General features: G+C 40.8%; 3 protein-coding genes and 1 long non-coding RNA gene across 12 annotated transcripts; 3 read left to right on the top strand and 1 right to left on the bottom strand.

The window, feature by feature from the left end:
• The first annotated feature begins 682 nt into the window (after positions 1-682).
• Positions 683-22410, top strand: tcerg1b (transcription elongation regulator 1b (CA150)). 4 transcript variants are annotated; one of them, XM_082548649.1, is made up of 21 exons: positions 683-786; positions 4579-4804; positions 6203-6355; positions 7431-7707; positions 7793-8035; positions 10489-10548; positions 11595-11795; positions 13106-13212; positions 13324-13412; positions 13522-13682; positions 14863-14944; positions 15052-15187; positions 15360-15449; positions 15558-15676; positions 17463-17613; positions 17750-17914; positions 18171-18353; positions 18581-18760; positions 18903-18986; positions 20467-20567; positions 21675-22410. In XM_082548649.1, exons 1-21 carry the CDS (start codon positions 740-742, stop codon positions 21874-21876), a joined length of 3057 nt encoding a protein of 1018 aa, XP_082404775.1. In that variant the 5' UTR covers positions 683-739; the 3' UTR covers positions 21877-22410. The 4 variants fall into 4 exon arrangements, with proteins under 4 accessions (XP_082404775.1, XP_082404774.1, XP_082404777.1 ...); XM_082548648.1 differs by having other exon boundaries at positions 18581-18790; XM_082548651.1 differs by lacking the exon at positions 10489-10548.
• LOC309715483 lies at positions 1868-2770 on the bottom strand. Of its 2 annotated transcripts, none has more exons than XR_014279213.1 (2): positions 2745-2770; positions 1868-2465 (listed from the first exon to the last, which is right to left on the bottom strand). It is a non-coding gene; the product is annotated as an uncharacterized lncRNA (long non-coding RNA). The 2 variants fall into 2 exon arrangements; XR_014279214.1 differs by lacking the exon at positions 2745-2770 and adding an exon at positions 2561-2670.
• Positions 22411-23132: 722 nt separating the features above from the next.
• On the top strand, positions 23133-31784 carry pcyox1l (prenylcysteine oxidase 1 like). Of its 2 annotated transcripts, XM_082550127.1 has the most exons (8): positions 23133-23522; positions 25013-25219; positions 25418-25592; positions 26568-26779; positions 27104-27244; positions 27452-27863; positions 28483-28767; positions 29609-31784. In XM_082550127.1, the coding sequence occupies exons 1-7, from the start codon at positions 23414-23416 to the stop codon at positions 28730-28732; spliced, it is 1506 nt and encodes a 501-aa protein (XP_082406253.1). In that variant the 5' UTR covers positions 23133-23413; the 3' UTR covers positions 28733-28767; positions 29609-31784. The 2 variants fall into 2 exon arrangements, with proteins under 2 accessions (XP_082406253.1, XP_082406252.1); XM_082550126.1 differs by having other exon boundaries at positions 28483-31784.
• A 4950-nt stretch (positions 31785-36734) lies between these two features.
• Positions 36735-70720, top strand: crebrf (creb3 regulatory factor). 4 transcript variants are annotated; one of them, XR_014279283.1, is made up of 11 exons: positions 36735-36893; positions 43593-43789; positions 47899-48024; positions 50650-50825; positions 52980-54136; positions 54604-54801; positions 56256-56445; positions 56664-56737; positions 57052-57171; positions 60159-62986; positions 63019-70720. XR_014279283.1 is itself a non-coding variant. In XM_082549099.1 (10 exons), the coding sequence occupies exons 2-10, from the start codon at positions 43781-43783 to the stop codon at positions 60275-60277; spliced, it is 2169 nt and encodes a 722-aa protein (XP_082405225.1). In that variant the 5' UTR covers positions 36735-36893; positions 43593-43780; the 3' UTR covers positions 60278-70720. The 4 variants fall into 4 exon arrangements, 3 of the variants coding, with proteins under 3 accessions (XP_082405225.1, XP_082405227.1, XP_082405226.1); XM_082549099.1 differs by having other exon boundaries at positions 60159-70720; XM_082549101.1 differs by having other exon boundaries at positions 43593-43796; positions 60159-70720.
• The last annotated feature ends 359 nt before the right edge of the window (positions 70721-71079 follow it).

Below are 71079 nucleotides of genomic sequence, written 5' to 3'. Positions count from 1 at the left end.
GTTGATAACTTTAGTCAGAGCTGTTTCTGGCTCTGAAACCTGATTGGCACTTATTAATACTGTGAGATGAAAGGTCTTCATTGAGTTATTTCTTTAAAAAAAAAAAAAAAAAAAAAAAGTGTGTGTGTGTATGTATATATATATATATATATATATATATATATATATATATATATATTTTGCTGAGCAAATAATGATTAGAAATAGGCTGATAATTATTAATTACCAATGGATCCGCAGAATGATAATAGCACATGTGAGAGAAACAAATCGTTGGCCGTAAAAATATGTTGATAATATTTACTAGTGATTTTAAGATGATATCATGCACTTTTAGGTTTGTGACTACATTTCAGAATGAAGGCCTTCCAGTAAGCGCAGGGCGTTTCCACTATATGGTGTACTGCCACTTCTTTTAAGTAGCGGAATGCCATCTCAACAGGTGTAAATCAAACAAAACACGGACACCAAAACACAAGTGGAGTGTGTGCAAATCTCCAGTGATTAGAATCCGCTTTATTATCAACAGCACGGAGCACCGACTGAACAAAGACATCATGAAAAATGGGACCCAAACGGACCAATGAACACTTTACTGAACGTTCGCAAGAAAGACAATATCCAATCACAGTCCACGCAGCTCGAACTGTATCGTGACTGAGGTCCGCGCCTGGCGAATAGGAAAAGTAGTCACCGCTAAGGGGCGTTTCCAGGAAGAGAGCGGTTACATTTTCCTGTAATGGCGGACCAGGCAGAGAGCGAGACTATCGGGTTCAACGACAACAGGTCAGATAACAGCGAGTAAAGCGTTAAAATGATTATTAATCGTGGGTAATATAAAGCATTTGCGGACATTTAATATGCAGCTGGTCTGCGTTGCTTTAGGTTCAGTAGTGTTGATATGTGGCGCTCGTGCATGTCAATGTAGCCACGCCAGCTAACTAGCTTCCAGCTAGCTAGCCCCCGTGTTGAAGAGCGGCTCGATTTCTGCTCTCCGCTCCCCGGCACGCGGTAAACATGGGCCAGACAGATTAAACAGACAGATGTTTACCTCTCACGCAAGGCCACCCCAATCACCCGGCTTTGTGCTTGGGCTCAAACGTGGCGGTTGTTATCAATTATATCCAGCTAGCAAAAATATGCTAAAGTGATTGGAAAGTAGCTGTTTTAAATAGACAGAAAAAAGGTTGATGTTAGCCCGATTATCACAAGACGACATTTGCTGAATGTTTGTGTTCATCTACGGCCAAGCGGGTATAACCCTGAAGGGTTCAGCATGTAGATATGAGGGAATATAAATACCACAGAGTCTGAATGGACAACCCGTCCACGTCACACCGTCTTCAAACAGCCTTGCATAGCAATTAAGTAAATTTACCCTAAATGATGTCCTTAAGTAGAATCCTAAGGTATTTATAATAAGGAACATGTATCTGTGAAGGTTCTCAGTCATCCAGGTCATCGTAGTCTAAGGAGCTTGGAAAGAAAAGCGTCTGGACTGGACTGAGTTGCTTGAATAAGGAACATGTATCTGAGAGACATAGTTTCAAGTTACTGAAATGAATGTGTTATACACCATCCAGTCAACTGGGGCCTGTTCTTCGTACCTCGCTAAGTAAGTTAGCTGGATTAGATTGTTGACGATTTTGCGTGATCCTGGATCGTTCGGTTCCCCGAAGCTCATCCGGGACTTGCTGTCATAGCAACAGAGCCGTAAGCGTAAACCTGCTCGGGAGCAGGTTTACTTTATGTAAACAGGATTAGATCGCGGCCACGCAGGTATGTCCGCTTCATTTATACGAAAGCAACAGCGATATTCCACCACTGTTTCACCATAAATAAATATTATCAATGTAACTAAAGATAATGCAGCACTTGATCCTTTTATTGATGTCACACAGATACATACAGGTCATTTCCTAAAAAAAGGGAAATGTACTATTAACATTCTATTACATGTATGTGATTATTACAGATGTAATTCATATTTCAGAGTAGTAATTGTAAATTACTTCGTGTAATCAAGATGAGAGACCACGGCTATAAAAGCGAAGGTGGATTTGGGAAGCCTGTCGCAGCCATGTCCTGTCCGTATACGCGACCAACCCATTGCGGAAGGTGCAAGATTGATAAGGAGAGTCCTCAGAATTCAGCGTATATTGCGGGATAGACAGGATCCTTTAGCTCAGCGCGACAGTGTGCTCATTGAGAGATATCGATATTCCCGTGAGGGTATTATTTACTTAACCAACTTGTTGACGAGGGGGTGCAGGACCACCACCTGTCTTTTTTTCCTCTGCCCTTTTCTTGGTTGCTGTTATGAACAAACTAACAGAGTATTACAGGCCAGTATTACCTTGCCAAGAGACGAAAAGCAATCTAAGAGATAAATATTACCATTCTGTAGAATACTCCTGTATTCCACTTTTACTTGTTCCCATGTTCTTGTGGGTCCTGTTGTGGCTCTAATGTGAAAGGGGATATAATATAACATATTATAATATAATATAATGCCATATGATATTGGACAATATAGTGTCATATGATAGATCTACCCTACCGCCTACTGGTGTTGGCCAGAGGGGCCGATGGCGCGATATGGCAGCCTGGCTACAACCGTAGCTGCCTCCACCAGTGTGTGAATGTGGGAGTGAATGAATAGTGGCATTGTAAAGCGCTTTGGGTGCCTTGGAAAGCGCTATATAAACCCAATCCATTATTATTATTATTATTAAATTACCTACGAGTTTGATTTGTCAGCAACTTTCTGCCAGCCCTCTCTCCTTGCTTTTGCAGCCTTTGCAGTGTTCTCTTGCGTTTTAATTAAACTCTGGAACTCCTGAAATCCCTCACTCAAGAGTTCTTGCTCTGCTGCCGGAAAATACCGTGCACGCCCCTTCGACATTTTCGCCGACCAATCAGCGGGTTGCCGATCACTGTTTCTACTATCGATGCGTAGCCCCTTTTACGACACCCAGTGATGTCACATTACTGCGTCCAGCTGTACTAATCGTCAACAGCAGGTGTGTTCGGGGAACCGGATTAGCGAGCTCACGGTTAGCGCGATGGTTTGGTCTTGGATGTGTCATTTGATCTTGGATGTAGTAAGCGACGTACGAAGAACAGGCCCCTGGTTAGAAAAGCGAGCAGTATTTACAGTCCGTACATGTAAATGTATGTTTATGCATCAGTAATAACAGTTCACAAGTGTAGCATGCAACAGAGCTCATGTTGGTGTCTGATGGATACTTTAGCGATACACTGATTGTGAAATTCTAGGCAAATTCGGATTAAAATGGCAGTTTAGGTGATGGGCAATGGCCCAGAGTTTATTTTTTTATTTACTTATATATATTTGTTTATTTTTTGTGTCAGAGAACCAGAGAAATCTTTCATTTCTATCATAGCATCTTTGAACATTTAGCCAGCATTAAATTGTTGCGACGTAACACAAAGCTTCTGCTTCATATTAGAGTGGTTTTAAGTTGTGCTATTGCTACTTTGACTTTGATAATAGGTCTGAGCACTTCTTCCGCTGCTGTTTGCTGGCCCATTTCTGCAGCAAGTCTCACATTAGTCAGCAGAAAGTGTTTGTATTCATTGCTAACCTTTCCTGGCTATACTGCAGCTTCCTCGGTTGTAAAATTACAATATTAAGATGTTAATATGATATTACAGATGTTATTACTTTTGTAGTGTAATTTATTTTTGGATTGTGAAGGATAATTTGTCATTGCACTGTATAATTTTTACTGTATATTAGGGCTGTTCGATATAACAATATATATCGGATGACAATATAAAAACGTCTATCGTTTCACTTTACGCTATCGTTTGTTTCGTGGTGTCACAAAATAAACTGTTAACAGCAATATTTTTTCATAGTTTTGATGGTCACTGTAGTGGCTATATTAATTTCTTAAAGTTCTCTCTTTCTCTTATATTTTATATAACCACACTACGGATGGACAAGCGCCTGTTTTTATGCGTTGTGGTTAGCAACAACGACGGTAACAGCATCGCGTGTCCGCTTGTTTATGTTCCACATAAACCTTTCACAATAAAGCTCAAGATCCTGTTGAGACTTTTCAAAATAAACTGAATCACGTGAAAGAGCAGATTATTTATGGATGAGAATTAAAAAAGAGCCGCCAGGTGCTAAAAAATAAACCTTAGACTCAAACGTTAGAACAGGCTTTTCCCCGCAGCACGCCGTGTAATAAATACTCACAAAGAAAACGGCAGCCGTTACATCTTATGTCTAAAAATGTATAGTTTCATGCATCGGTTAAAACACTCGACTCCAGCTACATGACGCGCAGCTGGAAACACGTCCTGCAAGACGAGCTGCCCGAGATTCACAGAATTTACAGAAAATGTTACATTTTTGTGATTTATATCGTTATCAGGACGATAGAATTCTTATATCGGGATATGAGATTTTGGTCATATCACACAGCCCTACTGTATATTTAATAATTAAGCTAATAATTGCTTTCTGCACTCTTTTCAAAGGCTTTATTTACAGTCTAGTGTTGATCATAAGCTTTAACTATAACTTTTATTATGTTGTGCCAGAATGGCGCAGCAGGCAGTGCGGTTTCGTGGCCCTGCGCCTGCGCCTACACAGACCCCGGTGTTAAGAGGCCCACCACCACTCCTTAGGCCACCGCCGCCTCCTTTTGGGATGATGAGGGGACCTCCGCCACGACCTCCGTTTGCACGTCCACCCTTCGACCCCAGCATGCCACCAATCCCTCCACCAGGAGGGATGCCTCCACCTATTGGGCCTCCCCACCTACAGGTAACTGCTCCACATTCTTTTACAAGCATGGTTTTCATCATGGAAATGTTACCCTCATGTTAGGGTTGTTAAAAAAAATCAATACTTGATACTCGCAACAATATTGATACCAACAGTCCTGTCTTTCCTTCCTCCATGACACACAACTTCACATGGCTCCTCCTGTCATTACCAGCTGTAGTAGTTAACGTTCATAACACTGAACAACACTTTAAGAGGAATTTTTAAGGTTAGTAAAGCTCCTGTTTCAACAGCATGAAAGTATTTAATAGATAAAAATGTTAACCCGACCAGTGCACACATTAACATTAGCTATTTAACTATTGTCAGTTACCCAACAGCCTTGTTAGCTGTCTGTTATTAGTAACGTGTTGGCTAGCGGACTGTAGTTAGAAAAATGATGAATAATTATTGCAGGTTGAACGAGTGGCTGATCGAATACTTAGCCATGGCAGAGGTGGTTATGGAGAAACAGAAAACCTGGCAGGTTCCTGGCTGTTCAGAGCAGGGAGTGAACCGTAGCCGAGCTAAGCAGAAAGGGAAATGTGATGAACTAATCCGAGCAAATAAAGACGGAAATCTGAAGCGGGAAATCAGGCGGTTTCAATTCTTAACGCAGAGTTGGAGCAGTGTACATGCTGGATGAGAGCGAGGCTGCAGGCAGATGTGAACTAGATAATTAACTTTAACTTTTTTACCTCTACAATAATTTCTAAAAAATATGTTTCTTTATTTCATGTAGCCAGCTGTGAGGGCTTTTTCACAGTGAGTGCAAGTTGAGGATATGACTTCTTCGCCATTTATTTTGGTGATGTAGGATGGGTTTAAAATCTTCCTCATGGTATCAGAAATGGTATCAAGTATTGTCATGGGTTTTGGTATCAAGTTTAAAATTCTTATATTGCGACAACCCTATTCTGGCGACGTGCTCACAATGGTTTTTGAGACGAAGTGAATTGAGTTATTATTTTAAATTATTGAATACGCATCGATCAGCTGTGTAGCCCCAGGTAGAGTCTGCAAAGAAGAGTGTGTCCTTCTCTGTTACAGCATAACAGCAGTATTAACTCTTAAAAGGAGGGGCAGACAATAAGGAAGCATATGACTAATCTTTGTTTTATAATCTCTTTGGGTTCATGATTGATTCTTTGGTGCAATGTCATTTTTCTCTTGTAAAATACAGTAATGATGCACAAATCTCCCTATTTGGAATCCAAAAAGGCCAATTAGCATCATCTGCTAGCTGAGCCCTCCACTGCTTGTGACTGTGCACTTTTCTGTATCCTCTACAGACACATTATGTTGGAGGATAGAGTGCTTTAACGGGATAATCTAGACTCTCAGTTCTGCTCTTTATTATATGAAAGCTAAATTCTGTGCCCTCTCTTTATTGTGTAGAGACCTCCGTTCCTTCCCCCTCCTATTGGTAACCTGCCACCTCCACCAGGAATGCTGTTTCCTCCTGGGATGCCTCCCGTTCCCACATCTGGAAACCCTGTGCTCAACCCTGCTGAAGAAATCTGGGTAGAGAACAAGACGCCAGAAGGAAAGGTAAGGTGGAGGTCCTATGAAAGCAGATAGCAGGCATCCTCAAGATGATATGTGTAATAAATAAGTTGATTGCACTAAAACAGCTTTAATAATAATTTGTGCACACTTAGTTAAAGCTTATGGTTGCATCAATATTGTCTCTAATTAAAAGTGGTGTGTTGTGTTTTTTTTTTTTAAATGAGATTTTTACAGTTTGCTAAATTCCTTAGTTGGTAGAACAAGAAATCTTGCTTAGCCTGAAATATTGGCTGCTGCCCCTAGAAGCTCAGTCATCAGACTCGAGCTGTCAAGTTCCCATATTGGTTACTTGGTTTTACTTGGTTTGCATTTCAGTCACCGTTGGAAGACAACAAGGCTGCTAATAACAGTTTTTAACATATTTCCACTCACTGTAAATGTTGCTGTCATCTTTTCAGAACTAGTTAATCGGGACCTACCTCTTGAGTGTAGTTATAATTGATAAGCCTATCAAGTGGGCACCTGCCACTCTCCCAGTCACTGTACTACTACTTATCGTATCATCTGCCTCCAAGTCTTCCATTCTTCTCTTATACCAACCCACTGCATGTTCTCCTTCACTGAATCTTCTCTGTGGTCTTCCTCTTTTCCACCTGCCTGGAAGCTCCACTTTTAACATTCTTTGTCCAATATATCCACTAACCCTCCTCTGCACATGTCTAAACCCTCTCAACCTTGCCACTATAACTTAGTCTCTAAATTGTCCAACCTGAGCTGGTCCTTCTTATATTTTCATTTTGAATCATATCCTTTCTGGTCACTCTCAGTGAAAATCTGTGCATTTCCAGCTTTGCCACCACCAGCTCAGCCTCTTGTATTTTTGCTTTTGCCACCTACTCCAAACCATGTGTCAAAGCAGGTCTCACTAACATTTTGTAAACCTTCCTTTTCACTTTTGCTGTATTCCCTAAATCAGAGCTCTGCTGTAACAAGATTAAATTTTTGTTATTAATTATTTGTAATGCAATACAAATTGTTCTTTCATTTTTTTGTAATCATAAAAAACTGATTTTTTTCACAATATTTAAAAAAAACTGTGATTGTTTCTCATTCACAGACATATTACTACAACGCCCGGACCAGAGAGTCATCATGGAGTAAACCTGATGGTGTGAAGGTCATCCAGCAGTCTGAGCTCAACCCTCTTCTCGTGGCTGGGGCTGCAGGTTCAGGGGCAAATGTTGGGGTGACCGCCAGCTCAAGCAGTGTCAATACTACAGCAAGCACAGCAGCAGCAGCCTCCCCTACTCAAGCTCCATCCTCGGCCCCCTCCCGCACACTCACCTCCAGTCCAGACTCCATCACCACCCATTCCCCCTCTGCGAGCATAGCAGGTAAACAGCACCTCATCAACATCTCATACTCACACACACACAAAGCAAGAATAAAACCAAAAGTACTTCTTTTTCTTCCCAAAAGCCACCGTTGTAGCAGACCTCCCTCCTATTGCCACAGTGACCTCATCTGTTGCTGTTTCTCCGGTCACTGTGGTGACTGTTTCCACGGTGCCATCTCCTGTTACGGCAGTGCAGACCGTGCCACTGCTGCCAGCAGCCCTGCCTCACAGTGTGGCCCAGCCCACCGCAGCCATACCTGCCTTCCCTCCTGTCATGGTGCCACCTTTCAGGGTGCCTTTGCCAGGCATGCATATCCCTCTACCAGGTGAGAATGAGACACAAAAACCTTTAGTCAAGCTTTACATGTATATACTGTAATGACTATTCTGCCTCATTGGGCCATGTTTTTAAATGTTTTGTCCACCATGGCCTGCTGCTGTTGCTATAAGGCTGTCTTTTACAGTCCAGGAGGGTTTTTTGTATCTAAGGTCTTCTAAAATATTTGGATGTACACATGATTCAATCCAGTCAGGTGTGCACAAGACACGTAGGGCTGGTTATAGGGTGTATGATTCTCCTGAATGCTATTCTTTGGACTCCAGGCATTTTAGTGGTAATCAAAAGGGAACGTTTGGTCAGCAGAACTGCCACAAATTAGATTTAAATATAATTAGTGTTGTGATTTTTAGCTTTAATTACATTTAAGTAAAAAGAGAAAGAGAGAAAATGTTAGAAACAGCCCCAGATTCCTGCTCTTTTACACTGCATAGCAAAGAGACAGTGATTGTTAGACCTCATTCATGTAGGTCTAGCAGTCAGTCACTAACCATGTGGACCACAGGTTGCTAGGGAAAAATGTGTATTCCCCAACTGTTTGGTTGCAGGCTGTCACATGGTGAAATCAGTTGCAAAGAAGGTGCTGCATCTTCTCTTCTTCTTCTTAGTCTCTGAGTTGTAGTGATCTTCCAATCTTCTAAACAAACAATAAGCGACCTCCTCAATCTGCTAGCAACCAAAGCAATAACAAGGAGTTTTTTATGCAGTACCCTAGGGTTTGGCGATTGGACGAATATATCTACTATCGACGATAGTTTTTACAAGGGTGTTATTTATTTATTTGCCCATGAGTAAGTTTGCTAATAATGATGGAGCAGTCAATAGAAAAAATAATAACGCTGTTTTAACTGCACCCTCCTCAGAGTGCGCCCAAATGCTTGTTGATGGAGCTGCAGAAGCTGGTGATAGCCTAGCATACTCAGCTGGATGGTGGACACGTACATGCTCATGCAAGCTAACCGTGTTTAAGTACTCAGCTCGCGCTAAACGTCTGCAAAAGTGGCACACCACTTTGGTTACATCCTTAGGTTTGCCCCTTTCATCCGGTTTAACGCCTAAAAAATCCCAAATTGTCGACTTTATATTTTTTTAGTGCTGTCAGCGTTAACGTGCCTTCATCACGTTCCTTCCCCCTCAGCTTTAATGGAAGGAATTTCCATTTAACCCATCTGGAGCGCAGACTGAGTCAAAATCCCTGAAATGTCTCTGTCAACTCATTTTGGCAGTCCAAATTTTGTTCATTCTGCGCTCCAGATGGGTTGAGAGTGTTAAAAATTTTAATCGTGATGACTGCATTTAAGCCGCATTAACGCTGACAGCTGGGTTTTTGTTTTTGTTTTTTGTGATCAGTCCGTGCATGATCACATTGCCCTGCCCATCAAAAACTCTGCGATTATATCGCCCATTGACGATTGTTGGACTAACGATTGCCAGTTGGAAAATTTTTACATATCGCCCAACCCAACAGTACCCTCATCATGACCGATTTCACCCAGCGACATCCAGCAACTGCTTGCCAACCAGTTGGGGAATACACATTTTTTACTTCCAAATGAAGGTTGCCAGGGGGTCACTGACCAGATTCTAGGGTTGTAGGAGAGCAAAAGATCAGTTTGCGATCTCTCTCCTTTTTTGAGTGTAAGAGATGAAACTGAATAATTACAACAATAAAGAAGAATCTACAGAGTCAAGTATTTGGATACGGCCTCACTCAGTACTGCAGATAGCAACTTTTTTTTTTTTTGGGAGGGGGGGGGGGGGGGGGGGGGGTTCTGGGTAGAAACCCAGATTTTTATTTTATTTTAATTGTGACTTTATAGTGCAGTCATAAAAACATTCGCCTGATGTGTGAAAGATCCCCAGGTCAAGACTGGGAAGAGGCACAGATACTTGGGAGGGTTGTGTCAGGAGGGTGTAAGCATCTGTGTCAAATCTTACATGTAGATTCATCTGCGTTGGTGACCCCTTGTGAATAAGGGAGCACCCAAAAGAAGCTTTATTATTGTTGTAAATATTAACAACAAAAGATTTGGGTAGCCAGCAGGCTCCAGCTCCAGCCCATTATTTAGATCTAATTTAAAGTGAAAGGTCATGCAGGTGGATAAATTTATTGCCAGCTAAAATCAAAATTGGCTGAAAGCACACCTCAATTAGGACAGATGGTTTTCAAACGTCAGACTTGGAATCTCCTGATTGACGGTGTTGTTATTATGGATTCACTCTCTCAGATGTGCCATCAATACAGGCCGTACGTTATGTTGTGCAGCTGATTCCTGACATCTTTAAATATACATGAATTTCAACAGAGGCAGAAAAAAAAATCTGGTTGTGTGTTTTGTCTGAACTGGGCCAAACATATACAAGCTCTTACACAACATGGTAGCTGATATCTAGTGTCCTGCTGTGTTCAACCAGATGCTTGCTTGTCCGTTGTTCTTGCAGGTGTAGCAATGATGCAGATAGTAGATGCAACCTGTGTAAAGGCAGGCCCCAGCGCCAACGGTAAACACCCAGCCGCTCGCCTATCAGATCTACAGTAGATCGCATGGTAGTGAATGATGTCTACATGCGTAGTCTGGTGTATATGCAGACCCACAAACAGTGGCATGGTGTTGAGTGCTGTGAACATGGTCCATTGGGTGTACAGTGGTGAAATTCCTTCCATTAAAGCTGATAGAAACAGAAGCTTAATTTTGTTTCCATGATCAGAGAGGGTGATTAGATAGAGTCACGCGCAGTGTTTCATTCTCATCTTGTGTGACATCTTTTCTAGTTTCTTCTTAACTGAATTCTTCCACCCACTTTAAAAAAAAGAAGAAGAAGAAGAGAAGCAAACATACAAGAACATGATTTAACTTTTAATAAATGATACTGACACTGATTCTTTGAACCAGAAGGGGGTAATTTTTTGCTGTTAACTGTTCTAAATTGTTAGATGTTACTGAGTTGTTGGTTGTTGGGGCATTTTTAGGCATGTGGTTGTCGACCGTAAACAGTTTTTTGGGGGGGGGTGGGGGTGGGGGGTGGGGTTTAGAAAGGAGTGACCATCTTTATATTTTAAGGGCAGTCTCATTGTTGTGTCAGGGCTTTGGTAGTGTAACGGTTAGGGCTACATGATGTGTTGTTGTGGTCGTCCTCCTTTGTGGCATGGTTGTGTGTTTGTGGTCACTACTGTATTTGTCTGTTTGTGTGGCCTGTGTTCATTGTCATATAGTTGCTTGTTCAAAGCATTTTAGACGTGAAGAGTTTCTTTCACAAAAATCACAATACCCTCTCTTTTATTTTCCCTCGTCTTGCTCTGCTTGATGAGCAGAGAAACCCTCACACCGACAGTTTTTAGCTTGCAGTGAGTTATTCTTACCTCTGGTTTTACTAAGATGTGGGTTTTTTTGTTATTACTATCACCACATGTTGGTAACAGTCTGGGTCATGAAATCGCCTTCATTAATGTCTAAACTAATGCCATTGTAGCTAGTGTTAGTGGCTCAGACATAAAGATGAAACTCAGCCAACAATGGTCTCTCTCTTCCCTGTATGACTGCTGACAGGCATGCTTCCTGGTATGGGCCCGCCTTTAGTTTCCGTGATGCACCCCCAGCTGACGCTCTCGGCAGCTCCTGCTTCCATGGCTGGATCATTGCAGCTCCCCGAGTGGTCAGAGTACAAAACAGCAGATGGGAAAACGTACTACTACAACAACCGGACGCTAGAGTCCACTTGGGAGAAACCACAGGCTGTGTTGGAGAAAGGTAGGCTTTGACATCATGTGTCTTATCCAGTATTATCCTTTTGAGCTATGAGTTTTTCCCAAAACTGTGCTATCTGTTAGCTATCTGTTATCTGTATTTTAAAAAAAGACAGACTTGTGTTCTTTTAAATGCAAATCAAATAGTGGGTCTAGCTGAATTTCTTTTCAAATCCTCTAAATCTTCTAAAATGTCCCAAAAATCTGTAATAACGATTTTTCTGTACTGCAAAACACAGGAAACTATGTTGCTTCAGACTCGTCATTTTTACATACACTCACCCGTCACTTCATTAGGCACATTTGTTGCACTGCTCTATGTAACTGGCCCATCTGCTATCTTTAGGCATGTAGATATAGCCAACATGGTCTGCAGAATTTCGCAATGAGCATCAGAATGGGGAAGAAAGGTGATTTAAGTGACTTTGAACATGGCATGGTTGGGGTAGTGCAAGACAGGCTGATCTGAGTTTTTCAAAAACTGCTGATCTGTTGGGATCTTCCTGCACAACCATCTCTAGAGAATGATCTGAAAAAGAGAAAATATCCCATAAGCAGCAGTTCTCTGAAAATGCTGGGGTCAGTTTTTGCTCTGACATTCAGATGGCAGGGTCAGAATCTGGTGTGAACAACATTAAAGTATAGCTCCACCCTGCCTTGTATCAATACTTCAGGCTTCTGCTGATGGCCCCTTTTACCAAACGAATATTATTTTGAAGCTACAGCCTACTGGAGCATTGCTTCTGCCCGTGTCCATTGCTTTATGATCAGAGTGTACCTGTCTTCTCATGGCTGCTTCCAGCAGGATAACACGCCAGGTCACAAAGCTCAGATCATCTCAAACTGGCTTCTTTAGCATGAAAATGAGTTCACTGTACTCAAATGGCCTCCACAGTGTCCAGATCTCAGTCCAGTCTTTGGGGTATGGTGGTATTTGCGTCATAGGTGAGCAGCCAATAAATCTGCTTCATGCTGTCATGTCAATATGGACCATAGAGTTAAAATAGTTCTGGAGGTTAAAGGAGGTCCAACCTGGTGCCAGCAACGTGTACCTAATGATGTGACTGGTGAGTGCATGGCCACAGTATCTAGTTAGTTTGAAGCTTGTATACACTGATTCCCAATCCTGCTGAGATTTCAGGCTCCAGATCATTCAGTGGAAGAGTTAATTAAATTAAAAGGGCTCATTCTCAGTTTTACCAAACTCATAGGCTATAACCACTTTGACTTTCTTGTCAGACCAGATGTAAAGTCAAACTTAAGTTATCTCACCGTCCGCATTTGTCTGTTTTTTTTCTCCTCCCTTCTCTGTAGAAAAAGAAGCAGAAAAGGCAAAAGAGCGACTTGCCCAGGAGGAAGCTGAGGCAATGGAGATGGAGGATAAGGAGAACAAAATGGAAAACACTAATAATGAGAAGGAGGTATCTGATTAACCACTTGCACTGCCAAGCCAAAACAGATTGAATCCAGTAAACCATCTGAAGGTAGCAGCAACAAAGAACCATTTCTTGTTTTTTTTTCTCTTTATCAAGGAGACAAAAGAAGAAGAGATGACGGAGGAGGAAAAGGCAGCTCAGAAAGCCAGACCTGTAGCCACCAACCCTATTCCTGGCACGCCATGGTACAGACTCTGCATATCATTGCACACTTTCCTTCATGGTATATGGCAGGGCGGTAATATAATGCTGCCCTTTTTTTTCTCTTCTTCTGTGTCTATTAATCTGCTTTAGGTGTGTGGTGTGGACAGGCGATGATCGTGTATTCTTCTACAACCCGACAACTCGGCTCTCCATGTGGGACCGCCCCGAGGAGCTGGTTGGTCGAGCTGATGTTGACAAGCACATCCAGGAGCCACCACATAAGAGGGGTCTGGAGGACAGCAAGAAGACAGGTGTGGATGCAATGTTTTATAAATTATACATTATGTACTGAGAGTATTGATATAGGAAAGGTTTAAGCTAAGAAAAGCATATTAATTATTGTTGTCATTATTATTATTATCATTAGTATTTATTTATTTATCTTTTTATTTGACGAAGCAACAAGAGTACAGCCTGTGGTCCGAATTTTCAGTCAGATGTTTTCACATTTTTGAGTGTTTTTCCTCTTTTCTTTTTCAAGTTATGTCAAGCTTTATGGATTTTCCATAATAACGAGCCACAGAATACATAATGTATTTCTGTTGAAATCAACTTTTTATCCCCTATTTTTTTTTTAATTTTGCTTAAAACTACATGTTAGGGAAACAAAAATAAACACTTAAAATATACTTCACGTGCTGCTGGCAACATCATCACACGGCCACTTCTATTCATGCTCAACATTAAGGGGCAAGCTACCATATTCACCTGAATGATAGGTGTCGCCACTGAGACAATACTCCCTCATCAGATCTGATATAGGAAGAGAAGAAGTCAAGACCAGAAGCAAAGACTCCAGTGTTTGTTTTGTTTTTTCCCCAAATTTTTGCAGCATCTGAATCTGTATAATCAGTCGATCTTTGTGGCTCAGTAGGGATAAAAACTGATACAGTCGTACACTTGTGTCTTCAACCCACCTGTGAGACCTCTGACTTTCACCCTTAACCACCTTTTACTGAACATTACAACGTATCAGTGAACGGAGAGACAGCAGTGATGTAGTTGCACAAATCAGGTGTTTATTTTTTCTCTTTTGGAACAGTAAACCCTGTGCATGACCTTTGGGTAGCTGTTCCACTTTTATACAGTTTAAGGCTAATTACAGTCACCTCTGTTAGCGTGGACTTCACAATGGCTGCACGCTGGTAAAACCACTTTCTGCAACAATAGTCCTGCGTCACACAACAGTTAACCACGTGGCCACGTTCATTAGAGGGACAGGCTCAGCTCTTATCAGTTAGCCATGAACACAGCACATGCCCTCAGAACAAACAAATGCTCAGCTTAAACAGTCCAAGTTGAACTAGTAGTCGTTGAAGTTGTGTGGCACTACCTTTTGGCAGGCAGCCCTCTAAAAAAAACACAAGTGTTGCAGTCATTCTTGGCTCTCTGTGCTCACTATATTTGTGTTGTGTCTGTGTTCACACACAGGTGTCAGCAAGGAGGATCCAGAACTATCCATTGCTGCTGAAGAGAATCAAGATGAGGAGCCAACCAAAGCCAAAAAGAGGAAGTAAGTCCTATCCCTGTGAAAAATTATTTTTTTCCTTTCTCTTTTTGATTCATTAATCTTTAAAAAAATGATTCTCTCACCACCACCTCTGTTTTTAACACTTGCAGGAAGGAGGACACGAAAGAGGCAGACTCTGAGAAGGAAGCAGCCATGGAGGCAGAGCTCCGAGCAGCTAGAGAAAGAGCTATAGTGCCACTAGAGGCCAGGATGACCCAGTTCAAAGATATGTTGTTGGAGAGAGGGGTAACACATCTTTTTTTTTAAAAAAAAGTTTGTTTGAGAGAACCACATGAGATGAATTGTTCCCACTTTTTGAGATTTTCTTTCCATTGCACATGCTCGGAAATGTCAAATCTTTCAGACTTTTGTCAGACACGTGGTCACCGTTTAGTCTTGTTGTCTTTCCTGCCTGTAGGTGTCTGCATTCTCAACTTGGGACAAAGAACTCCACAAGATTGTTTTTGACCCACGTTACCTACTACTGAACCCCAAAGAAAGGAAACAGGTTATTTTTTTTTGTTTTTACCCTTTTCTCAGTATTTCTCTGTACTGTATTTTTAGCTGTTACACTTTGTTGTGGCCTTTGAGTCATTTTGGTATAATTGTGCTTCAGGTATTTGATCAATATGTGAAGACACGAGCAGAGGAGGAAAGGAAGGAGAAGAAGAACAAGCTGATGCAGGCCAAAGATGAGTTCAGGAGGATGATGGAGGAGGCGAAGCTCACACCAAGGTGACAGGACAGTCCACTTTTACTACATTTCATAGTGGTTTTATGGGGTCAAATCAGTCACCACTACAATTACCCTCAAAGAAAAGTCTTATTACATTACTCGTTTGCCTCTTTTTTACTAGTACCTACTAAGCTCCGTTCAACCATTGGTTTCGGTCATTTTCCATTACAATTGAGTACCTCCTCAATGTGGGTAGGGTCATTATTAGGGTTGGGTTTTGATGATCGATTTATCAATTAAAATCGATTCTAGCTTGGATAATGTAAAATTGATTCATTAAAATCCTGAATCGATTTTTAAATATACTTTTATTTTGCCCGAAACGCCAGAATCTCAGGTTAAACTTCACAAAATTTCAACAACCACCAAACAACTAAAACAGTAAATGTGAGCAGGTACACGGATTCTGCACAAAGACTTAAACACAAAGCTCGAACCCGCCGACGGATCAGAATCAGTGAGACGTCGCCTTTCTCACCCGACAGCATGGACATGGTCGGGGCTGAAAGCTGACAGCTCGCTGATTTGGTTTTTTTCGGCAGGTCCACGCTTTGTGTTTATGCCCTTTTTGCGCAAGCTGCAGGTTTTTGTCTCTCTCCAAACAATATTGACTGAACCAGCAGCAACAGAAGATCCAAACTACGCTTCACATTTCGCTTCACGTAAACATCGTCATGAATTCACTCTTAGTTTTGCTGTTTTGCTTCCACCACGATAAAGTCACACATCATGCAGAGCTCGCTGTCTCTCTCTCTCTCTGTACTTCAAGAACAGTTTCCCATCTAAAAATATTTTTCCTGCATTATTCGCTTGCTTATTACGCACAAGTCTACCGCTGTTTACAGCGCTGTCGGCCGCTGTTTTTTTTTTCCTTTTACTTACTTCCGAAAAGAGAGCCTCATTTCTGCTGTTCAATAGGCTTCTGAACAAATGTAAACTTTTTAAAATTATGCAAAATTGCAAAACGCTTAGCTGTGTCTCTAATAAAACCTCTGTAACTTTGCTCTGCTTCACTTCAGCAGCATCAGGTAATGTTCATATGTTGATTAATCACTTTCTTTCGTTTTTGATCTACTGCAGAATATTTTTAAGGTCATCTGCTATAAAATCCCAGGCAAGGAAAGTCGCCTTCATGTTTTTCTGTGTTTTATCCTCCGTTCCTTTGACACAAAGGCCTCTGCTGTGATGCTTACACTTTTGATAAAGGCTCGCAACTATCAGCTTTCTTTTTATAGATATAAAAATATGGAAATGTACTGATACGTGATCAGAATTATAATGGTAGAATAGAATAGACTGAGGCAAAATTTCCCCGATTCAAATCTAATTGAATGGAATCGTGGATCGAATCGATTCTAGAAATCAGTGACAATACCCAGCCCTAGTCGTTATAGCAAGGTGGTGAGAAAGTGCCGTGATGTAATTTGTATGCAACATAAACACCACACAGTAATGCAGGACATCGAAGCGACATCAGAAGAGAGCTCGACACATGTTGAACAGTTTTTATCCTGTAGCCGCTAAAGGCTGGTCGGCTATGAATGAATAAATGCAGGAACCAGGTAGCGTAATATTTTGAAATTCTACCCACCCCCCCAAAGGTCAGGTCCTTGACCTCAAGGTCAGAGGTCAAGTTTTCTGAAACTCAGATGCGTGCATCTACTAGGAGGCTAAAGAGTAGCACTGGCAGCCACCAGTATTTTTGCAAGGTCCTTTTTAGACTTTAAATATCTTTGTACCGGGTCGTTTTGCTTCCTAATAATCAGCATTGTTGCTTTTTTGCAGGACAACATTTAGTGAATTTGCAGTGAAGCATGGCCGAGATCCCAGATTTAAGACCATAGAGAAGATGAAAGACAGGGAGGCTATCTTTGTGGAATTCATCACCGCTATGAGGAAGAGAGAAAAAGAGGACTCCAAGTCTAGGGGAGAGAAGGTAAGACTCACTCACACCTCAAAGTGCACCGTCTTTCTTTCTTAGCCTTAAACTCTCCAGAGTTGCGTCTCTGCTGCTGACGTTGTTTTTACACAGATTTATAATAAAGTTTGACGTGTTTGTTTTTTTCTTTAAGGTCAAGCAGGACTTTTTTGATCTTCTGAGTGAGCAGCACATAGAGGGAGGTCAGCGGTGGAGCAAAGTGAAAGAGAGGCTAGAGACTGACCCGCGATACAAGAATGTGGAGAGTTCTGCACTCAGAGAAGAGCTTTTCAAACAGTTCATGGAAAAACAAGCCAAGGTAGGAGCAGCTTTGTGGAGATAATGTCAGGGTTTATGTGCTGATCAGGGTTTATCTGATGTGTTCGAAAGCATTCATTGGAATAATAACTGTTCATGTACTTTTAGGGAGGTGCACATGTAATAAATGTTAACTAACTGGACGTTGACCTGATGTATATGGCACCAGCTCAACCTAACTTGTATTTCTAAAAGAGAGAATTTAGTGCAACATATCGAAAGAAGCTTACACAGACTTCTTGTGATATCACCTGCAGAACGTTGACATTGAGAAGGAGCGAGAGCTGGAACGCCAGGCTCGTATTGAGGCCAGTCTCAGAGAGAGGGAGCGGGAGGTCCAGAAGGCCCGATCAGAACAGACCAAAGAGATCGACCGAGAAAGGGAACAGCACAAGAGGGAGGAGGCCATCCAGCATTTCAAAGCTCTAATGTCTGACATGGTGAGGTGCTCTGCAGAAACACTGGGGTGTGAAAAAACACATGCTCTTATCATGTGTGAGTTTCGTTAAGTTGTGATCATTGTTTGTCAAAAAGTGTTTGAAATGTTACAGTTCATGTGTTGCTTATTTTGGGGATAATCCTACTAGATGGGTTTTTTCCCCCTCTTTGATCCCTTCAAGCAGTTTTTTTTTTTTTCCCCACGACTGTTTTTCTATTCGCCCTTCAGGTCCGTTCTTCTGATGCAACATGGTCAGACACGCGTCGTAACCTGCGGAAAGACCATCGCTGGGAGTCAGCTTCGCTGCTGGAGAGAGAGGAAAAGGAGAAGCTGTTTAATGAACATGTAGAAGCGCTGGCCAAGAAAAAGAAGGAACATTTCAGACAACTGCTGGATGAGACCAGCATGGTAAGAAGTGAAAAAACAGGACAGAAAAAGGTGCCAGAAGTCATTTTATATGCTATATTTATAATACGTTATATATGATAGATCTGCAGCTCGATCACTGACAATTTTAAAGAAAAGGCTGTTGTTTTTGTGTGTGTTGTAGATTACTCTGACAACCACATGGAAGGAGGTGAAGAAAGTTATCAAAGACGATCCTCGTTGTATTAAATTCTCTTCCAGTGACAGGGTAAGACGTTATGGGCTCCAACCCATCTTTATATTATTATAAGATGATAAGAGATTAGTCGTGTTGCAAAAGTACGTCACAAGAAAGCAGTATTGCTCTGTAGTGTGTCTCTTTCACTTAAAATCTCACTTAATGCCACACCTTAGGAGTAAACACCCTGTAGCAGTCTTCACAGCTGCTTCTTATCCTATTCCAGTGTTTTTCTTAAATTTTTGCTACTATAACTTTGCACTGTCCACTTTCTGCTGTGATACAACAGATTTCCCACGTGTGGGACTAATAAACCTTATCTTATCTTATCTTATCTTATCTTATCTTACTGCCAGTCTAAACAAAAGAATCGGATAATTCAAAAGTGAATTATAAATCCAGTCCTTCTCCATGTCTCTTCAGTCAGCCCAAAAGATGATTTGACTTAAAAGTGCGTCTAATAAAATCCAAACCATGAATCTGAATTTATCAAGAGGGTAGTGAAAGTGATGCTGTATCTCTCGCTCTCTGCTGAATCTTCGGTGGTGTGTGTGGTAATTATTGTGGATAGACTCTCTCTGTTGTTCAGCGAAATGCGAGAAAGGGGAAGTCCAAAAAATTCTAGAGTTCAAATGTCTTAACTTTCGCTTTCAATGTGCTCTGCTGTTTGCAGCATAAAAACATCACCATCGTTTACAGAAGGACAGAAAAAGGACAAATACTCTATTTTTTTTCTTTATTAAAACAGCAATTAATTCATTTTTTGCTTAGTTTAAACCCATGTTGGTTGTTGCCATAAGGTGGTGCTGGATCTCCTGATCACCTTTGGTTGCGAGCTGAGATGCCAAGAATACATTGTGCCAATTAACCTTTTGAAATCCATTACATAGGTGTCACTACAAGGAGGCTTTCTACTGAGTTTGAGCCCTCAAAGTGGTTTCTTACTACAAGCCTCATTCACTCATCACACACACATTCATACAAGCAGTTTTGTGTATCATTTGTGTATCATTCGCACACGCTCACACTCCAATGGATGGATTTGGGGAAGCTTAAAAGATTTAAATGGATGGGGATTCAGATACATTGACATGCAGAGTAGGGGGACCCACGAATTGAACCGCTGACCTTCCAATTAATAGACGCCCGAACCGCATCTGTCCTATTCAAGGAAACGTTTAGATCGAAGCAAACGCTAAATTACAAATTAAATGTCAGCATGAAAAAAAACGCATGCATGAATTCACACTATTATTCAAAGGCTTCTTGTAATCAAATGATTACTTTCATTGTCATGATCTCAAGGACTTGGCAGCTTACGTTGTTTTGGATTCATGGGGTGTTTCTATTCATAATCCTTCCTCTACAATGAAAGCTGCTGCCTGTGGACTGCAAACCTTCTCAACAGTGGCTGATATATCTTAAACATATTATAATGTGAGTTTAATTATTTGTGTGAAGTACACTTCCATTTTCTGGAGTTCTGACTCCTGTTTGTCCTTGTTTGTAGAAGAGACAGCGGGAGTTCGAAGACTACATCAAAGACAAATACATCACAGCCAAAGCTGACTTCAGGACACTGTTAAAGGAGACAAAGTTCATCACATACAGGTCTGTGCTTTGTTTCACATATGTTCAGTTTGCATAACCCGACACAGTTGTGCCCCTTCCTAGGAACTTGTTATAAATAAAGCTCATCTAGTCTTTATTTCTCTGCAACTTTAAGCAGATGGTGTGTTAAATGTTTAAGTGGAAAACTGGTGTGGGTGAAATCGTATTTATTTTTTATTTTTTTAACGACACTGGAAGATTCTTGCACAGGTTGCATGACTTGAAACTGTAGTCTGCTCAATAGTGAGAATATCTGAATTACAGTTTTTAACCATTGTCCCTGTATCCCACTGGCCTGCACTCACACTGCGCTGCACACAATTCACACCTGAGTATGCTTTAGTTTGTCTCAGCAGCTCGCTAGTCCTTGATGTGCCCACACAGAGCACAGTGAGGTTCAAGATTTTCAGAATCTTGTCTACAGTGTTAAAATAATACAACATAACAGAAGTGCTACTCCCAAAATAAAGAACACTACAAAAACAAGCCATTCACACAATAATCCAAGCCCTCTCAGTAAAAGATAATAAATAATTTTTAATATGAAGGAGTCGAGAATTAAATAGAACTTCTCATAGTGTATTGCAGTAATGATGCTTGATGTAGCACAGCTGAATAAAAACAGCTCTTTAGTCTACGTGTCCTTGTTTTGATGGACCTGTAGCATCTAGCACAGGTCAAACAGTGAGTGCAGAATGAGATCTGTCTTTAGTGACTCTTATATAAAGCTCTTGAGTGGTGTCTTTGCTTCTGCAGTCTCTTTGATTGCAACAGAAGACCAGAGCCAGTGATCTTTTCTGCTGGTTTTATTACCCTCTGCAAAATAGTTTTTTTATCTGCTGCAGAGCATCCAGGATGCAACGTTGTTACATTTTGTAGCTTCATGAGGACCAATTTTAGAAGTGGTGACATGCTGTCAGTTAACACAGCTATTTTTACTGAAGGCAGCTATATGCAGCATGCCTGAGTCTAACTAAATTGGGCTGACGTCTTAAAAACATTCAGCTCTAGAGCGAGTACACTCCATCCCCGGGACTCGGAGAGGGTGCTGTTCATCTTATTGTATTCCTGCTTGTGAGCGCGCTCTGCCTGTCTCCTTGTGCGCAGGTCGAGAAAGCTCATCCAGGAGTCGGAGCAGCATCTGAAGGACGTAGAGAAGATTCTTCAGAACGACAAGCGGTACCTTGTTCTGGAGTGTGTCCCAGAGGAGCGCAGGAAGCTCATCATGTTCTACATTGAAGATCTAGACCGCCGTGGCCCACCACCTCCTCCCACCGCCTCTGAGCCTACCCGACGATCTACCAAGTGACCAATCTAATTACTGTCTTGGCCAGTGCTGTACTCCTCCTCGCCCTCCCTTTGGCCAGAGCATGCCCTCCCCTCAGCACCCCTTGATCTCCGCTCTCCAGGCCCACGGCTGGCCATGCAGTGTTTTTTCAGGGGGGTTACGTTGCTTAGATGTGTACCATAGAGATGAACGGTTAACGTCTCTGTGTTATGTCAAAGTGATGAAAAAGCCCTGCGTTTGAGGCGCAGGGACTAGAGGTTACCTGATCCCAAGGTGACCCTTAACCCCTCACCTCTGACTGACCACATTAGAGGGAGGAGGGATAGCAATGAGGCTGCAGGTTGTGCAGCCACACAGGTGTAAGATAGCCGATGTAAATGAGGTTGAGTGTGTGTATGCATGTGATTGAGGCGTCCTTAAGCCTTACAGATCCACTGTGCCAGGTCATCTTTTCAGCGGCTCAGTGTGAATGTTAGTTTCTGCTCAGTGGTTCACTCCAATGTTGCAGCAGCTTCTCTGTTGAATGAAATAAAGACGACTTCCACTGTTTTTCAATATGCTGTGCTCTGGATTATTTGAAATGTCAAAATCGAGGTAACACTTTATTCTCAAATAACACATGTCAAAAAGTTAAGTCTTGCTGCTCAGCAAGAATCTTTAAGTGCACCGGGACACTTATTTAGGCAGTTATTAAAACTGCAAGTATTTATAAAATACTCCTTAACCCTGTAACAACAAGTGTATCATATTTTAAATGTGTGTTTTTGAAATTTATTTTTTTTAGTGACAAACCTAAATAAATTGTACAATACACACAATTTTAAGTAATATATTGAAAAAAAAAACCATATCCCTCCTCTGTACGTGTCCCAACCATCTCAGCCTTGTCTCTGTAATTTTGTCTCCAGAGCTGTCCCTCTGACACAAAACCACCTGAGGGGTGGAAATTTCCTGTGAAAGCAGTTTGCTTTATGGTTTCAGCTGGATGTAAACAGCCTCCAGTGACAGTGAGTCATTTTCTGGAAGGTATTAACTAATGCCAGCATTCCGCCAAGCAAGTGAAAGAGGCAACTGAAATCCAATCTCTCCTTAAAAAAAACTTCACGTTCTATAAGAGGGCACCAGAAACAAAGCAATGAACAAAGATGCGTTCATCTGACAACCAAAAATGCTATATAATATATATATTTTCTATAGATATCATTAAAGGTCTGCTTTTCAGCGTAATTTGGAAGCAGTAATCTTGAAAACCACTGACATGCACGACACAGCAGTCGGCCGTCTCTGATTGGTCGAAAAAATCTGTTTGGATCACGTGATATTGCCGGACGTAGACGTGAGTGGCGGTCCAACTGCTGCACCATCATCATCATCACCATCCATCCTTTGTGCTGTATTCTCGTCTTATTCGGCCTCATTTACTTACATGTTAATCGTCACTCCGTTGAGTTTCTACTGTTGTGAACGCACAGAGAAGGTAGAAGCTAGCCTCGTGTGCTATTAGCCTAACGGTCGCATCCTCTCCTCTCCATCCGATCATCGCTGCTTTGCTGTCGCTATGGGCTGCTCTTTGCTCCCTCTTTTCGTCGCTGTGTTGGCAGCCCGGTTTGTTGTCGCAGACCCGGAGGAACACGGTCCTGTCGACGGAGCTCCGCCTTCAAAGATAGGCAAGAAAAGCAGTTATTAAACCATCCTAGTTAGCTGTTTAGTTCAGCTAATGTTAGCCTCTCAGTCAGTCTGAGGGCTGATGAATAAGCAGCATCCATCAGGGGTCTCTGATACTGAAGATAAAGGCAAACACTAACCTAGTCTGAACATTGTGTGTCACGTGATTAAGAAAGCTTAATTATAGACACGAGTTATCTGTTAATTTGCTTTTTGAAGCAACCTTTATTCAAATAAACAGGAAGTAAAGCTTCAGCTGTCATCACCAGCCAGGAGGCCCAAAAAACCTAAAGATATGACGGAAAATATAAAAGCACAAAAGAGGAAATACAGCAAATCTTACACTTGAAAAAACAAAATAATAATGTGTTTGTTTGTTTGTTTGTTTTTTAAGTTAAACATCAAAGTAATAAATTCCTTTTAAATTCCTTTTTCCTTTTACATACAGTTGCAGTCAGAAGGTTTTCATACTGTCATCATAAGCATGAATGTCATGGTATTTTGGGTCTTTTTATGTTTTTGTTTTGGCGGTTTCTTTCTCAAGGTGAGTTTATTGGCAGAATTGGTTGGTTTCCTGGCACAGACCCAGATTTTAAGCATAGTCCACAAAGTGTCAACAGGGTTGAGGTCAGGGCTTTGAGAAAACCATCCCAGAAGCTTAATGTTAGTCTGATTTAGCCTTTTCAAAACAGTTTCGATGTGTGTTTGGGGTCATTGTTCTGTTGGAACACCTGTGTCCAAAGGTTGAAGAATTAGTCCTTCTTCATTATTCCCCCCAATGTACCAGTACCACTGGTAACAGCCCCAGGCAAAGTATTGATACATCTGAATAATATTTACAATTACATTTGTCTGATAATCCTGGAATCTGCAGTTGTATACAAATGGCTACAAGGGAGCTTCCCAATCGTGATCACTAATGAGAAGTTAGTAGGCCTTGGCCTTGTCAAACTAAACAACATTGTAGAGCCTTTAGCGCCACTTATAAAAGATTTAACTGAGTGTATATATATTTGAATCTGTGTTTAATTTGAACCCTATGTGGATTAAAGAAAATCCAAAACTTGTGCACCCAATTATTGTTTTTTAAAGTCATATGTAAAGATGTATGCTGTACAGTCATTTCGCCCTGAAAAAAAGAACAGTTCAAAGAAATCATTAAAAGGCCAGAATTACAATGACCTTCATCCCCACGATGAGTGGAAGTGCTGTAACAAGAGATCATTTGAGATTAAACAGTATGCCCTATCAATGTGCCCTATTCAACATCTCTATACTTCAAGATAACCCAAAAACTCAAGAAAAGCATAATTTATTGTCCTCATCCTCAGTCCACCTATAGATGAATAGTAAATACTGATGAAACTGTTATTACCCTTATAGAGAGGCCAACAACACCAGCAAACAGCAAATTTACACTGTATTATAGATCTCCGTAAGATTTAAGGCACATTTCATCACCCAACCTCACTCTGTGTCTCTTGCTCTCCAGCTGTGGTTGGGGCAGGGATAGGAGGCAGCGCCACTGCCCACTTCCTGCGGCAGCACTTTGGCCCAGAGGTCCAGGTGGACGTGTTTGAGAAGGGAGAGGTGGGAGGCCGTCTCGCCACCGTAACCGTCAATCACAACGACTATGAGTCTGGAGGCTCCATTATTCACTCACTCAACCTCCACATGCAGGAGTTTGTCAAGCAGCTGGGTGAGTTTATGGACAAAGACATTAATTAGTCACAGCAGAGGTCAGATTTTAAAAATTTTCTTTGCTTTTTCAAACCAGGGGAGGGATTCTTGCGTTTTTTTAAATATTCCCCAGCAAAAGCGATCACTTTACAAGAGGAAAATTAGAAACCTGACACTATGTTGGTCCTCCGTGTCGTCCTGTGTTTGCCCAAACAAGGTTTGAAGTATCGTCGCAACGTGGCCGGAAAGATGGCGGTATTTAACGGCGAAGAGGTGATTCTGGAGGAGACGGACTGGTACCTGCTCGACCTGTTCCGGCTGTGGTGGCGCTATGGTATTAGCTTCATACGTCTGCAGATGTGGGTGGAGGAGATTATGGAGAAGTTTATGAGGTGAGTCAGAAATTTTAGTGCCTTGATTTTATTATTTTGTCTCTTCAGCTTCTTTGCATGTTGGACACTTGATGGGATGTGGCAGGGGTGCCGCTACAAACTGCACTGTCAGGGTATCATAACTTTGTTGTGGGTGTCTCTGCAAGTGGAAGCAAAGCTTTGTTTATTTCTTAATGCTCATTTTTTCTCCTGCCTTTTTCTGGTGGCAGTATTATAAGTTGATTAGTGGTAATGACAGGAATGCTCCAAAATTGGCACTGCAGATCCAGCTGAGTCATTCATGCCTTGAGTGCTTTTCTTCCCAAAATTGTTTTTTCTATCTCAAAGATAAGGTCTTGCCCTTAAAATGTGCACAGCATTCCCTTCTGGTGTTGCAGTCAGTGGGGGAAGCCTGTTTTTGAGCTATTTATTGCTCTCTGCGCCTTAGGCATCTGCAGCCATAATAACTGCAAAACCTTGACTCATTGTGTGCCTTTCCGAGCATGAGGTCTGCGTAAATATAGATAGCCATCTGCCTGGGATTTGCCAGAGAGAAAGGACCACTGACATGAAACTTGTCTCTATCCTCCAGCAACACAAATATACAGTGTAGAATTGCATGAGTGTATTTCAGATATCATGTCAAATCTTTTGCTTACATTTATATTTCCTCTGCTCAGTTTTGCCTTGAAAAATGAACCAGAAACAGAATTTTGCTTTTTCCTTCCTCCACCACCAACATCTATTTCCTCCCTCAGGAAGTGATTTTTATCTCTTCATCACTTTTTTCTTTCTTTTCTTCTCTCTAAGTCGACAACCACAAGCCTCTATATCTTTCTCTCCGTCTCTGATTTGTTGCCAATAGATTATTGCTGACTGAATAACTTTGAGCAGGAAACGAAACCAAAAAACAAAACAAAACATCTCCATATTGCTCTAACTACTGATTTAGTCGTTAACTGTTATAATTTGTGTGTCTGTGCATGTGAAATATAGGATCTACAAATACCAGGCCCACGGCTACGCCTTTAGCTCCGTAGAGGAACTGCTGGACTCTCTCGGGGGCAGCGGCTTCATCAACATGACCCGGAGGCCACTGTCCGATTCGCTGCTGGAGCTGGGTGTGTCCCAACGCTTCATTGATGAGGTTATCGCACCCGTGATGAGGATCAACTACGGACAGAATGTCAGCATACCAGCCTTTGTAGGTCAGCTAAGTGGGAAGATGCAAGCAGCAGTGGAGGAAGAAGTGAAGGGGTGATGAGTAGTGAAGTAAGAGGGCAACAGCTGTGAAGGTGCATTCGGGGACAGTTATGACCTGAACGTCTTCCTTTCCGATTTGGCTCAGGAGAAAGGAAAGGACGAGAGAGGAAAAGAGATGCAGGGTTGAGAGTAGAAGAGGAAGGCAAGGTGAGAGGGGAGCGGGGTGGTCTGTGGGAGTGAGAGAACAGGAAAGCGTGTGGGCAGCTGATAATTGGTTTAAAGCACTTGGCACTGTCTGTTCAGCGCGCGTGTGCTTGTGTGTGTTTCAGGAGCTGTGTCTTTAGCTGGTGCCCAGAACAACCTGTGGGCGGTGGAAGGAGGCAACAAGCTGGTGTGTTCAGGCCTGCTGAAAATGGCCAGTGCTAACCTGCTGGAGGCACAGGTCAACTCCATCTCTCCCATCCACTCAGGTAACGCCATCCTGATGTGTCCTGTTTTTTAAGGGGTTTTTTTTCAGCTGTGACAGCTTTACTGGTATTGATTATTCTTTGTGAGTCTGTGTGTCCTTTGTATATTATAATCCACCTGTTGTGTTGAAGAGGGAGCTGAACATAAAAGCAAACATGAAAGAAAGAATGAGATGGTTTGTCATCCACAGAGCTTTTTTTGTAATACAGGAGAGGGACTCCAGTACCAGCTGAGCTTCACCACGGCAACAGGGACGGCATCAGAGCTGTATGACATTGTAGTGTTGGCGACGCCTCTACAGGCTAGCGTCGGGTCTGGAGTCCAGTTTCAAGGTTTCACGCCTCCGTTTGATGAGCTGCCTGGCAGCTATCACAGCACTGTAGCAACCATCGTCCATGGTTACCTCAACACTTCCTTCTTTGGGTTCCCGGACCCCCGTCTGTTCCCTTTCGCCAGCGTCTTGACGACTGACACACCTGATCTGTTCTTTAACAGCGTGGCTAGTGTTTGTCCCGTCAACATCTCAGCAGGGTTCCGGCGTAAGCAGCCGCAGGAGGCTGGAGTCTACAAGGTGTTCTCCCCACAGCTGCTGGAAAAGTCTCAGCTCAAAACACTATTCAGGTCAGCCATGTTCTTCCCAGGAGTTGATCCCATAGTCATGCCTGGGCAATTCTGTATTTGTTTGGTCCAAAGTAAAGCCTGACGGATATGAGATTTTTAAAACCAATCTGTAAGAATCCAATATATTGGCCGATTATGTTCCCTAACGTTTCTTAAGTGTAGTTATGTAAGAGTCAGTTTAGTTTAAAAATAAACTTGATTTGTGGTTACAGCAAGTCGTGGAAGACTCCACGTTTACTTGTTTAGGCTCTGACTGGTTCAGCTGTTGTTTGTGCTTTTATTACATGTTTGAAGGGTATTTCTACCATCTCGTCCTATTGAATTTGTAATGTATCAGCTGTGATAAATGCCAGCGCTGATATCGGTAAATATCAGTCAAGCTCTAATGTAAGTTTTTAAATTTACTATTGTATAAGACAGAGAAAACCAGCAAATATTCCTATTCAGGTAGTGAAATTTAGGTATTTATGTTTAGGGGAGAACATTTTTTGTTATCAGAATCCTCTAAATACATTATAGTTGTTTTTTTGATTTTATTTAAAAAAGTTATTTAGTGATCTTACCACCCACATAGATCATTGGCTGCTTTACTCTATCATACTGTTCTCTTCAATTTTAGGTCGTACTACTCAGTGCAGGTGACGGAGTGGCAGGCCTACCCTCGCTACAGCAGCAGCCAGCGGCTGCCACCTGTGGAGCTGCACCCCAATCTCTACTACCTCAATGGGATTGAGTGGGCTGGTAGCGCCATGGAGATGAGCTCAGTGGCTGCCAAAAACATCGCCCTGCTAGCCTACCACCGCTGGAATAGACAGACAGACATGGTGGACCAGAGAGATCTGGTGCACAGGATCAAAACCGAACTATAACAAACGAATGCTAAGACCCAGATGAGTAATGTGATGTATGTCTGAGTGTATGGACTCACCCAACCAAATTATAAACTTTTTGTGATTTTGACCAGTGGCAAGAGAATTTAGATGTCCATTTATATAATATAACCTTTCGTGAATGTATCGAATTTATTCAGTCAGTACAGTAAGTTGAACATAACCCTGCTGCCTCCTAACTAAACGTAAACATCAAAAACCATAAGTCATTATATTGGCACCATTATAGACTCTGGTCCTGCTCTGCTACTCAAAAGGCCTGTTTCACTTCACTGATTCTCTGTGCCACATAAAAGAGACATGTTGCACTTTTGTTTGTGGATTTCTTGCCGATGCTAATTGGCAGTTTCCATCCAAAAATGATGCCGCAAGGACCTTTCCTTTGCCAAGAAATAAGAAAACCAAGCAAATATGGAGAACACCAGCTGGCGTACTGTATACTGTACGGACTGTTAGGAGGTGGTAGTGCTATTAATGAACACCATTGAATATAAATACCAGTTTACGGTTTTGGTACTGCTCTTCTTAAACAAATGTTTCTGTTTCCAAGCCAAGAAAGCGTTTAGAACAATAAGCTGTTGTACAGTATGTAACTGATTTAACTTTGTCATCTAATCAAAACCACAGCACTGCTGCTGCTACTCTCTGTAAATGTAGGGACTGTTAATGGACTGGTTGTTGCCACCAATGAAATCTCATTAAAGTAATCTCAGTAGGATTTCTGTAAATTAATAATTATTCACCAACCCATGGTAGTGGCCACTGGTGCAGTGCTCTATTGTCCCTTTCATCATTATCTCCCCTTCCTGCTGCTTTTGTTGCATAATCCAGCAGAATTTTTATTTTTTTCTTCAGGGAAATGAGCCAGCCAGCTTTGACAGTGGACTGAATAAAAGCAGAGGACAGATCCGTGCTGCTGCTGCTGCTGCTGCTGCTGACCACAAATGTTTCCATTTTCTCGCAAGCATTAAAAGCCTCAGTGGGAAAAAAGCTTTTCTGCTGAGGACTTTAATCATGTAAAGCACACACATGAAAATTTTGGGTTTCACTTTCAGAATGGGGAAAAGGTTTTTACGAAGACACAATGAGAAATCACTGACAGCTGATTATCTTCATGTGACTGAGTAGTCTTGTTTTCTGAATTTCTAATTTATCTGCACTGGATTTGGGCTGAAGTGGATTTCTAGAAAACCTTGTAACTCCAAAGGGCTTCAGTTGATGGATAATGTGATTTCTGTTGTGTGTTGAAAAGTGGCTGATGACACTGATTTAAAACACTGTGATGGCCTCAGAATCAATGTGGTGGAAACTGTGTATTTTTAGCCTTTTTTTTTTTTTTTTTTCCTTCAAATTTCAAAAATTGCTTCTTTAGGCAGAACAGTACAATTTGTAGCCCCAGTGCTCGTATATAAATCTTCTAGCGAATACACATCTCAATACTGTTCAGACTACTTGTCTGTGTCAGCTGTAAAGTTCTGATCATGAAAACATGATCAAATTAAAGACGAATGGGGTCTGAAATTGGAATTATCTGGCAAACTCCTGTATTTATGGTCTAAATATTCCCGTCCCAATTTGTGCACTCTGAATAGTACAGTAGTACTTAAATGACGGGGGGTGGGGTTCCTCTACAAGTAAAAATTAGTATAGTCATAAAGATGTAATAAAGCTGTACTGTAAGAACAGAGTGAAAGTAGTAATAAATTGCCCCTTGGTATTACTCATTATACTGTCAGGTCCATAAGTATTTGTATAATGACACAATATTTGCATTTTTGTCTTTGCATAGCACCACAGTGCTGATTTTCATCTTTAGTTGAGTGAGTTTATCAAACGTGTTGCATTAACTGTTTGGAAATTACAGCAATTTTTATACAGAGTTCCCCAGAGGCTCAAAAGTAATTGGACAAACATAATTTTAAATACCAGAATTGTTTTAAATACTTTGATGAAAATCGTTTGCAGTCCAATCCTCTGAAGTCCAGAACCCATGGACATGACCAGATGCTGTGTTTCCTTCTTTTAGATACTCTGTCAGGCCTTTACTGCAGCCGCCTTCAGCTGCTACTTGTTTTTGTGTCTGTGGCTTCAGGTTTGTCTTCAGTAAATGAAAAGCATTCTTTAATAGAGGTCAGATGTTGTAAAGATTTTTTTATTAACCATTGGAAATAATTCTGTCATAATGCACTTTAGTTGTTTTCTGTGATCTTTCAGGCCTTTTGATGTTTCCGAGTTGGTCAGTGCATTCCTTCTTTTTCGCAATGTACCAGATTGTTTATTTAGCCACTCCTAAAGTTTTTCCTGTCTCTCTGTATGTTTATTTTGGTTTTCAGCCTAATGATGTCCACCCCCACAGGCATCAAGTATTTCTTCTTACCTGATATAGAGTTCCAGTGAAGAGCTATCAAATCGAAGGTCAGCTCCAGATCTTTAATCTGGCCATCAATGTGCTTGTCGCATTATTGTTCAATTAATTTTGAGCCTTGGAAAATGAAGGACTGAATAAAAATGTCTGCAGTTCCTAATCAGTTAACGAAATGCTTGTTATTGTCCAAATACTTAACTAACTGTACATGACCTTATTGGTTTGTATACAGCATGTTATTCTTGTAGCTGGCTGGTAAGGCAATTTTACCTACTTGACATCCAGCTGGGGAGTTCAGTCCAGTGATTCCTGTCCTTGGGATCAAGTCCTCCATATGAGAGATCTGAGGGGCTATTGAGGGGGCTTGACCACCTAAAGACTTGATAACAATAATGAGCTGAGGGCTATTTCTGTGCTAGAGGTCAGATGCCTTAATTCACTCGGAACCAACAAGTTAATGTTTAACAAAGTGTTTAATTTCACAAAATGTCATACACTGATTGTAAAATATTGTACTTGCCTAAATGTATTTCTTTTTGAAATGTAAAAATGAAGTGGCATTAATCAACATGTTGCATTTAATCTTTCTGATGCACATAATAATGCATTTTAGAGTAATTTGCATTTTTCTCTGACTGTTAATAGAATAAAAGTTATTCTATTGTAGCGAGCTATTGTTCATTTTGGCTTTCAAACAAGGACACTAAGAAGTCTACTTCAGTGCTGACTATTGGTGCTGCAGACAGGGTTTCATTTCTTCTCTATTAATAATTACACATAAGAAAATTGATTTGTTCAATAATGCAAAGTCCTGAAAAACAAGCCTCCTGGTGTCCAGTGAAGTTTTAATTCTGTGCTCCAGTTGGCATATAATCTAAATCACTCTGACAGGGTAAGTACTTATTCCACAATGAATTATTCGTTTTGTTTTTCCTGTCACTGCGTCTGTACCTGGAGAATTGACCTTATCTCCAGGAAGATTACCCAAGGTCCTTTGGTCATTCTCTGGATCACAGAATTTCTGATGTAGATCAGATCAGATGGTTACTGAAGATAAAGACATTAAAAACACATTTTAATCATCTACTGAAAGAAATGCAATTAAATATATTTCCAGGTTATTACATGTAAACGGATGATGGTGCTGCTGTAGGAAACTTAAGGCAATAAAAGCCATCTCCAGGCTTCCAGCAATGTAATGTAAGATATAATGGGCTCTGTAGCTTCTCCTGCTTGGCTTCCTAGCAGCAGGAAAACAATCACACTGCTGAAAATAGAACGCAAGTCTCCCAAGGCTCAACCACTTATGCACTTTTTCGTCATTCAATGAACCGGGTTGATGGGCACATAGCCAACTAGGTCAAACTCTTATAATTAAATATTTATGTGACCATTACCCTGTTTTACAAAGGCTTGATGAGTTATGACCATAGTCATAAATCATCAAGCCTGTCATCATGCACCTTTATATACTTCATAACTCATAATGAATTGACTGAAGATGTTTTCTTCAGATGCAAGGTTCCCCTTGATTTTAAATACTTGGGACATTACATCATTAGTAATGAAAACTGAACAATAAAATATCTCTCCAGTCGTTTTTATAATGCTTTTAGGTTGTTTACACCAGCAGGCCAGACCAGGAAATCTTTTTTTTTTTTTTTTCCAATCTTCTATCTAATTTTGGTGAGCCCATTCCTCAGTTGCTGTAGCCTCAGTTTCCTGTTCTTAGCTGACAGGAGTGGCACATGGTTTGGCTTTCTGCTTCAAGGTTTCAAGTGTTGTGCACTCACCAATGCTTTTCTGTGTGTTTTTGGTTGGAAAAAGAGGTTATTTGAGTTACTGTTGCCTTCCTATCAGCTTGAGGCAGTCTGGTCATTCTCTTCTGACATCAACAAGGCATTTTTACTCAGAAAATTGCTCCTCGCTGGATATTTTCTCCTTTTCAGACCATTCTCTGTAAACATTCTCATCACAAACACTCAGACCAGCCCATGTGACACCAACAAACATCCAACATTCATGCTGATATCACCTTTCTTCCCCCTTCTGATGCTCGGTTCAAACTTCAGCAGGTTGTCTTGAGTATGTCTATATGCCTAAATGCACTGGGTTGCTGCCATGTTATTGGTTGATTAGATATTTGTAATAACGAGCAGATGAGCAGGTGTGCCTAATAAAGTAGTTGGTGAGTGTATGTATCATACAGACACAAGCCAAATGGTTTATCTTTATCTGAAATACATCTACTGATTATAGCATTTTTTTTAGAGAATTATAAATTGCTATTAGACATATTTTAGATGTGGGGTAAGTGGTTAAGAAATTGGACTGATGGATTTACAACTACATGCTTATAAATGCTGAAAAACTAGTTGATGCATTAATTACTTCTAGGGTGGACTGCTGCAATTCATTATTATCAGGATTTCCTAAAAACTCCCTGAAAAGCCTTCAGTTGATCCAAAATACTGCAGCAAGAGTACTGACAGGAACTAAAAAGAGAATCCAGAATTGAATTCAAAATCCTGCCCCTTACATACAAGGTCTTGAATAATCAGGTAGTACCATATCACCCTGTTACAGCACTTTGCTCCCAGACCGCCAGTTTATTTGTACTTAAAAGTAGAATGGGGGGCAGAGCCTTCAGCTTTCAGGCCTCTCTTCTCTGTAACCAGCTTTGAATTTGGATTTGGGAGACAGACACCCTCTCTACTTTTAAGATTAGGCCTAAAACTTTCCTTTTTGCTAAAGCATATGGTTAGGGCTGGATTAGGTGGCCCTGAATCTTCCCTTAGTTACGCTGTAATAGGTGTAGGCTGCTGGGGGATTTCCATGATGTACACTGGCTCTCATCTACAACATGTCTTTGTCCTGTCTTCCTCCCCTCACCCCTACCACTTGTGGTAGATGATCAGTATGTAGTACTATGCAGTATGATCCTTTTCTAGGCTGGCGGAACGATAACTCATAACCAAAAACGTGTGCTAAATAAAGGGATTTAATTGATAACAGTGCAGCTGAGTGGGCAGACACGAGTTGCTCTGAGGATGCAGTGAATTCCTGTGAAATCTAATTTCAGCAGAGGCTCAGAAATTCCACAGAACTCTCTCTCTCTCTCTCTCACTCACTCACTCACTCACTCACTCACTCACTCACTCACTCACTCACTCACACACACACACACACACACACACACACACACACACACACACACACACAATCCATATTTCATACTGTTCTCTTCTATCTGATTCTCTCCCATCCCTTACCAGCCTGGCCGAGCTTCCCACAGGCCGTTTGATGTGCATGTGATCTGTTTACTCTGAGGCTATTAAATCAGTGGAAGTCTGTAAGACTGCTGTATTCAGCCGACAGATACAGATGGGAAACAAATTAAAGAGGAAAAACTGACACATATTTGTCTTAGTGAGGTATTGGTCCACCATATGTTACCAGAACAACTTAAGTCTGCCTTGGAAGTCTGCAGAAGAGATCGATGTGATTCTTTAAGAGAGTCCTCTGACTGCAAACCCCCACATCTGAAGACCACCCATCAACCCCCCCCCAACTATTGTATTATTAACCTCACTACTGTACTAACATTTTTTGGACTTTCACTTTTTGGACTGAGTAAAAATGAAACTGAAAGAGCTATGTTGTTTCATTTTCTGTTAAAATGACTAATTTTTTTCTGCTCCCTTTCTCTCATCAAGACTTTTAGTTCAGATCAAAATATAAGTCGGATCTTTTTTTTTTCAAGGATGTTTTAATGGTAAATTTAAATTTGTTTGTGGCAGTCTGTACCCGTGTTGACACTTGGTGGTTTCTCTTTCCAGTGAAGAGGTGGGTGGAGGCTGCCTGGAACAGTTGGCTTTATGACCCCCTTTTGGATAATTTCTTTTGGAATGAACTCAATGGAGACTTACTCTGTTAGTCCTGCTTTTCCTCAGTCAGAGAGCTGAAAGCTTTTAAATTATATTTTTCAGCTTGCCACTGCTTCTTCGGTGAATCTGGAAGGATGTGTCTGTTCTTCGACAAGGACACTAAGTTGTTTTATCATATAGACTCTTTGTTAAAAAGCTGTTTGATAACTTTGTTTGTTCTTTACTCAGTTAGTCATAACCATGGCTGTTCATTTGATCTCGCCAGGAACTCGCATGGCATCTGAGTATATTCTCACTTTATCACCCCATCATTATCACTCCTCAAAACTTTTAAGGAGAACTGTGAAGGGAATCTGTCCGTCCTTGCTCAGTGTTAGTGACTGCACACCCATAGAGTTTCCTGTTTTTATTCAGGGTTATTGACTGATTCATAAAGCCCAACACATACCAAAAATTTGCACTGTTGCAGTCGTGTTTATGTTCTCTCCCTTTATGCCTCTGTCAGTGTTTTGTTTTTTTTTAGTTTTTTTTAGCTTATTTCAGTTGTGTGTTTGTGTGATGTGTTTTCCACTGCCTGACCTGGTTTTGAGTCTTGTAACATTTCAACTGTATCTGAATGTTTCAACTATGTTTTGCAGATAGTTGTAGACGTTCTCTCCTGACCTTCACCATTCATACTGATGGTGTTTTGTTCTTAATGTTTTCAAATTTGGATTCATCACTCCATAAGTTCTTGTGTAATTTGACATACCTCAACCTTTTTGCCTTGTTTCTCTTCCTTATTAATGGCTTCTTGACAGCCACCCTTCCACTGAGACCATTTCTGATGAGGCGTCAGTGAGCAATAGATCATCTGAAGGATCAGATGCATCTCTCAGGTGTTGTATCAGGTCTTTGCTATACTTTTCCCCATTTCTTAATGACATCTGCTACAGATAGACTTTTAGCATGTCCCCTTCTTCTTTTGTCCTCCACTTTTTTAAGGACACACTGCACACTCAAAGGACACACTAAGGATATATCCCAAGTTTTCAGCTAACAGCTTTTTCGGAATCACCTTCTTGGTGCAAAAATGCTATTTTATCTCTCTCAAACTGTGTTATCTTTGGCATTTTTGTAGATTCAGCAAAAGTTTTGTGACTAAAGATTAAAAAAAAATAAACTGGTACTTTGCTAAGTTGTTTGTTATGTGTAGAAACAACACTGGTTCATCCCTTGAGTCAGATGACTTTGTGTGTTTGAATGATTCATAGATCAGAGTTCACTGTCTTAGCAAACAAACACACAAACAAACAAAGAATATTCCTCTGAAAATGCTTAGGTACAAGGACTGGGCCAAAAATGAATGAAAAAGCAATCGGTGTCTAAACAAAAACTTATTTAGACACTGATTAGACCCTTCCTAATGCCTGACGAACAATTCAAAATCACTTTAAACATATTATAGCGAAACACGATTCCCAAGAAACACAAAAAATCTAAAGCTTTCTAAATAAAATGTAAGAAATTAAAATAATAATAAAAATTATAAATTTGGGGATAGTTTCTTTTGAGTGCTTGGTCTCAGTTTTCTAAAGCAGACAGAAGTCTAATAAATTGTTTATTAAATAATGAGCTGAACCTCCTCAAGAAAGTGGGAAACAATGGTGAAATGTTGCAGGATGTTAAGGTCCAGCCTCGAGCTGCTCTCCCATTGGCCCTGCGGCGCACCACGTGGTAAGGCAGTCACGCGCTTTCCAGGAACCCGTCAGGAAGAAGAAAAACAAAACAAACCCGAGAGAGCTGTAACAGCGTGCGGACTCCATTGAAAAGGGAACGTTATTATCTCTAACACGGGACACACACGAGGTCCAACACCGAGAGAAACGTGTGTGGGGGCGTCCTCAAAGTGAGTACGACCGTTTTTCATCCGTTTCGGGGAAAGTTGGGCTTGGCAGCGGATGGGTGTTTTCATCGCCGCGGCGGATTAGCTTTGAAGCTAACTGTCGGTCGGTTGTTGTTGTGTATCGGGCTTCAGCTGGGATGAGGAAGGGGGCGGACGGAGGCCATACTGACTGAGGCTGCAGCTGAAAAGGAAGCGAGACTGTCCAGTTCCGCGTTAAAAACACAACCAGAAGGAATAAAACACGAGCTGTTTGGTTGTTGTTTTTTTCTTCTTTTCTGTTTTTTGGACCGCAGTTTGTTGAGCTCCTGTAGGAAGTGGAGAAATGTGGCTAGCTAATGCTTTACGACGAGCTCAGGTAAATTTCGATCACCGAGCCTAAAAACCTGTCCACAAAAGACAGACTGTTTAGCTGATGTAGTCCTCTAAGGTGTAGTGGGTCAGTTCCCAGAAGTGACTGATTCTGGATCAGCGTGGTCAAAAGTGTACTTATGTAAGAAGATTGGCTTGAACTCTACTTTAAAACTACCTACAGTCATCCTGCACGGCTTGGAATGCACTTAAAACTACACAGCATGCCTTTATATGTGTGGCAGAGCAATTGTAGACTGTTTGGAGGTGTATTTGTGGTAGGAAAAGCCTCGGTAGTCGCGTGAAACCCCTTCTACTGTGACTTTTTGCAGGCAGCCCGAAGTCTCATTAAGGTACACGCCCCCCAATGCACAACACATCGAGAGCAGCTGGAAAAAAACTCGACACAGCCAGAAATTTCCATGTGGTTGAAGGCAAACAGCAGACTTATATTTTCACCGAGGAAATGGCCTTAGTGACGATTTATTAGTGTTATTATATTACTTTGGGTTTTCACCTTTATAGTTTATCGTCTGGATTGGGCACTTAAACGTTTGATTCAGTGTTTCTTCTTCGATATAAATGACTAAACGTGCCCCAGATTGAGTCGTACTGCAGTGCTGCGTTGAGGTTTTGTGGTAGGTGGTGGATTTTACTTTAAATATCTGTGAAACACGGTTATCTAGGCCACGGGCATGTAGGCCTCCAAGTTGTTTATCTTCTGCCTCAACCTAGGCTGAATCCAGGCTGTTTGTGATGAAGCAGCTCGTTTGATTGACGGCTGCGACGGCTATTCCAGGACACGTAGAGGCGGGACATATTCTCAGCTCGGCCAATGGAGGATTGGGATTACGTGGGTGTTGGCACAGAATGGTTAGTTTGAGGCTTTGTTTTGCTTTGCTGAGGATCTGTGATGAGTGCAGTGACTGGTGAGATACTGGTGACATTTATGGGTTTACTGGTGTTTTGTAATAGGCCATTTGTAATGTACACCACTCCGGTATACTCCGATTATTGTTTTGATGCGCACGCTTTTGCAAAACAAATGCATCCACCACGAAGTGGTGCAAATATGTGCATGGAAGACATTTAGTAAGAAGCAGATAGTATTTGCGTCTTTGTGCAGGGTTGATGTTACAAAGCTCACCCTGCATTCATCACCTTTTATCTGTGCTTGATTTTAGTTATGAGTGCTCCTTTTAACAGGATAAAAACATCTGTGTTGTACCATACAGTTATCAGGCCATCATATGCCTCAAATGCAGGGTAGTTTAAAAAAATGCCTTCAAGCATGAAATACTGATTTTATTTGCTTTTATCATAAATAATTTGAAACCATATGTTATTGAAAGCAGTGCTTTTCATGAACAGGAGAAAAGGATCCTGGATAGCAAAGTAATTTTACCATTGAAGGAATGCTGGGATCAGAGCGCGCCAAACCTAATTACCCAAAAGCCTGTCCTGCAGTGCTGATAGTGAACTTGAGATTGATTTGAAAATATTTTAGACTCGACTGGTTTATTGGGGATCACCAGATTTAACTGTTTTGTTTGTTTGTTTTTTAAATTGTTTGTTTTTTTGAATTTTAACTTTGTTTGTTGCAATCTTGTGACTGCTTTAAGACCTTTAAACAGCTCTTCTTTCTGTATAGTTTCCAAATGATTCACGTTTATCTACGCCTTTCAGAGCAGGCCTGTCGTGGCAGGAGAAGAGGAGGTAGCTGAGTCGCATGAATTTTTGCCACAGTGGTATGCATTACGTTTGTCTGTGACAATCCAATTAATTCAGTTAAGTTTCACGTCTCGTTTTTTTCTTTCGATCACGTGCCCGCCCAGCACAATGACTCTCTGTCCTTCTCAAAGGCAGCCAGCCGCCCTGCAGTTTTGGAACTGCTGTGTTACCTGTAATCTTCTTGCAGGTATGACGTTGTGGACTAAAATCAAACATCTGAAGTGAAGTAGGCGTCAGCCATCAGTGCTTATATATAGTGAAATGATTGATGTTTGTCAGATGCTGAATGCAAAGATTACTGAGCTGCAGGGTTAGTGAAAACACTGTCATAAGATTCAAGATTCAAAGTGTTTATTGTCATGTGTCACAAGAGAAAAGGCATTTCTTTGTGCAATGAAATTCTTTCTTTGTTGTCCACCCACAGATGCCAATTAATATATACAATAGAAATAGAACATATAAATACAAATAGTACAAATAAATAGCTGAAGACAGAAAAGGAGACAAAATATGGAGATTTGAAACAGACGTGTGCAAAAGAGCTATAGCTTAATATGCTGGCTTAATATATAAACATATTCAATTTAAAAAAAAGTCTCTGAATCTTCCCATGTGAAGTTGCTGCGTTAGCTCTTTCTCCGCATAAAGACAACATTTTTTTGCAGCTTTGATAACCTTTAGGATTTGTATCTGGTTTTTCTGTGCTGCATAGGCAGAGACCATCCTCACTAACTTCGTGTGCAAACCCTGTCATTTTGTTCTATAAGCAGGCTTGAAATATGATAGAAACCTCTCAGTTCAGAAAAGCGAAACAAGAGTTAAGATCTGTTCACTGCGGAGGATGCTGTGGTAAAAGCTGCTCAGTGAACTGAAATCAGTCTCAAGATTTAAAAATCAAATCCTTGCTCATGCTGAAGTTTAAAATAACAGTTTTTCATGGAGTTTGTAAAAAAACTGAACATTGTTTTTCTTAAAAATGCATGAAACTGATTTCCAGATATATAAGAGCAGAGAGAAAGAAATAGATAAACGTCTGTTGGTACATCCTTAATAAACACAGCTGCTTTTCTAATGTTGGTATATGTTTTAACATGGAAAATCTCAAGGTGTAAGATAGTTACCTAAATGTGAAAAGCAACTTAAAGTTATTAATATTTTTCTCTGTCAGAAGACAAACACTGTGATCATTCATCACTAGATGATTCCTCTGAATGGCCGACACATAATCAATAATTGCCAGCTCTAGTGCCAGCTCTGTGCCTGTACCACTTAGTCGTAAACTTATGTATAAATAAATAATCTCCAGCCTTTAAGCACAGTTGCCTGTCAGTGAGCGCTCATACCTAGTTTTCTTATACGACTTATGGATTGGTGACCTTTTCTGATATTTGCAGACTTCCTCACATGTCCGTGCTCAGAAACAGACTGCTGTCTCATGCTTGTTATCACTGTAGGGATCATGGGCTGACTGCTATCAGTAGGTAACTCATTCCAAATAAGACACTGCTGACTGGCCTACTTGGACCACGTCCAGTGTTGTGGAGAACGAGAGCTGTTTGCATGATAGCGCAGCTCATGATTTGAACTCAACACTCAACTCCCCCCTTTTTTTCTTTTTTTAACCCTCAGTGCACTGAACTAATAGGGAAGAGAGGAAACAAACACCACTGGGTTTTAAAAAAATGATTTTTTTTAAATGCTTTTTTCCACATATAAATGTCTGAAGCTTCAAAGTTAATGGTCGCCTTTGAACGCTACTTTCCCACAAATCTATAGATTTAGTCTCAGCACAGTGACACATGTTGCACTCTCACACTTATAGTCACGCTTTCTGTTTTGCTTTTAATTTTAGTAAATGGTTTTTGGTATTGAAAATGCAGCAGTTTCGCTATCGGCTCATTATTTGCTATCGTTTTAATCATTCAGTGCAGTGATGAGAAACGAGGAGCAGGTGTTGTTGTTACTTTTTAAAATTTCCTTTATTTAACCACAAGTGTAATTATTGAAAATCGCCAAGGCCAAGATGGGTAGCAGGTCAATCAGCAGTGGCTACATACATACTCTAATAATGCACACATGAATACACAGCAAAGCACACAAAATAAATATACACACATAGGTGAGACACATACATTATAAACATTAAAAATAATGCAGCTTAAAACTTGAGAACATGTTTTAAATGTGGGGGAAACCTTTGAGAGAGGTTTAAAAAAATGATATCAGGGATCTTAAATATTACCCATAAATAACAGCTGGCATTAAGCAGATACACCAGCGTTATGATCAGTTTATGACTGCAAGGCTTACCTTGTTATGTTTGCTTCAGTCATGTGGCCTAGGTGGGTCTGTATGCTGCTTAAATGGGATGAGACATCTCAACATGTGTTATTGTTAAAAGGATATGCTGGCTTGGGCTACTCAGTGCACCACAGGTGTATAAATGGTGCAGGCCAGTGTCTCCATCTGATGGGATACATTTTTAAAATACTCAAATGCAAGGCCCTCTTTCTGAACTATGGCCAAAGTCTTCTTCTGAAGCCTGAAAACAGAGCTGTGCCCAGATCAGGTGCAGAGTCAGATCGTCTGAATTACAACGTGCTAAAAGGTTGTTTTGGTATTTTGTTGACTTCACAAGCTTTAATAAATACTAACAGATCAGCTGTAAAATGTTGCATTCAGTGGTATTTTTCTACTGGTTGACATTTATATCAATCACCCAGTGTTTGTTCATTGTACACAGAAACAAAGACAACTATTTTAAGCATTTTGTAGACAAGAAACCATAGATTTGCAGTGAAATAGCGCTATGACCAAAAAAGCCAAAATTAGTTGCCAAGAGTTGTTATAGAGAACAACAATTCATATTGTAAAAATGGTGTAAAGCGTGTGAGCAGAATGATGCAGCCAGAGTGCATCCTAGCAGCATAATCAGAAGTCATTTACATTACTGATGGTGAGTGCTGTGTTTTATTACTTGGTCTGGATGGGTAAAAGCTGACCCTGAGTTCAGACTCAACCGAGATGTAAACATTATGCTGCAAAAGAATCTGACCTGTTGAGCGACTTTTTCTATCTTCATAGCAAGCCTTATAAAAGAAAGAAAGAAAATCTTTAATGTTCCCAAAAGCAGCCTTGGAGAAAAAACAGAAATGATTGAGCTCGTACAAGAATGCTGATATAAGCGGAGGTTGCTGTGGCCTTAAATAAAGCTCAGTCCTAATGTACAACACCTAATGGAGGCGCTTTTATCTCTGAAGTCCAACCAAACAGAGAGAGGAATTCTTCTTCTGGGTTCTTGCAGCCTGCCACGGTCGGTCATAAATATCTGGCTCTGCATCACAGCCTGTGTCACCCACTGGGTAGTGAGTTGGATTAAACTGTGCTGCTGGAAAAGATTCAGTGCTACTTCGACTGGATAACGGTGGCTCATTTTCCACATGTTTTTGAGGACCTCTGGTTGTGGACACGGGCTTTCTGTTTCCCCTCTGTGATAGCAGCGAGTTTGGATTGATGCTGTTGTTATTGTTCAGGCCATATATGTCATCACTCTGCTTTTTTTTTCTAAACATGAAACCAGACACAGCTGCCCAGGAAGGAAGTGCACATCATGATATGGTAATAAGAGAATTTGTATTTCAGAGGAGGAGGAGCTTCCAAATGGGTGACCAAGGTGGTTAGTGTGTATGTGTGTGTGCAGAGACTTGTTTACTCACATGTGCATTGATGTTGGTGAAGGTGTTGCTTTTACAAATGCATTTGTCCCAGAGGCGTGCACGGCTGAGTATTTTTTTTTTTTTTTTTGCCCACTTCCTGTCTCTATGCAAAAGTGTGTATACATAGCTCAGGGGTGAGAAGTTCATTTGCAAGAGGAAGTGATGTTGTTATCTTGCTCAGAGAGGAGTGTGATTCGTGTGTGATATTGTGTTGACAGATTGCTGCTGGGGTCGTGTCTCCACGCAGACTCTCGTGTGTTTGCTATGCAAAAGCAGCAAAAGGACCAAAGATCAATCTAAATGTTGCCATCATTTGGTGATGCAAGAAAGTGAGCGAATGACAAACAAGCAAAGAATGAACCAAGCTTGATGATGGTGACGGAGGTAATTAAAAAGGTTGCAGCTAAGCTTGATGCGCGGTTGACTCAGAACAGATCAGATTAACTGTGAGCGATTGCTTGGCAGCATTTGAGTTTGACAAAGAGGCTGCTTACCGAATGTTTGATGAGGACAGGGATCAGAAGGTGGCACAAATTTGGTAGAGCGTTGCTGTCTACTTTTCGGTGCTCCGTTTATAGTCTCGAGTCATAGAGACTAATGATCTTTACCCACAATTTTTAGTATTTCATGTGTGTTTTTCTTGCTTGCATCAATTTTACATCATGCATCATTTATGTCACAAAGTTATTTCAGTCTGCTGAATATTTTGGCTGTTGTTTGATGAAACAGAACCGAATTGTTTCTGTATACTTTATTTTGTCGTTTGCTTTAACATTACACAGTTTACCATCCTGCGGTTTCGTTTGAGAACAACAACCAAACACAGCAGCTGTGGTTAAAATCTACTTCTTTGTTTTCAACTCTTTTGATTTTAATACTTGCTCTCTGTGTGTTCTTCTAACCACAGACCTGAAGCTTACCAAGAACCGCACCAGACCACAACAGACCAGACCTGACCAGGTTGAGCCCAATTATTCACAGTCTCCCTCTCCCCCCCCCCTTAATTTATTGTGCTGATCGGACAACCTCACACCACTGGGACTGGACAGGAGACCCAGAGGTTCCCACCACTGGAGCTCTAAGCTGTGCCTGGCAATGCCTCAGGTAAGAGGTACGATAGGAGGAGGGGAAATTGTGCTGTCGCTGTTGTTGATTTGTTTTTTTCCATTAACCCATAAACCCACGAACAAAAAGTGACTTGATTTTTTTTTTATTTTTAAATGGTCTGAATGAACTCTCCACAAAAATCTGAGACAAAACTTCCTGTGAGCAAGTATGCAAAACACCTGTGGACAGACAGAATCGTAGATGTGAAACACGGTTCAGGGGCTTGAAAGAGGAGAGTGACTGACCCCAGTGCTGTATGATGTCTGTAGACCCTGCATCCAAACAGCTGCTGAAGCCAGATGGGCTGACTGTGAGCGACTTTCTCAGTCCTTCTAAAAAAATAAGTGCAGAGTGCCAACTCTGAGCAGGCTTTAACATTTTTGTAATTCTCTGCGGTGCCGAATTAATAGCAACGTAGCAAAGTCAGCTCCCGGAAATGATGGTGTCAGCCTTGACAGTGTTTTTTTTTTTTTCTTTTTTTTTCTGCTGTTCTTTTCTCCTGTTTTATTATTCATATTAGATACCACAGGGACTGTTTGTTTCTTAGGGTTTTGTGGTATCTTGCAAAATGTGCAAGTATGTTGTGATTGCAGCGCGTCTGTAGCTGCAATCTTATCAAATAATTCCCTCAGCTGTTAGAGTGAAGAACAGGAGATGCTGGTGGTTTGTTGGGCTGAGACACGTGTTTAACTTCAGCGCTAGAACAAAAATAACAACAGCAGCTCTGGAGTAATATCTGTAGATGTTAACTTTATTGCAGATATATTAGTAATGGGTTTTATTTTAAATTGCAGGAGTGTTTTTACAGTATTTTCTATTGCTGATGGAAGTTTTTTTTTTTTCCTTGATGATGATGATGATGGAAAAAATCAGACAGCTATCCATTATTTTGACATCACTGATATACTGAATGTAACATGATTTTTTTCTCATAACCTTTAACTACAATATATTATTCTCTGTCAAAGTCATGGAGCATGTCTGGGAGCATTACAGGGTAGCAGGTGCTGTTGCTTCCTGATGCACCTGTCAGTAGCCATGTTTGTGGGTTACACTGATTATTAATCAGATCGGTGTGCACGCAGACACTTCCTCTGATGTTCCAATGGTGGTAAAATTATTCTCACTTTTCATGTCTGTTATGTCGTGTTTCGGTGTCCAGTGTGGCAGTAGAGGGGGAGCAGAATAAAATCACATATGAAAAGTTGTCTGTATGAGGGAGCGGATGGAAAAAAGCCTCCCATTCATGTATTTGATTATGCTTCAGTGCCCAGCTCAAGTTTGCTCAGTTCATAGTTGCGTGTTTGGGCACAATAGCTGCAGTGTTTTTGGTTGTTTTTTTGTTTTTTTTTGTGTGCTCTAAATGCAGAAAATTTTTTTATTTATTTATTTATTTGCTGTTGACATGAGACATGACTGCACAGTCAGTGCTTTATCTTTTCTTTTCTCTCTCATAAATGCACACTGCTTTCTGTTTTAGTTTTTAGTATTATTGTTTATTGAAATACATCTAATGATTATAGGAAGATTGAATGACAGATAATTGTATTGTGACTGATTATATTATGTAGGAATGATGAGATGCAGAGTCGGTCAGACTATTTAAGAAGTTGAGAAACAGCATGAACTCAATATAAAAGATGGACGTAGCCTTAGGATGTCTCCCGTTGGTTAGGCAAGACTCATCTCATTCAAGATCCCAAAAAGCTGATATTATGTAAAATATACAGAAAGAGTATTCAAGGATTTGGCAGTCATGTAAAACTTTAGGATTAACAGTAAATGGTATGAACGCAATTTTATGCTATTAATTGTGAGGGGCAGCACATGGGGGCAACAATAGACTCACGATTGGGTATTTGGAAAAAAAGAAAAGAAAAAGCTTTTTTTTTTTTTTTTAAATTAAGGATAAGGAGGTGATCACCACTCTGTGAAAGACTGCGTGGGCAAATTGAGCATTTATTAGTGTCACATTGCAAAGACCTGGATAATGTAATCATGTACAGTACAAAATATCCCTAAAAGATTCAACAGATGATGTTGAAATCAAGGCAATATTGACTGGTGATGAGGGCAGGGATAGCTCAGTAGGTAGAGTGGTGGCCCCATGATCGGAAGGTCGGGGGTTCGATTCCCCTGAACAGCTACCCTGAGGTACCCCTGAGCAAGGTACCGTCCCTACACACTGCTCCCCGGGCGCCCAGTGGCTGCCCACTGCTTCACTGAGTGAATGGGTTAAATGCAGAGAGGGATTTTCCCCACGGGGACCAATAAAGTACACTTTCTTCTTCTTCTTCAGGCCTTCGGACAAACAAACAAACAAACAAAACGGCAGACATGACTTTTTTAGTGCAAATCACAGCGTGAGCTAGGGAGCACTTCTGAAACCCACTGTCTGTGAACACTGCATCGATAAATACCAGCCTGTTTTGCACAGGTCAAATGCATTTGTGATGTGATGCATCTGGGAGGTGCATTGGTAACTTGCACTTCTGTGAAACCCTTTCAAATAAGACAATGTCAAACCGCATTCTGCACATATTCCAAGAGCACAGCTCCGTAGCAAAACAGTCCCGCTGGTAAACTGGTCTGTGTGCAGCAAATGATAGCTTCATCTATCTTTAGAAATTGAAGTCAGCTAAACTGTGAACTTACATAATTCAAATAACTGCACTCAAGTCGGATTTGTGTGTCCACTCAGCTGTTGTACAAACCTTGATCATAATGACACAAAAATACACACAGAAAACACCTGTAGCTTCCTCCGTCTAGCTTATAATAATTCCTGGCAGAATTGAAAGTATGGCACACAAAATGTAAAAATAATGGTAATAACTTTAGTTTTATAGCACTTCTATAGCACAGTTACAAAGTGCTTCACACTTTAGATAAAACCACACACTAAAGTCAAGTATACATGTTCAAACATATTGTCTTACATTCTTTCCTGCATGCACATGTTGAAAGAACGAGAAATATATGGGCGAAGGTCCTTTAAAAATGAGTTTTCATCAGTCGGTTAAAACAACCCACAGTCACAGAGCCGACAGGCTGAAGAAGGCTGTTCCACAGTTTAGGAGCTTTAACCTCAAAAGTGCGGTCACCTCTAAATTTTAACATAGGAGGATGAAATAGTTAAGAGACACTGATGAGATTATCGGAGAGGAATAAGGTCTCAGCAGCAGCTCTGCTGTATACACAGGGTCAAGGCTCACTAGAGCCGGTGAGAACAGCAAACTCCTGGCACATCGTTTTCAGACCCCACGCGGTCTTTCGCTACTCACATTAAACATGATATATAGGTCACTTAGATAACTTAAAAATGTTCTTGTTTGGCTTTTTTTCTGTGTTTTATTTGTTCCTCAGTAAATCGGTTTGGCTGAGATTAAAGTTATAGTTTTTACACAGCTGAATAAACATCAAACAGAAAACTGATTAAACAGAAGTGTGAAATGGTAGAGAATTTACTCCAATGTCCTGTTATATTTTAGATAGCAAGGAGCAACGGCCGAGTTTATTAAACTCCACCGAGACAATCTGCAAATTTCATTAAAAGTTTAATAAACTATCATCTTGTCTTACCTAAAACACTTCAGGCTGTAAGTTAATGATAGCTATATAAGAGCAGATGCATGCTGGTGCAATAAGCTGTACGTTTTACGTTCAATGGATGCATGCTTTGATTAGTCGACTAATCGACAAAAATAATCGGTGACTGTTCAACTACCAAAATAATTGTTTGTGGCAGCCCAACTGCACAGCAATTGTAGGAGATACATTTGAAAAGAGTAACATAAAGAAAGAAGAACTGGACCAAGGATTGAGCCCTGAGGGACACCACATGTGAGGGGCACTGATGAGGACATGTAGTTATTAATATGACATCTGAAGTGTCTTTCAGATAGTAATGATTTAAAAAAACAACAACACACATCTGATAATATGACAACAAACATTACAGAACAATATTCTTTTAAACAATAATCTTTTAAAAACTGAGCAACATTAAAAGGAAGACAAAGGTTGAACTGAGTTTATCAGATTTTACTTGTGTTGCTGTGCATTGTTGTTTAATCAAGTGTTCCCCCCCCCCGTGTTTGTTGCAGCCCAGCGTCAGTGGGATGGAGCCTCCCTTTGGGGATGCCTTTCAGAACTACTCGATTGCTGACCAGGCTCTGACCAGCACTGAGCTGCTCGCCACCAGCTCTGACCCAGATTTCATGTACGAACTGGTGAGTAGACACACACAAAGACGTAAGACCTTGGTAACCATGCTTTGAATCCGGCTTCTTTTCGCATCAGTCACAGCTGCTCATGCTGAGCTGACACTGAGTTGCATCCAAATGAAGGATCCGAGTTTAAAGGTCAACAGCAGCAACTCAATATCGTCCCCCATCACAGTCACAACAGCTTTCTCAAATAAGAAGAAGTTATTTTACGGCAGTGAATGTGTGTATATACAGTTATATTGATTCTTGTTAAGTGCTACAGTTGCTCTAAAAGACTTATATATATTTGTCAAAAAAAATCAATATAAACACTGAAAGTCACCAAGATTATTCTAAACATACATACTCAAGTAGCTGAGCTGTAAACTAAGAAGGTTTTGATTGTGCTAAGCCACATTTATAGATTCGCCAGTGGAGACCCAGTCTCTGCCGGTGGGGCTTGATCAGACACAGCTGCTCAAGGGTCAGCTTGGCCCAAGCACCCCCACAAATATCAAAGATCAATATAAGGTTACACAGCACACTGTTTAAGGGGCCACAGAGCAGGAAAGCTGCAGGAAATCCAGTATCGTTCTTCTGATTAAAGGAAACCATATTATAAATGTTCCAATTCTTCTTTTTCTAACCTAACATTGACTTCAAGAAACCTTAGAAACCAAAGTTATTTCATCAGTTTAATTTCTCAATTCAGCATCTTTGCTTCGCTGGTCTTCTCCTGTAAACATTTCAAATTGTGCAACTTGTTTGACAATTTGTTAAATCTGTGTGCGATGTCTAAATAGAAATCACTGGAACAGTCAAGCCAAACTGAATCAGGGCCTGTCATGTAGGGACTTTGCTGATCTGAAGTTGGTGGGTATAAATCGATTAATTTATTTTTCAGCCCGAGTTGTCTTTGACAAGAGTGCAGTGGCACAACAGTGTTACTGTGGTGAACTAATATGTCCCTAGGCTTTTAACATAACACATATAAACAAGCCAAAGTCATTTCCTGTGATGATTTTCACACAAATTATCAGCCTCGCAGTTGGTTAGTTACGGCTAGTTATTAATTGCAAACAGAAAAACAGGCAGGATATCATTTGGGATGAAACAGAAGGCACTTTGGTTTTCTGGGATGCTTCCGTAGAATGAAGCTATCATTTATGTGATAGATAATACCTGTCAAACCATCTGCTGCAATGGCAAAAGGACTTCTTCGCCAAGATTCACAATTGAAAATATTGAGGTCGGACGTGATTCCTCACCATTTACAGGGATTATTTCAGTAATGGTGAGAAATCCTGAGGTTTATAGAAACGTTTAATGAATGCTGCCGTGGACTCGGCTTAACTTCCAGACTGGCGTTTATCAAAGCAGAGACTCGTGTCTAATTGTTTAGAAACTGTCTGACATTTGCCAGGCTCACAGGCAGGTGATATGAAGCACCGCTCATGTTGTCAGCTGCAGGTGTCTGCCTTAATTTACTGTCCTCTGTAGACTAAATAATAGTGATTGACTGCCTCACTCTCAATTTCTTTCACCCTAGTAACCCATTAATGAGATGATGGTGTGCAGGATGACCTTCCATCTCCTTTAGTTAGTTTGTTTATCATTTGGTGTGACACCCATTTATTATTAAAGCAGCACTAGTTAGTCAGGGTGCAGAGTTTTCTAAGCTATTCAGCACAGTGGGGTGTTTTTTCTTCTTTTCTTTAACAAGAGTATTGGAAATCCTGTCTGGGGCTGCGTCAGCATCTTCTGCCCTTTTATGCAATCCCAGACTGATTTCACAATGTTGACATCAGAGCTCTGTGGGGGTTGTACCATCTGTTGCAGGGCTCCCTGATCTTGGTCCTTTCATGCAGGTTCTTTATGGCTTTTGCTGTTTGGGACCGCTGTGTAGTGAATTTCCAGACAGTCAAACACCTGGTTGCTGGCATTATGTGGTGGCTTCTTATCATAAATGTCTTTTATGAAAGTTAACTAAATCATTCAATAATGAAATCTAAGCTAAGTAGAATTTCATACAACATCACCTACCCTACCACCTGCCTTGATCAGCTCTCTGTCTCTTTAAACACTTTGGAGGACTTTAAAGGTCTTTTTTTTAAACTCAACAAAGCATTTAATTGTTACAAAATCTCACACAAGGTCTAATCATCAGATAAAATGAAACGGTGGCACTTCATGTCCAATAGGTCAGCATGACTTCAATGTGAAATCTTCACTAGTCGGTGCCCTTGACTCAGTAACAGAAGAGGAGATTGTGGGAATATTTCACATTCAGTTAGATAGTGAAATGATGACACTGCATGGCTGAAGTTTAGGAGGAAGGTGGTTGGTGGTTTGATCTCTGGCTGCTCCAGTCTGCATGCCAAAGTATCCTTAGGCAAGATACTGAACCTCAATTTGTTCTCCGATGCTTTCATTGGAGTGTAAATGCATGACTGTTGGAAAAGCATTTAGGTAGAAAAAGGTGCTCATATGAATAAGGCATGTTGTATGAAGCACTTTGATTAGAGTAGGACCAGTCCATTTACCATGATCCTTTGTGTCTGGGACAAGGACACGCACTCTAACTTTACAGATCATCCTATCCTATAACAGCTGCATGGAGGTAATTCTTTAATTTGCTGCTCTCTTCAGGACAGAGACATGAGCCACCAGCAGAGCCCCTGTGGGGACAGCATTGTGGGGGTCGGGGATGGAGGCAAGGAGGTTGAGGGTTGCGTGGACCAGCTAATGGGTCTGGGTGAATGTGAGACAGTCTGCAGCAGCTCGGCGTTCGAACAGTGGGACTCCTACTGGGAAGACCTCACCAGGTACTTATGATTTATTCATGTGTTGCAGCTTTTTTTTTTTTTTTTTTTAGGCCATGTTAAACAACAACAACAAGTAACTGACACACAAAACTTTGACCTCTTAAACTCTGTGAAGCTGGTTTGGTTTGTAAATGAATAACTAGCAGATACTTTATATAGTGCTTTTCAAAGAGTCACAAAGTGCTTTACAAAATCCAATACAGAGCATACAAAGCCAGGCTTAAAAGCAGCAGAAAAATGGAGCAAATCACTGACTCTAAGAAAGAAGCGAAAACGAGAAGCCTTTAGCAACAGTTGAAAATGCATAGGTCACATATTACATGTGTCAACTTGAATATTGAAATCATACAGAAACACATCCAGTGTTTGATCAACAAAGTCCCGTAAAGTTGACTTGGTGGGTTTTTGTGTGTGTGATAGTTTCTTATAAATTATGTAATTTTAAATTTTTCTGTCTTTGCTTTGAATCACGTGGGTTAGCTGACGGAGCAGAAAGTGTTGAACTATTATGAGATGCATTAACATGTTGTTGATCTGGTTTATTTTTCATGTCATTTGCTGCTATTAAGATAGGTAGGCTTCCTGTATTTTTTTAAACTAACATTTAAAATCTGAAACTCACAGTTATGCTGTATTTTTAAACTATTATTTAGATATTTCACCATCATCTTACTGTGGTCACGCCAGGTTTGTAGTATGAGGAGGCTGTAGTGGGCCCCTGCTTTTTATAAGCTTGCGATTGATGATACGACTGATTTTAAGTTAAATCTGGTTTTAGTTAAATCTGTTGTTACGTCTTTCAATGAGCCTCATGAGAAAGGTCAGAAGGCTTTGAAGGTTTGTACAGAAGTAGAACAGTAATTGTGAAGGCCTGTCCTTTTGGTCTCAAATAGACGCAGCAGATGAGAATTTGAAGCAGATAGTTGGTTAGCCGGGAGGCAGGAAGTGGTTTAAGAGGCCTGTAAACAACAAAGTAGCTGGCTGCCGCAGTCTCCTGGGGTCTCAGGTGATGCTCCGTCTGTCCTGCAGCTACCCTGATGTTTTGCTGCCAGAGTAGCTTGTGTACTCCCCTCCCCAAGGTTGAGTGCAAACTGAGGGCAGACTACTGTCTCTGAAAAACAAAGTCCATTAAAACCGGGGTGGAATAGTGCTGGTTGTTGCAGGGTTTGAAAAATCTGCTGCATACAGACTTAGGTTTGGGTTGTGCCGAAGTGGAACAGAGGAAACTGCTGTATCTTTTTTTCCTAATGTGCAAACCATACTTTCCAGCTTTGACTAAGAATGTGTGTTTCGGCAACTTCAGATTAATTTTGTTATATTGTTGTGCTCTGGTGCACCAAAATAACGTTTGGTGCTTGCTGGTCTTACCAAACTATAGTTTTCTTCACCGCACTGAAAGTGCTGAGAGAGCCTCAGAGCTTCCTGTTTATATCTTGTGGCATGAAGAGGCTTCACTGTTATCACTGGTTTCTCACTGAAGTTACAAACTTTAAACTAAGTTAAAAGTAAAGTTGAAAAAGAAAGTTGAACAGTTACAGATTTTCTCTGAAATGTTCCAGCTTGGAAAAATGCATTTGTCTCAAGCTCTGCAAAGATAAAAGTGAAAGTGGAAGAGTCACGCTGTGCTGTGCTGTTTAACTGCTATATGACTGGACCATTGCCATCATGTGACAGGCTGCCATTGCAGTTCTAAGTAGAGACAAGTGCACTTCCACATTTAGCATCCCCTCTGTGGGGAAAACAGGTTTTCACTGCAAGTTGCAGTAAATGAATATTTCCATTACTGGTTTTGCTGAACATTTCCAATATTTCCCTTCAGTCAGTTACTCATCTTCAAGTTTCATATATAACAGCAGAGCATGAATGTTTAGCATGCTGAAATAGTGTTTTAGTAGTTTTTCATGAATAATAACTTGTAAATTCTAGTTTTTCTCTGATGATCATGTTGGTCGGCTGATTATTGTATTTGCAGGGTCATTTGCATGATAAAAATGTGCATCAACAAGCTAGTATTCTAAAGATTTAACAAGCTTAGGTTATTCAAATGTAGACAAAAATAGGAAACAGCTGCAATGCAAAGATGTAATGAAGATACTATGACAAGAAGGCGAAGGTTTCCACTGTTGCTAGTCTGTGTCTCTCTGTATTTCACAGATACACACGGCTGGCCAGCTGTGATATCTGGGGCACCAAAGAGGTGGACTTCCTGGGATTGGATGACTTCTCCAGTCCTTACCAGGACGAGGAGGTGATTGGTCGAACTCCGACGCTGGCTCAGCTCAACAGTGAGGACTCACAGCCTGTGGGTGAGACGCTCTACCCTCCCGCTGACCTGAGCTTGCCCCAGACTCAGTCATCCCAGCTTCCCTGTCACAGTAAGACTCTCCTGGTCCCCGGCCAAGGATCAGGCCCTGGCTCTGTTCAACCTTCACCAAGCTCCACATCCTCTTCCCGTCCTTCGCGCAGCCTTCTCCCGGACTTTCCTGAAGGCTCCCAAAGAGCAACCAGACCTGTTCCTTCCAGCACTGAGACTATGGCTAAGACTCAGAGCCACCTCAGTCTCACCCAGGACCATGGTCATGCTCAAATAAAGCCCATGGTGCGTGGAACCAAAATGGGAGCCCCAACTTCCTACAGCTCTGACTTTGTACGCAAGGCTAAAGTCCGTGTCAGTGCTGTACATAAGACCCAAGCGGACATGCCTCCCCAGACGGATTTTGAGAGGTCAGATCCCATTCTACCTCTCTCCCAGCCTCGAGTTGAGAAAGCCTCTACTTCAGCAAGTGCCGCCTTAGTGGGACTACCTGGTGCTGCCGCCGCCAGCTGTTCGGGCGGCCTGGCGAGCTTTGAAAGGAGAGTAGAGGGGACAGCGAGGAGAGAGATGCCTGTAGGCAGGTCTGCCACTGTGCCTCAGCTGGTTGAGGCGAGCCAGGCTCTGGAGACCAGCACCTCTGGGCTGGTGATCAGCGATGGTGTTTGCAGCGGGGCTGGCAGTCTTTTGGTTGTTGAGGGTACGGAGAAGACCAAGGAAGAGGAGCACAACTACTCTCTCTTCATGACCCGCAGCAGACTGGGCAGCAGAGGCCACCCGCAGACAGAGGAAGAGGATGAGGAGGATGAGGAGGATGAGGAAGAGGCAGAGGCAGAGGAAGAGGAAGGAGATGGGTTGGAGCTAGAAGACGAAGACCACGATGAGGGTTTTGGCAGTGAGCATGAGCTGTCTGAGAATGAAGAGGAGGAAGAAGAGGAGGAGGACGAAGACTACGAAGCAGACAAGGACGATGACATGAGTGACGCCTTCTCTGAGCCAGGTAGCTACTCTCTATTTAAAATAGTTAAAGTGATTTTTATTACCTTTATTTTACCAGGTTGTCTGATTGAGATTACAATTTCTTTTAAAAGAGAGACCTGATCAAGATAGGAGCTGTACAACCCAAAACATTGAAAAAACTCTACACGTACAACATAAAATATAAATCCACAACAAATACCCATAACAAAAAGCATTAAAAAATTAAGTGGCTAAGAGTGAGGTCAAGTAATTTGGACATGTGAAAAGGCATGTGTGGTCCCATTTTCAGTAACTATAATCTCATTGAACGTATAAAAAAAATATGATACATTGCTACATTACAAGCAGATGATTACAGTATTGTGTTACTTGGTATTTGGTGTCACCACAATACTGAATACACAATACATCCTTTTCTTTGTCTCTGTCTCTGTTGCATTAATTTCCTCCCCTTCCTTCTGTGTCTCTCTCTTCTGCCTCCGTCAGGCTGTGACATGGAGCTGATGGAGGACATTAAAGGGCTCACAGCAGGAGTCTCCAGCCGAAAGAGAGGAAAGCGCCGCTACTTCTGGGAGTACAGCGAGCAGCTCACCCCCTCCAAACAGGAACGCATGCTCAAGCCGTCCGAGTGGGACAGACACACGCTGCCTAGCAACCTGTACCAGAAGAACGGGCCTCTCCACGGTACTCACACATGCACAACTATATGCGCATGCAGGCATTATTAAAGTCTCGCTTTGAGCTTCAGTTTTATATGGAATTAAATAATCTTTTGCATTTAAGTGTTTCCGACATTTTATTTTACATGCCCAATATCGGCATAAAAATGATCGTCTACGACTTTTAGTGGATAATGCAGAGTGATCAGAGACAGGCTGGTTGGATCGGTTGGATTTTCCACAGCAGCAGCTGTGCACAGCATGTTGCAGTCATGCTACAGTTTGAGTAATCACACTGGAGTTATTAAATAAATTAAAGATGTATATTTTATTTCACACATTAAAGGACTCCTCTGTTTGCAGCAATGCAGCAAACTATTTGTCTTGTATCCATATTCTTATTTATTCAGTGTTGTAAAGGGAGTTCTTTAAGTTGAATAAAATGACTCATGTTGGATTTTGATCATCATAGTTTCAGGCTTTTAAAAGTTAAGGTCATTGTCAAAAAGTTGCTGTTTGATGATTAATAATTAGGTTATTAATGCATCCCCACACCTGTCAGACCCACTGCAGGTTACCAGCTGTTGGTGCGTAGAAAATCTTTATTTAAAACTAGGGCTGTGCTATATGACCAAAATCTCATATCCCGACATCTATCGTCCCGATTACGATATAAATCACAAAAATTTAACATTTTCTGTAAATTATGTGAATCTCAGGCAGCTCCACTTGCGTGAAGTGTTTCCAGCAGGGCGTCGTGTACCTGTAGTCGAATGTTTTAACCGATGCATGAAACGATACATTTTTAGACATAAGTTGTAACGGCTGCCGTTTTCTTTGTGAGTATTTATTACACGGCGTGCTGCAGGGAAAAGCCTGTTCTAACGTTTGACTCTAAGGTTTATTTTTTAGCACCTGGCGGCTCTTTTTTACTTCTCATCCGTAAACACTCTGCATACTCTTTCGCGTGATTCAGTTTATTTTGAAAAGTCTCAACAGGATCTTGAGCTTTATTGTGAAAGGTTTATGTAGAAAATAAACAAGCGGACACGCAATGGTTTTACCGTCGTTGTTGCTAACGACAACGCATAAAAGCAGGCGCTTGTCCGTCCGTAGTGTGGTTATATAAAATATAAGAGAAAGAGAGAACTTTAAGAAATTAATATAGCCACTACAGTGACCATCAAAACGATGAAAAAATATTGCCGTAAACAGTTTATTTTGCGACACCACGAAACAAACGATAGCGTAAAATGAAACGATAGACGTTTTTATATCGTCATCCGATATATATTGTTATATCGAACAGCCCTATTTAAAACCAGATCAAGCAATTTAAAAAAACAGAGGTACACTTGCAGTTGGCTGGTTAATTTGAAGTACCATGTGCACAACTAGTGTTTGTTCATGTTTTCGAGAACTGAAACATATAAAATGCGATTGATGTCTAACTCCTTTGTTTTGATGATCTTTACAAAGGAAAATACATGCTGAAGAAGTCTCGCCGCACAGATGTGGAAGACCTGACTCCCAATCCACGCAAGCTGCTGCAGATCGGCACAGAGCTTCGTAAACTGAACAAGGTGATCAGCGACTTGACTCCTGTGAGCGAGCTACCACTGACTGCACGGCCACGCTCTCGCAAGGAGAAAAACAAGCTGGCCTCCAGGTAAACCACGCATTCATGTGTTCGCTGTGTACACATGACAGCTGGAGAACAGCCATATGTAAAGTCCTGATGACTGCAACAGTATTATTTTCAAAAGGCTTTACCCTCTCGAGCCTGATTGTAATAAAGATGCTGATTTGAAAATAACCTTTGTTTCTCAGTGAGATCCTCTTTCCTCCTATTGATTAGAAACTCTTCTTTCTGTCTGTGTGTTTCAGAGCTTGCCGTTTAAAAAAGAAAGCCCAATATGAAGCAAATAAAGTGAAGCTCTGGGGACTCAGCACAGAGTACGGTACGTTGGCTCTGACGCTACATGATCTAAATCTTTACTAGAAACAACATCTGCATGTATTTTTTCTTGCACTGTTGGCAGTTCAACGGAAACTTAATAGACAATGATGACAGTGACTGTTATGACATTTTACTTTTTTCTTTTTTTTCTTTTCTTTGTCAGATTAGAAATAAGATCATGATTGATAAGAATAACTAAATAACTGCTCATACTTGTCACCAATTTTAAAAAGAATTGTTACAGTGTCTAACCAGAAGACAAAAGCACAGAATTTTTTGTGAATAATCTGTGGTCAAACTGGTGTTTTCCTGCAGACCGGCTGTTGTTTGTGATCAACGCCATCAAAGAGGAGATAGTGGAGCGAGTGGAGGACTCTTCTCCGCGTCCAACCAACATGTCTGACACTCTGGAGAGACTCATAAAGGAGACACTTGGTGAGAATCGAAAAGAAACACAAGTTAAGCCCGTATTATGCTTTCTGGGGTTTTATCACTTTATTTTAGTGTTGAAGCTTTTTCTTTATACATGCAGATGTTCTGCATATTCACAAAGCCCAAAATCCATGTCAACAGGAGTTTTTATCTTCAGTGTGCCTCAATTGCTTGAAACAACTCGTGAGTCGTGAGGGAAAAGATCCCTGGCTGAAAGTAACATTTAGACAGCATCTGAACACATACAGTGTCTCACAAAAGTGTGAGTACACCCCTCACATTTGTGTAAATATTTTATTGTTTCTTTTCATGGGACATCATTGAAGATATGACGCTTTGATACAATGTAAAGTAGTCAGTGTACAGCTTGTGTAACAGTGTAAATTAGCTGTCACCTCTAAATAACTCAGCATACAGCAATTTATGTCTAAACCGCTGGCAACAACACTGAGTACACCCCTAAGTGAAAATGTCCAAACTGTTCCCAAAATGCCAATGTTTTGTGTGGATAGCATTATTTTCCAACACTGCCTTATTTTCCATCACTATAGAGCTTCACAGGGTGCCACTGGGATCCTCTTCCACTCCTCCATAATGACATCATGGAGACACATTTTGCTCCTCCACCTTCCATTTGAGGATGCCCCACAGATGCTCAATAGGGTTTAAGTCTGATGACATGCTTGGCCAGTCAAGTACCTTTACCCTCAGTTTATTTATCAAGGCACTGATCTTTTTGGAGGTGTGTTTGGGGTTGTTATCTTGTTGGAATACTTTCCTGTGGCCCCGTTTCTGAAGGGAGGGGATCATGCTCTTCTTGAGTATGTCACAGTACATGCTGGAATTCATGGTTCCCTCAATTAACTGTAGTTTCCCTGTGCCAGCAGCACTCATGCAGCCCCAAATAGTGACGTCCCACCACCATGCACCATCATGCACCATCATGCAAGGCAAGACACACTTATCTTTGTACTTCTCACCTGGCTTCCGCCACACACCACTGACATCATCTGAAACAAACAAGTTTATCTTGGTCTCATCAGACCACAGGTAATCCCCCCTTAGTCTGCTTGTCTTCAGCAAACTGTTTGGAGACTTTCTTGTGCATTATCTTTAGAAGAGGCTTCCTTCTGGAATGATAGCCATTTGATGCACCTCCAACCTCTGCAGCAATGCTGGCAACATCTATTTTCAAATGACAGCCTCTGGATATGACACGAGCACGTGCACTCAAGTTCTTTGGTCAACCATGGCGAGGTTTGTTCTGAGTGGAACCTCTCCTGTGAAACTGCTGCATGGTCTTGGCCACCGTGCTGCAGCTCAGTTTCAGGGTGTTGGCAATATTCTTATAGCTAGGCCGTCTTTATATAGAGTAACAATTCTTTTTTTCAGATCCTCAGAGAATTCTTTGTCGTGATGTGCCATGTTAAACCTCCAGTGACCAGTACGAGAGAGTGCGAGAGCAATTCAACACACCTGTTCCCCATTTGAACCTGAGACCTTGTAAAAGTAACGTCTCACGTGACACCAGGAAGGGAAATGGCAAATTGGACACAATTTGGACATTTTCACTTAGGGGTGTACTCACTTTTGTTGCCAGCGGTTTAGGCAATAATGGCTGTGTGTGAGTTATTTAGAGGTGACAGCAAATTTACACTTTTGTTCAAGCCGCACACTGACTAGTATCTTCAATGTTGTCCCATTAAAAGATTTGACAAAATATTTACAAAAATGTGAGGGGTGTACTCATGTTTGTGAGATACTGTCCAAATGCAAGCACTGCACTAAGCTACATCTTTGCTATCATAATGACCGCACAGCTGAAACGGTCACCAGACATCATCAACAACACAAATATAAAATCTTTTTGTTTTTTGAGTCGGGGACAGTGCAGGAGCAGGACGGCCGCCATCTTGAGCGGCCGAATATTTCTATTCAGGACTCTTTGTCTCTGGTTACAGTTAGTAACCGACACTCTCTCTTGCCTCTTTTGCTGGGCTAGCTGACCAATCTGATCAGGCTGGGTTTTATTAGCATGTGGAGACTTAACTCTTTACCCCATAAAGACAACATATCATTGCCTCCTCTTAATAACATGTTTTACACCTCAGTATGTATTAATAAACACGTGGTTTGATGACAATTAGAATAGTTTCTGGGGTTTTACAAGAGTAGCTGCCGAGGCAGAGTCATTTTGTTCTGTAAGGAGGCCTGAAATATAACAGAAACCTTTCAAGTGAGAAAAGAGAAACAAGGGTTATTGCTTGTAAGCTCTCAAGGCGTAAAGAGTTAAAGATACATTTTTAACTTTTAGTACAGCTACAGCGATTTTCAAGGTTAGAAAAACGAATGTTCTTTGAACATTAAACCATGTAAAACCTAAAATGCAGGACCCCAAATGAAATCGTGGACCTCTAAGTTAGCATAATATGGTCTTTTTACAGTTGACTGGCCACCAATCAATGAGATACTGTAGTTTACGGTGACTGTGAACGATGACTAAGAATAACTTAAAAAACATTTTAAAGACCATCAGAATTAAATTCATTGCAAAACTATCAAATATATTTGATAATGAATAATTGATATAATCAATGATGTATCAAAGTGATAACCACAATAAATAGGCAGATGCATTGATTATATTTATCACCATATTCAGTCAGCTATAACCTTCACAATTAGATAAGCTGAGTACAAGCATACAGCAAAATTGGAAGCACCGCTGAGCTTGGTGTATACAGACAAACATAAACAGTCCTCCAATTAAATAAAAGAGTAATAAAGATGCTTTCTACGCAATGAAAAATAAAATCAATAAATAATAATAAATTAATAATCCTAATGATAGCAGCTTTAATGGCTCAGGTAGGCAGTGAAATTGATCGATACAGTAGACGTATTTTAGTTCAGTTGAAAGTAAAAGTTAACTTTACTTTTAGTATTTAGTATAAACATGTTCTAATGTATCTTTGTATCTGTGTGTGCAGTGCCATCACCTGTTGCTGGGCAGACTTCAGACTTCGTCAACAAGATCTTGGAGAACACAGGACGCGGCGATCCCACTGGCGGACTGGTCGGCCTGCGAGTCCCCACCTCCAAAATCTAGACAGGCCGCCTTCCACTGAGAGCAGTGGACTCAGTATTACGATCGTGCTGTCCTGTTGTAACTATGCTCCCCTCTGCATGCCCCTACAACCCAGACTTTCATGCACATTGTTAGTCACACAAACACACATACCACTTCCTGTGTGTAGGTATGTGTGCTTGTTTTTGCCATGTCATCTGTATGGCATACACCCTAGCTTTCTGGCTCTGCGCACTGCGTGCAGAATCAGCGCATCACAGTTCTCCCAACTCATTGTGAACGTTCGTTGGGGGGGAAAAGCGCCTCTAAAAGCAAGTGATGGTTAGGTGTATAGCTAATAGCACGTCCTAAATCCACTGGTGATGATTAGATGTGTTTAACATAGCATTGTGTAGGGTTGTTTCTGTTGGAGGCTGAGACAAACAGCCGCATGAGCGTAACCACTGGAATACTTTCACACGTTTGTTTGAGGTTGTAGTGACAAAGGACGAATTTACATGAAAAAAGTTCCAGTTATCATTTCTCAGAAGACTTTCACCTCACAGGGCAACAAAAGTGGACTTGAGGTTGTCAAATGAACCCAATCGAGTAAAGCACCTTGATGAAAATGGCCTTGTAAGCTGCAGTGGAAAAAGCAGCTTGTTCCGAGGCGTTACGGGGTGGCAAGAAATATTTTGTATTGAAGGCCTAAATATGTTCATGCCATCCCTGCGAAACAATAAAGCTGAGAGTTATCATTAGAGCTTTTATTAAGCGAGAGGCGTCCTGCTGGTTTGAAGCTCGTGTCAGGCAGGAGGAAGCTTAACGGCTCATAGTTGACCATGTGAAGAGGAAGCGCATGTAGCATGGTGCTTTTTGGCCTTTGTGCTGGTTATAACTGGACTGCGTGGAACAGACCAGTGTGGGATCAGACAGAAAGTGAGGAAGATGATGATGGTGGTGCTGTTGGCGGCGATAGAGATGACATAAACAGTGATCCATCTCCTCCAGGAAACTGTAAATAACTGTGTCTCCCAGCGAACGGCACCGGCTTCCCTTTTTTGTACAGTAGAGATGACCAGGCAGTTTGGTGTGTTCATACTAGTGTTTGATCAGAGTTCTATTCATTGTGCCTTGTGTATGTATGTGTGTGTGTGTGTGTGTGTGTGTGTGTGTGTGTGTGCGCGTCTCCGTAAGAGTGAGTGAGTGTGAGCGGGGCTGAACGAGGAGAGGTGATCGGCCAGAACTCCCAGCCTAGGAAAGGACTACTTATAGCGAGTGCGATGAGGGACACGCTGGTGGAGTTTGTTGTGTCTTTCAGCTGTTTCGAAGATATTCTGAATGTACATAAACAAATGGAAGCTCTTGTCGCGTGATGCCACAGAGTCTGTGTATATAGGAGGGCTCTGCAATAGATTACTTTTGGTTTTTGGTACTTTTGTCTTTGGGGATTTTGGGGGGGGGTTTAAGGATGACAGATATTTTTCTTTTAGAGTTACAAAAAAATATTTGCACACTATCTTTTGATTATGTTTTGTACCAAAGACACATGCAACGAAATGGCGACCAGCCAGTTAAAGTAAGGTTTTGCACAGCTTACCTGACGCCGTATTGAATGTAAGATTTGTGGGAGGGTCAGGGACTTCATAGAACTGTGAAATTAGCTTGGGTCCAATTCTGTACAGAAAAGGAACATTCATTTGCTTCTTCTTCTTCTTCTTATTTTTTGAATCTAAAATTGAACCCCTCTGTTGGCTTCTCCAGTAGATTTATTGCTTAAGGAAGCCCTTCATTCCTGAACTGATTCCTCCCTCCACCTGCTCATTGTGTTAATGGCGCTAGCTAGGATGAATACCAAGAGTGCTACTAGATAAGCTATGTTACAATTTTCTTTTCTTCTTCTTCTTTTTTTTTGCTTGTTAAAATTTCTCAAACAGTAACCAAAATCTTGTGTTCCTGTATCACTTGTTTGATTTCTGTATGTAGATGAGGTCTATAGACAAATATATTAACTGAATATTGTACATAGAAACATTAATGATATATCTATGAATGGTGAAACGCCACTTTTCATGACAATTGATTCATTTTTAAGCATGACACATTTCTAAAGCCTATCCTTGCTTTGAGAAAGTTAGAGTACAACAAAAAACCCAACAGAAAAACCAAAAAAACATGCTCTTGTTATATTTTTGTATTTTAGCTGCCTGCTAGATTTCCCGTTGGTTTGGGAGTGTTTGTTGGTCACAGGTGGAGGTGTTTGGCTGATGGTTTGATCTATAAGCTCCACCCTTTCTGTTATTCTTAGCTGGCTGATTTGAAATACAGAGAATCAAGACAGGATTTATATAAAACACAATGCCGCGAAGTGCTGGTCTACTTTGAGGGGTCTGTGAGGGGGAACGTTGAAGTGCCGCTGTCGGCGGTTCTAGCGTGAGAGCAGATAAGGAGCGAGATACAGTGTTGTGTCAGATGGTGTAAGAAAGCCAGAGCCATCTGAGTGTGGCTGATCTGGATTCAGCGCTGTCGTTTAGATTTTCATGCATACAGCAGCGTGCAAAAGTCTCGGCGCAGATGATCTAACTGATCTAAACAAACAAAAAAAAGACGAGCAATGTAAAGAACTCTAATCATGCAAATTAATAATCTACATATAATACTCGGAATCAGTGTAACAACAATTTAAAAAAAATCTGGTTGACACTCATTTTTACTCCAAGCGGCATCATTACTGCCACCCACTAAGCTGAAGTAGATTTATGTGGTCGCCTTTTTTTGCTGAGGAAATTCAGCCCTAATAAGAAAGAAAATACACTTATCAGGCTACAGCTTCACCTTTTGGTGTCATTTTGATATAAGAGGAAAATAAAAAGATAATCATTCCATCTTTAACTTTATGCCTTTTCATATTAGTCCGCTATACAGAGTAAAACTTGCCCAGACTTTTGCATGCTGTTGTATTCTGTCTTGAAGCATGAAGCTGGTTGAATTGTGTATTTTCCTGAGATGGTCATCGCTGCCTCTGACCTTGCTTTGCTGAATTGAATCTCCATTAGTCATATCCTTCCTGACTGGTCACAGACATAAAGAATAACTTTGGTTACCAGTTACGGTAAAGTCCTTTAAGGAGATGCTACCTATTCTGGGAATGTTTCACAATTCAAGCAGAATTGATTTATTTGGAGGTCATATTAAAACGAGAAAAATGTGAATTTGACAAAGCTGAATTCAGACTGGCGTGACGTGAGTCTGCTGATGATAAAGTTTGTGTTGTGTGACTGAATAACAGCTAGTGCTACACACACACACACACACACATATAGATTTTTTTACTGTTTTCCGTTCCGTCTAAAAAGGGAGAAATGGTGCTTTTTCTGAAACTAGAATGACGAGTATCCATGATTCATATTTGATTCTTAGACTAGTTGTAGCCTAATGACTTGCTCTCCCCTTACCGTCCATAGCTATTTTCTTAGTAGTGATTCAGTTTTGTAAATAAACTATAAGTTAATATGTATCTTCTAAATGTTAAATATATGTATAGAATACTCTATCTTATATGTTTAAAAAAACCGAAAGCACTTTGTCCAAAAAAGAAAAAAAAAAACAAAAACAAAAAGAAAAGAAAAGAAAAGAAAAGCATTTTTTTCTCTTCCATTTGCTGCTAAATGGCCTGGCGTGAATGCTGCAAGTGTACTTGACGACTACTTGCTTGGATAGGTCTATTGCCTGACTCTGCTAGGTCTGTAAACTAGCGAGGGGCAGGTGTACGACCTGACGAGGGTTAGATCTACACATTTCTGGAGCCATGACATGATATGAGCGCACAAGAGCGTACCATTGCATGGCTTTGGGAAGCCCAGTGTCTTGACAGGATAGGTCTATTTCCTGGTCAGGGACCGAGTGAAAGTATGTTTGTGGTCTTAAAAGAAAACAAAAATTATTAAAAAAAAACCTTAAAAAAAAAAAACAAGAGGGTTTTGATTCCAGGGCCCCTACGTTGATCTTGATGCTGACCCCCTTGGCGTCACGATTCATTTGCCTTCAGTAGAGGTTTCCTATGGAAAAACTGATTCTGCTTTGGCTTCCTCTTCAGGGTGATGTACAGTGTAGACACATTTCTTCAGAGAGCTATATTGTTATCATTTGTAAACTGATTTCTACTTGTGACTTATTGAGGAGGAGGGTTTAGCCTGGGGCGGCCAGGAAGAGCTTGTTTGAAAGACGTTGCTCCCGGCCGCCTTGGGGGAAGTTACTATATCACTGTACTGTATGGCAAGCCAATTACAAATGGAGACTCAATCCGGACACTTATTGCCTTCTTAAATAACTTTTCACACACAAACAAAAATAACAACATGGCAGACAAAGTCGGCTGCCCAGAGTGGGGGGGGGCCTAACATTGTTCTGCCGATATGGTAAACAACAACAACAACAACAACAAATCAATTCAGCCTGACTGGCTCAAAACAACTTTGACTAAAGTAGCAGACGTGATGAAATGTATCTGAAAGAAAATGACTCCAAAGGTTTGAACTGCTTTGGAAGCGATGCTTTCGGGTATAATTTCATCCAGGTCTGGCAAGGGGTCAGCAGTGGTTGAAGGGCCGCTGGTTGACGGCCGGCTGACAAGAGAAGCGTGCGTGTGTTTTGCTGTCGATCACAAGGCTGGTTACAAGAAAGAGTCCTCACAGGTTTTTACATTTAACAGAATAGGCGCAAGCTGTGCAACTTTACATTCAAACCAGGAGACTCTGTGGCATTTTAACAGTTAAGGAAATGAGTGAAAATCCATGCCAGTAAAACTATTCCTTTTATTCTTTTCTGTTTTTTTTTAAATTTTTATTTCTGATTACATAAATCCTATACAGTCAAATATTAAGCTAATAGAGTGTGTAACTTTGTGCTACTCTTGTCCAATAAAAGCTACGTGGATCCATAAAGCTCTTCTTCAGCAAATCAGGGTAATATCGTTCTTCTATCTGACATATGTGATGACATATATAAAAATCAAAAGAAAGTATATTTATGTATTCCAATTATTGTCGCCATTCTTTACTCTGTACAAAATATTGTGCGTACTGTATGTGTGTGAGAGAGAGTGTGTGTGCGTTATGAATCGTTAATGTCAATCACTATGGTGCAATGCTCTATAAAAGTTAAAAGCAAAGGCCAACAGACTTGTTACAAAAAAACTCACAAAATGTCACCGTTTTGTCCAAATTTGGTCTTCTTGCAAACACAATCTGCAGCATCTTCCTCTCTGAATGGTTTCCACTCTGATTTCCAGTCGTGATCCAGCTGGGGTTTGTCACATGGTGCTGATTACGTCTCGTTGTCCCGAGAAATGCTACGAGGATTTATAAAAAAAACAAAAAAAAAAGGCACCCGTATTCAGATGTGTTTACAGAAAACACTCCGTGTGACCATTTCATTCAGTGTAACTATGATCAGATCAGACTTCCGCCCAGATCACTTTCACTGACTCACTGTCGGACCAATCAGAGGAAGAGTTGTACTGTTTCTTGTTTAAAACAACAACACCGCTTCTGTGCTATCGACTTGTATGATCGTTATTGTTAAGCGTACCAATACTTCTTTTGTAAAAGCCAGTCTCACGGATTTGATACCACCGCTCAAAGCCACAGAGGTTCTGTTAAAGATCACGTGGATGTAGCTTCATTCAGAAAGAGCAGTTTTGAATGAGTGCAATTAAGTGCATAGAAGTGCTCTTGAGATGATTTTTAATAGGGTAATGCTTTGTTTTACAGTGTGTAATAATTTCCAAAAAAATGTCCAGTTTCCTCCAGTACAGCTTTGTGTAATTTGGTGCTAATTCAGGAGAAAGTATTGAAATCATAAACTTCCAGTTATATTATTGGAGTCCAGCATGTCAGCTCAATGTGACATTTATCTATAGCCAGAATTATAAACAGTGATTATTTACTTGGACTAATCAGTTTGTCTACATGTAAACTCTTTTTTTTTAGGTTTTGCTTCGTGCTCATCGTCTCGGTTTATTGGCTGCAGTAGATGGCTGTCTGCTGCAGCCAACAACCGGTAGAGACCAAAACAGAGCTACAAGGACAGTCATGTGACCAGTTTTTCTTTGTTTTAAAAAAAAAAAAAGATCTTATTGTTCCCCTTTATTGGTACCAAAGTACATATGGTAATTGTTTCCAGGAAGCTTCTTACCCTGTAAAATAGACATTACCATAAAAAATCATTACAGGAATAAAAATGTTAAATGACCTAACCTCGGACTAGCTGTGCTGTCAGGTCTAAGAGTCTGGCTTTGAGGGTTTTTTTGTGTTTTGTTTTTTGGCATTTCAAATGTATATCCTGTCTTGTTTGAACCCTTGTTGCTTGTACAAACAAAACAAAAACATGTACTACTACCCTCCACATTTTCCCCTAAAATGAGAACGCAGCTGTCTCTGCATGGCGATTCCCTGCATAGCGCTGAGAGAATCAAGTCTGTGAGTTCCTCGCAGATCGGGAAGAATTCAGGAAAGGGTGTTCATTGTCACAAAGTTGTTGCATGGCTTTTTGGGCTCTCTGTACGCTCTGTTGTATGATTTCATACTTGCTGCTATTGAATGAGCACAAAGGGACATCAGATTTTGGTTTAGGGTGTCCATACCACAGTTACAGTATATTTATACCACACATACCTGTTGGGGTTTTTCTTTTGTTTGGTTGGGTTTTTTTTGTCCCCCCAATCTTTCTTTTTTCCCTCCCTGTGGCAGTTAAAAGACCAACAGCATTACTCACCTTGCACTTGGTTTGTACACTTAGAAGGAAAAAAAATATTTTGAATATGATGCCTGCTGAACCAGGTGCCTTAATCAGTTATATGAGAACACAAATCTGCACCTTCTGTCAGTCTGGAGGGGGTTTCCCTACAGAAACCAGGGACTGGGTTTCCCAAAACCTAAACTTGAAGTTCAATAATGAAATGAAAACCTCATCTGAACCCTAAATCAGTGCATTTTATACAATAGTCAACCTAAGAGGCAGATGAGAGCCGTTAGTCATGTCTCGATCGTAGAATAGCCTTGCTGAAGAAGAGCAGAAAAGACAACCTGTAAATTGAATTGTTTTGGGAAACCTGGTTCTGTTTTGAACTCTTTCTCTGCCCACTATGCCACGTTATCGTGTATTCTGCATTGGCTGCTGCTGCTATCACCGCTGGTGTGTCCGCGTAGAGAAGAGCAAACGTCCACTGTGTCTGAGACAGAGGGAGACTTGGGCCTGCTTTTTACCTAGACAATTAAAATGCATTCTTCTTCTTCTAAGGTTTCGACACGGAGCACTCTGTTGCTACCTTTTGAGACCTTGTCGAGACAGGAAAAAAAAAAAAGATCCCAAATAAACGCGAACTTTCCATTTCTTAACTTTGCTATAATGAAGTGCCAGACCCTCCTTGAAGTCAGTGTTGGCACTGAGTCGCAGGTTGCGAATGAAGCGACAAACTGAGCATGGAGGTACACTGTGGTGCTAATCTGTCAGTGGCTGGGTGCTAACATGGCTGTGTTAAATAGCTGTATTAGCCATATTATTCCTTCTGTTGATGACTCTGGTCAGTCTTGTGTTTCTGACTTCTGACCTGCTGTATGCTGATATAGCGAGGTATATAATTCTGCTGCTGCTGCTTTGCTGATGAATGTAGACTAGTCTTCCTCAGCAGGATCATACAGACAGACGAGCGTTTGGCAGAGCTTTTCCTGTTGTCTCAACAGAGGGAGACTCTTTGTCATCAGGATCCAGAAAGATCATGAATGTTGTATCTTTTAATGGCTGCTGTCCTGCTTGTGTGTTTCAATCTTTTTTTTTTTTATTATCAATATGGTTTGATATTTATGCTCTGACTCTATCAAATGTTGCACTTTTTTTCCCTAAATTATATTTTATTGTCATTTTCTCTGATCCCAGTGTTCTTGCCATTTCTTTATTTATTTGTTCGGTCCTTTAATTTAACAATGCAAGGAGACAGTGATTGGAGCTAGACTTTAAAGCTTTCCACTAAAGCAGTCTTTACCACAAGTCAGAGACTTGTCATGAGATTCACAGATCTTAATCAAAGTCACAATGAAACTAGAAACTGTTCATACAAAAATTATATATATTTCTTTTTTTGACAAAGATCCAATTAGTATAGAAGAGAATTGGGACCACTGGAAACAATCTTCAAGTTTTGACTGGGGAAAAAAAGAAGAAGAAAAAAATCAAAATCATGAGCAAAAAGTCTGGAAAAAAAACTGGGAAGTATATCTTAATTTTTTCCCTCAACCTATTCTGTAAATAGCTTTTATGTACACACCTGTAATAGCATCTAGAGATGTAAATGTCACTAACTAATGCTCAGTTAGATTTAAATAAACTGAGCTCACCTATCACAAATTGGAAAATAGACACTTTAACATAACGATTACAAACTTAAAAAAAGTCAAATGTGAATCTAACTAAAATTAAGGAATTGTCCTATATTAGTTATTACTTACAAATATTTACTCTTTTTGTGCAAATAGAGTTATGATTGGTGTGACTGAGCTTCATGAGATATTCTCTGCTGACATGTACCCAGACATCCTCTTGCATAATAGTCTAATAATGACTCCCTCCATTAAAGGAGCATTGCAACCATTTTTAAGTTGTAGATGATTTGTTTTCTTACTATAACTTGGCTGAGAAGTTTGATGTCACTGCAGCCAGCAGCCAGTTAGCACAAATACTGGAAACAGGAGACAAAGTAGGGCAGTTCTGCCAGTACTTTATAGTCACAAATGCACGTTTGTTTTTTTAGGTGATATAGATATATATGGGGACTCTCTTTTGGCCAGGCAACCAAAAGAGACTTCAGATGTTTGCTGTGATTAGAGATGGAGACTGAAAATGAAACTTTAAGCAGATTTAAGACTGAAGGTGGTCTAAGGAGATAAAAATAATTCATTATTTTCTAAGTAAACCGGTCCAAGTCAGACTACAGTTTCATTGTGAGTTTGAATTATCGCTGTCTGTGGGGCCCATGAAGCGGAAGTTTAATAAGTCCTGAGAAAAGCTCGGTGGGTCACCAGACTGAACCTTGCCTTTAGGTGACTCTTTGGTCATGACTCTGGGCTGAGGTTCAGGTGCTCCACCGCCACGGAGCTGAGGTCAGGAGTTGGCTTGCTTGCGGTCTCTAACTTTTGGTGGGGAAAATTTAGTTTTAAGGAAGTAAAACTTTACCACTGCGCCAGAGATGTTTTGCCCCTTCTAGGTGCTTTTTTAATTTTAATTTTTATCAGAGGGGCTTTGGTTCGCAGTTGTCTTGTCAGGGAACCCCTGAGATTAGCCAGGGGCCACTAAAGGCTGGTGGGCAGAGACCCCTCACCTTCCCCTTTGCAATGAATGATGGGGAAGGGTTAATCTCCTCTTCCGGCAGACTGATTCAAGCAAACAACCACCCACACTTAATAATAATAATAAAAAAGAAAACCCCTCTTTCTATTTCTACATATGTCCAACTCATCATCCAAACACTGCAATGATTTACATCTCCTTCCAGACTTGCCAAAATGCATGAAGCAAGAGACATTTACCGAAAAAAGACGGCATCTGTTTGGTTACTATTCTCTCTTTATAAATTTTAATAATGACAGACAGACGGAGGATTATAATAGGAAATCCATACAAGTCCAAACATGTAGCGGATGTGGAAGGTATCGGCCATACTGAGCTCCACAGCTACATGCCATTGTTACGATGCTTCTGGTCTTGTATGGTATTTGACTCGATCAACAGCATGGGATCTTTCTGTAGTTAGTCCTGTGTGTGTTCCTCTCCCCAGTCTCAGTAGGAGGGCTGTACTTCATTGCTAAGTGCTCTATAATAGATCTCTTGGTGATTATAATTTCATAAAGAAGCAAAACCTGCAGAAAAAGTGTATCCTGCTGAAACTAACTTGATCCTCTCTTTAGCAATGACATCTATATTTGTAGTTCACATATATGCCTGTTCAAATACAATATCTTGACAGTTGCTATATTTATGTTGTGTAATAAATGTTGTGCTGGGTTTATACTTTTGTTTTGACTAACTTTTTGTTTAACGTTGTATTTTTATTTTTTATTTTTTCTCTTCTTGGAGGCACAGTGGGTGGCTTTATGCACAGGCATGGAAAAGTAAAAGACCTTTATTTTATTATTATTATTTTTTGGTTTGTACTGTAACAGCCCGATTCTCTTTCAGAGCTTCTGACAGTTTTTGTCTCTGGCTGCTCGACATTCTGCAGACACCTGCCCTGAATCTCTGTTGTGTAATTGTGCCTCTCTCTTTATTTTCTGTTCTTCTTCTTCTCCTTCTTCTTCTTCTTCTTTTTTTTTTTTAATCGTTTTTCTCTGTTGTATCAACCAGGAGTTGGTACCACAGCTCTGCTTGTAACCATGTTTGTCTGATTATGTTTATTGATTTTAATATCAAAACAATAAAACCATTAGCACCCCAGTCTGAATCTTGTTTATTTAACTGACCGAGTGTGTGTGTGAGTTTTCCAACCTGATTTTTATAAATGATTTTTGAATTTTTCGTCGCTTAAAAATGTATTTTAAGCAAATGAGTTCATAAAGAGTTCAACAAGATATGCAGGAGAGCATTCCTGAGTACACAACAGATCCAATATTACAGCAGCAGAAGACCACACCAAGACTACAATCAGCATGGGCTCACTAAAATTGCAGCATAAGTATTTGGTGCAATCAGCATGAAAGCATGGATCCACCCTGCCTTATATCAACAGTGGCGGTGCTGTAATGTTGTAGGGGATACTTTCTTGGTACGCTATGGGCCCCTTTGTGCAAACTGAG

The sequence above is a fragment of the Aulonocara stuartgranti genome (genome assembly GCF_965226115.1).
Source record: "Aulonocara stuartgranti genome assembly, chromosome: 10".
Taxonomy (NCBI): domain Eukaryota; kingdom Metazoa; phylum Chordata; class Actinopteri; order Cichliformes; family Cichlidae; genus Aulonocara; species Aulonocara stuartgranti.
The sequence above is the reverse complement of the archived record's forward strand: the minus strand, read 5'-3'. Positions and strand labels throughout refer to the sequence as shown.

Bases quoted from the DNA above. Each gene is read 5' to 3' on its own strand.
- tcerg1b (XM_082548648.1), top strand. From the start codon at position 740: ATGGCGGACCAGGCAGAGAGCGAGACTATCGGGTTCAACGACAACAG. The intron at 13,413-13,521 runs GTACAGACTCTG...AATCTGCTTTAG, and splicing joins CCTATTCCTGGCACGCCATG to GTGTGTGGTGTGGACAGGCG. The intron at 18,791-18,902 runs GTGCCAGAAGTC...TGTGTGTTGTAG, and splicing joins AAAAAACAGGACAGAAAAAG to ATTACTCTGACAACCACATG.
- pcyox1l (XM_082550127.1), top strand. From the start codon at position 23,414: ATGGGCTGCTCTTTGCTCCCTCTTTTCGTCGCTGTGTTGGCAGCCCGG. The intron at 25,593-26,567 runs GTGAGTCAGAAA...TGTGAAATATAG, and splicing joins ATTATGGAGAAGTTTATGAG to GATCTACAAATACCAGGCCC. The intron at 27,245-27,451 runs GTAACGCCATCC...TTTGTAATACAG, and splicing joins CATCTCTCCCATCCACTCAG to GAGAGGGACTCCAGTACCAG.
- crebrf (XM_082549099.1), top strand. The intron at 50,826-52,979 runs GTACTTATGATT...TGTATTTCACAG, and splicing joins TACTGGGAAGACCTCACCAG to ATACACACGGCTGGCCAGCT. The intron at 54,137-54,603 runs GTAGCTACTCTC...TGCCTCCGTCAG, and splicing joins TGACGCCTTCTCTGAGCCAG to GCTGTGACATGGAGCTGATG.